Here is a 72,089-nt window from a genome sequence, read left to right as displayed (position 1 = left end):
CCAAAGACTTTGAAGTAGCTGATGTTAGGCTTCTTTTTCCTTAGCAATTCATAAGGAGTCTTGTTGAGAATTGGCCTGATAAGCACTCTGTTAAGAACATAGCATGCTGTGTTGACAGCTTCTGCCCAAAAGCTTCTTGGCAGCTTGCTCTCCTGCAGCAGTGTCCTAGCTGTTTCTTGTAAGGACCTGTTCTTACGCTCTACAACTCCATTTTGCTGAGGTGTACGAGGTGCTGAGAACTCATGAGAGATTCCTCTTTCTTCACAATAAGTAATGAAGTCTTTTTGGAATTCCCCACCATGATCACTTCGAATACCTACAAGTCTTGTATCTAGTTTGTTCTCAAGCAACTTGATTAGTTTCTCAAATTCACTAAAAGCACAATCTTTAGTACGCAAGAATAGTACCCAAGTGAATCTAGAATAATCATCAACAATAACAAAGGCATATTGTTTACCTCCAATACTCTTATAAGCTTCGGGACCAAAAAGATCCAAGTGAAGAAGCTCTAAAGGTTTAGAAGTAGATACCATTTTCTTTGCCTTATGTGGAGTCCTTGTTTGCTTTCCCAATTGACAAGCAGAACATGTCTCCATCTTGACATACTTAAGCTTTGGTAGTCCTCGAACAAGCTTCTTTGCTGACAGCTTGCTGAGATGATCCATATGAGCATGTCCAAGCCTTCTATGCCAAATTTCTGGATTGTTATCCACAGCTGCTAAACAAACACCTGCCTCCTGTTCTTCAAAGTTCAAAACATATATATTTCCTTCTCGTTTTGCAACTAGAGGAGTTTTGTTAGCACCAACAAGTATAGTACATTCATCCTTACCAAAGTTAACAATATGACCATCATCAAATAACTGACTTATACTAAGCAAGTTATAAGTAAGACCTTTAACATATTGTACCTTGTTAATAGAAATGATACTATTACCTATAGTTCCTTTGCCAAGAATAGGAAGAGTTTTGCTATCACCAATTGTGACACGTCCACCCTTCTTCATCTTCAAGCTTAGAAACTGAGATTTGTCTCCACTCATGTGCCTAGTGCATCCACTATCCAATATCCATTGATTTGGCTTTACTTTAGACACGAGACACACCTACAAAACAAACACAAACAACTCAACGTTTTGGTACCCAAATTTTGTTGGGTCCGGCAGTGTTAGTTGATAAAACATATAGAACATTAAGATCAGATTTCTTGATCCACATTTGGACCACTTTATAACTCTTCTTCCATGTTCTGCTGGTCTTATCAACATACTGTCTCGGAGCTGTCTTCTGTCTGTTTCTGTTGTCAGCATACTGTCTGTGAGCTGACTTCCTTCCCCAGCTTGCTGATTGAGAATTCTTCATTGGACAATTATTAGCAAGATGGCCCTTCTTTCCACACTTGTGACAAGTCACCCAAGGCATGGCATAATTATATGGAATGCCATTTTTCCCTTCATATCTCATTGATGATGTGGATGTAGAAGCTGCACCAATGCCTCCTTTGTCATGAGAACCTTTAGCTTGTTTCATTATAGATTTGAGACTTTCTTCTCCTTGAACAAACTTTCCCATGGCTTTCTGAAGATCTTTGACTTCTTGCTCCAATGATTTGATCTTTTCAGCTTGAATAGAGATTTCGGCTAAGCTTTGGGATTTGCTTAACTCGAATGCCTCCAAGCTTGCATCCTTAGCTTTAAGATCTGCTCTCAGCGAGCTGAGTTCCTTCATAAGTGTATCATTCCTTCTTTGGATTTGCATGTTGTTCCCTTCAAGTTGTGAGATCTGTTCCTTGAGAGTAGCAATGATTCCACTACTAGCTTTGGCACTCTTTTCATTTAAGAAATCACCTATGACTTTCTTCAAATGAACATTTTCTTTCTCGAGCTCATAGTTCTCATTCTTTAGATCAATGAGTTCCATAATTGATAGACAACTCTTATCCTGCATGGTTAGTTCACAAGATGTTGTATCAATAGAATGTAATTCAGAATTAATAGAATGTACCTCACTATTAGTCTCTGAATCCGAATCGGTTGTCTCTATTGAGCCATCGAGACCAACAAGAGCCAAGTTAACCATCTCATCACTTGAAACATCAGAAGCTGATTCATCCTCATCATCACTCCATGTGAGAAGTGCCTTTGATTTCTTCTTGTTCTTGTAATCAGCTTGCTGTTTAGACGGCTTAGACTTGTTTTTCAGCTTGTAGCAATCCCTTTTGAAATGTCCTTTCTTGCCACATTCGAAACATGCATCATCTTTTGGATCTTTCTTTGCACCAAAAGCTTTGCCCTTTTCTCTTTTCATCTTATTCTTCTTTTCGATCATTCTCTTGATTTTTCTGGACATAAGAGCTAGATCCTCATCTGATTCTGTTTCCTCATCTGATTCCAGCTTGCTGACAGAGGAGTGCAGTGCAAGATTCTTCATTTTCTCTGTTGGCAGCTTGCTGCTTTCTGAGCTGTTAGCTTCAATCTTAGCTTCAAATTGTTCCAACTCAGCAAATATAGCCAGGTGATCCATAGTATCAATGTTGAGAGCTGACTCCAATGCTGTGACCTTGGCACCATATTCGAATGGAACAGCATTTAGAATATTCATGTTGATTTCCGATTGAGGAATCTTTTTGCCAAGTCTTTCAAGACTGTTGAGAGTGACTTGGAATCTAGCTTGGCTTTCTCGAATGGATTCTCCCTTCTTGATAGCAAAGCTTCCAAATTCTTTCATAAGCTTCCCGAGCTTGACTTTCTTTAACGCCTTTGAGCCTTCGTGATATGTCTCCAATGCATCCCAAATTTCTTTTGCAGATTTGAGAGAAGAGACCTTATCATATTCAGCTTGATTCAGCCCATTGATTAATGTACTCCTTGCTTTTCCATTGGCAGCAACCTTTGATAGCTCGTCCGCTGTGAGAACATCAACGTCCTTGACTTTGCCATCGCTATCAAGATATTCATAAGGACCTCTTTGCACAACTCTTTGCATTAGGGGATCTCTGGATAGATGAGCCTCCATTTGGCCTTTCCACCAATTGTAGTTGTCAGAACCCGTGAGGAGAGGAGCTCTAAAATCGGACTTTCCCTGAAAGTTATCAGCCATATCGATCGATACTATTCCTGTTACAGAAGTATTAGTACAAACACAGCTCTGATACCAATTGAAATTACACACCTAGAGGGGGGGTGAATAGGTGTTATGGCTAATATGACCGATTTTTAATGTTACCGAATATTTATACTGTCAAAGACAGCCTGCTGTAAATTTTCAGAGTACACTGTTAGCCTGCTAATAAGATAAATGCAATGCAGATAATGTAAACCAGTATGCTAGCAACACCAAGAATTTTAGCCAGGTTCGACCCCTAACCCTAATGGTCTACGTCCTGGTCCCCTACCAACTGGTAAGAGATTATATTATTAATCAATAATGTCAACGATTACAAGATTCAATAATATAACTCCCTTTCTCCCTTGTTCCTGTTATCAGCCTGCTGAAACCCCTGAACCACGAACCAAAAGCCTACCAAGACCTATACTTCCCAAGTATATTCTTCTAGCTAACTAGTTCCCTTGTTCCCTTGTTTCACAAGCTGGATACACAGCAACAAAACATTACACCTTGAACAATACAATGAATAAGTGTAATACAACCGAAACTATGAACTCTCAATATAGATATATATGCAAATATAAGTACTAGAGCTCAAAGAAAGATTTAGCAATGTAAAGAGTTGTATTTCAGAAAGCTTGGTGTGTTCTCCTTGTTCTCTCTCGAAAATGAAAGCACACACAAATTTATATACATCATACCAACGGTCATAATCCAACAAACTTCCCAACGATCTTGGTAACAACCTCACGTTTAAATTTGAATTGAATGATGAACGTTTGAATGAAGTAAGATTACTGAGTAAAAGATAAAATCGTTTGAAAACATCTCAGTAAAGAATTTAAATAAAATCCGTTTGAAAACAAAATAGAAGTTTGTTAAAGATAAGATTCTTTGAAATAAAATCTCCTATTTGTTAGGAAAACGTTTTTGAATAAAACTCTTTATAAAACTGAGCTCTAATATTTATATAAGATATATACAAATATTAGAATCCTTACAAAGTCGTTTCCTATTAAATCTCCTTGAAAATAGACTTTGATCTTTATCCGATTGTTTCTCTGTTCACGCTGTAAGCCTGCTGATAGCTTGAAAATATTCCTGTAAGCTTGCTGACAGCTATAATCATGCTAATATCCTGAAATGCTGTTAGTCCGCATAAACAACCTTTGATAGCATGCTTACACATATCAGTTTCATGTTATTAGCTTGCTGTTAGTGTCATCATCAAAACCTTGAGAGTATCAAAGTATAGTTTCATATCTTTTTTTTAATATTTTTTTTATTTGAATAAAAGTTTAAATATCAAATTTTTATTCAGAGAAAAAATTTTAAAAAATATATTATGAAACTATATTTTAAATAAGTGTAAAAAAGGATGCCAAAAAAGTAACGTAAAGAAATGAGGGGACAGAGGGAGTAATTTACTAACAAAAATCTTATTGGACGAAACGAATCTGATGAAAATAATATTTTACCGTGGAATGTTGAATCCTTAAGCTTTGTACAGCTCCTGGGACCACTTTCTGCCGGCTGCGTCCTCGCTCACATTATTTAGCTGTTTATGTTTAAACTAGTGAAAAAAGCCGCGCTTCGCGGTGGCGTGATAAATTTTGATATGAATCAGTATTATAATACCATAGAAATTATTTTGAGTCATATTTCCGTTAAACATATCACAAATAAAAAATATTATAATTGGTATAAAAATTTGTTTAAGTGGCCATACTTTCAAACACAATACTAATAATAAAATTAATTTGAACCTCCTTCCCGTCAAAGACAATATTAATCCATAATTATTGTTTTTATGATAAAATTAAATACTATAATTTAGATCAAAATTAGTTTGAGCCGCTCTCTTATCAAACACAATACCAATAACAAAACATTATAATTTAGATATTAGTTTGAGTCGCCTTACTATCAAACACATACTAATAAAAATTATTCTAATTATGATAAAATTAAAGATTATAATTGGACAAAAACTATTTTGAATTGTGGTCCCGTTTTAACAAAAATATATATTATAACATAGATAAAAAAATTATTTTAGCCACTTTCTCGTCAAACATAATACCAATAGAAAATTTATTATTATTTAGATAAAAATTAGTTTGGGCCGCCTCCCGTGCCCGTCAAACACAATACTAATTAACATTATCTTAAAATCAATATATGATTCCTATTTTATATGTATTATTTTATATGTTAATTATTTTTATTTTTTGACTCCTTTTATTAGTTTAAAATTATTATTCTTTTATGGTTCTAATATTTTTGGTATTAGTTTTTTAGTGATTATTATCTTTACAATCCTTTATTTTCTATTCGAAATTTAAGAAAATTATAAGACTAAATCGGAAATAAAAATTGTACGTATTACCTTACAAATCTTAAATATAAATTGTATTTTATCTATGATTATTAGTTTAAATATATATAATCATATTACTTTTGGCATTCCTAAATAATAAAAAAATTGTATTACCTCTAGAATTCGAAAAAAAAAATTGTATTAACTTTTGGAATCATTCAAGTTGATTTTTTAAATTATAACTATAATTGGATAAAAATTATTTTGAACTATGGTACCATTTTAAAAAACAAATATTATAACATAGATAAAAAATTATATTAGCCACTAACCCGTCAAACATAATACTAATAGAAAATTTATTATTATTTAAATAAAAATTGGTTTGGGCCGCCTCCCATGCCCGTCAAACGCAATACTAATCAAGAATCATTAACATTATTATAAAATCAATATATATATTTCCTATTTTATATATCCTATTTTTTTGTTAATTATTTTTATTTTATGATTCCTATTTATTACTTAAAAATTATTACTCTTTTATGGTTCTAATTTTTTTGCTATTAGTGTTTTTTAATGATTATTATCTTTGCAATCCTTTATTTTCTATACGAAATTTTAAAAAAAATTATAAGACTAAATTAATAATAAAAATTGTACGTATTACTTTACAAATCTTAAATATAAATTGTATTTTATCTGTGATTTTTAGTTTAAATAAATATAATCCTACTCTTTTTAGGATAACTAAATAAGAAAAGAATTGTATTATTTTTAGAATTCAAAAGGAAAAGAATTGTATTAACTTTTGGAATCTTTGAACCTGATTTTTTAAACATAATCCTATTTCTTTTAGGATTACTAAATAAGAAAAGAATTGTGTCATCTTTAGAATTCAATAAGAAATATCAAATAAAAAAGAAAAGAATAGTCCTATTTCTTTTAGGATTATTAAATAAAAAAAGAATGTGTCATCTTTAGATTTCAATAAAAATATTAAATAAAAAAGAAAAAATTGTATCATCTTTAGTATTCAATAAGAAAAGAATTGTATCACCTTTAGAATTCTTAAACATGATTTTTTGAATTATAACTATATTTTCTATTCGAAATTTAAGAAAAATCAGAAGACTGAATCGAGCAATTCTAGAGACGCCCGCATCCTCCTTTATATATATATATTGAAGCATCTTCAACTGTTTTTTAGTTAATTTTTAAATATAATATAAAACATTAGGCTCTTAATAATTTAGTACAAATTTAAGAGTCTCAACTTCAACAATATTTTTTATATTTGCTCTTAAATTTATATTTTATTCTTTTTTAGACTTGTATATAACACAAATTTAAATGCAATTGGAGGGAATGGATATTTTATTGTAAAAAATAAGTTAAGAGTAATATAGTGGCTCTTAACTTTAAGGAGAGAGCAGAGAGAAATAAGAGGCTCTTAGTATTTTAAAGAGCCACTAAGAGTCTTTTGGAGCAACTTTTTTCATCCCCCTCCTCAAATTTCAAGTTAAGAGTCTAAATAAAGAGTCTGTTGGAGATGCTCTAACTTAAGCAATGAAGTGATACATAGTGCGTGTTTGGATGTGGCTTAAAATTCTCATTTCTAGAGTTTTAAGTTAGAAGCATATATTCGTATCGTTTGTGTAAAAAGTACAGAAGTGCTTATAAAAAGTTAGGATTCCTAACTTTTGTTTCATGAATTCGACTTTTTTCTCAAACACTTTAATCATTTATATAAATCTTAACTAACTTCTAACTTCTACTTCATTTGTTAATTTAAAAAAAAAAACACTTATTTTAAATTTACTCAAACGCGTCGTAATTTCACTGTGTTTCTAAGATGAAATATACTTTTAAAAGCTTTTGACAAAGGGAAACTTCCTCCGACACGTAATTATGACCTCGAAATCCTTGGGCGTTGGATCGAAGTGCCACATGCAGGAGGAAAAATTCTTAATGTCACGATCACTTTAAATAGTCCTAACTTTCGCTTCAAAACGCAATTTAAGATTCCGTCCAGGTCATAACGCAATTTTAGTTGCCGCTTTTATTATTTCAGTAATATTATAGTAAGAACGCAATTTTAAGTTGTTTTACAGCCTAAACGAAAGTTGCGTTTGAATATTGTGTTTTTTTAAATTTTTATAAAACCAATTTAATTTCAAATATAAATAAATCATTCTAAAATTCAAATATGAATAAAATTTTAAAAATTATTAATGTATGTTTTTAGATTAATTTTATAATTTGATTCTGAGGCTTTAGGCCGCGAGACTCTAAAACCTTGAATTAACTAGGGTTCAGACTCGAGGGTTTAGGTACTAAACCATAACTGTCAATCAATTTAATTTCAAGTATAAATAAATCGTTATAAAACTCAAATGTGAAACTTAAAATGTTAACTGTTAGATATAATTGATGATTACTGATGTTCTTAAGGTTTGTTTTAGAACAGGAATCATCAGAGTTTAATATGGAAGCTGATCAGAGTTTAGCAAAGTCTGACAGAGTTTAGCAAAGTCTGACAGAGTTTAATAAAGTCTGATCAGAGTTTACATAGTCAAGACTCGACAGAGTTTACACGTGGAAAGAGCTCAGAAGCGGATATACTTCAAGGAAGGATAGAAGCTGAGGAGTGATTTGCTGACTATGGAAACTAAACAGAAAACTGGAGCAATCTTTGATTGATAGATTTATTAGCTGATTTATAGGATATCAAATCAGAGATTGATTTTGTAACTGTGTCTATATAAACACAGATTAGGGTTACTCTATATGAGTTGAGTTATCGAGTATATTGTTAAGAACCCTAGCAGCTCTTAGTGATACAATATAAATCACTGAGAGAGTTTTTGTAACCATTCAAGCTTTGTGAATATAAGAGTTTACTGCTTTCAATCTCTTATATTGTCTTACTGTGTTACAGATTGTGATAGCTATATCAGATTATATAGTGAATTTATAGGACCTAACAAGTGGTATCAGAGCCAGCTCTGTTAAGAATACTACAGTGAGATCTTAAACACAATCATGTCTGAAAAATCACAAGCTTCATCCTTTAGAGTTCCAATCCTTAAGGCATCTGAATATCCAGTCTGGAAAGAGAGAATGATAATATTCTTAGACTCTGTTGATCCAGAATATCTTGACAGGATCTTTGATGGACCACATATGCCCACCAAGCTCTCTGTTGGGCTTGCTGATGAACCTCAGAAGATGGTCCCAAAAGAAAAGAAAGATTATACCCCTGAGGATATCCTGTCAATTAGTAAAGACTCAAAGGTGAAACACCTTTTGCACAGTGCTCTTGACAATGCAATGTCTAATAGGGTAATTGGGTGCAAAACTGCTAAACAAATCTGGGATGCTCTGGAAACCAGATGTCAAGGAACTCAGGCCATTAAGAAAAACAGAAAAACAATCCTTACACAGGAGTATGAGCACTTTGACTCAAAATCTGGTGAGTCTCTGACAGATCTGTATGACAGATTTGTCAAACTGCTGAATGACTTATCTCTGGTGGACAAGGAATATGATCTTGAAGACTCAAATCTCAAATTCCTTCTGGCTCTTCCAGAAAAATGGGATTTGAAAGTCACCACAATTAGAGACAATCTTGATCTTGGAGAAATGTCTCTTGATGATGTTTATGGAAGATTGAAGACCCATGAACTTGAAATGGAGCAAAGGAGCAAACGTCATGGAGGAAAATCAAAGTCTGTTGCTCTGAAAGTTCAAGAGGAAGCTGCTAAGAGCAAAGGAAAAGCTCATATCACAAAGTCTGACATTGAGTCATCAAACTCTGATGACTCAAACTCTGATGTTCCCTCAGACTCTGAAGAAAGTGATGATGAGATGATGCAGTTAGCAGCATTGATGGTGAAAAGCTTCAAGAAGTTGGCCTACAAAAAGTTCAACAAAGGCAAAAGTTTTTCAAGAAAAGACAGAAACTCTGACAGAGTTTATGACAAGAAGAACTTTAAGAAGAATGAGGGCAAAGAAGGAAAAGCTGGAAAAGCTGACAAGTATACCTGTTTCAACTGTGGTGAAAAGGGACACTTTGCATCTGAATGCAAGAAAGCCAAGAAGGAAAAAGAAAAAGCCTTTATCACCAAGAAAGGAAACTGGACAGATACATCTGATTCAGAAGAAGAAGTCAATTATGCTCTGATGGCAAACACTGACAACAACTCTGAATCTCCTGCTAAGGTACCTCATTCTACTCTTGCCTTTGATACTGAAGATATAACTGAGTTAAGATTGTTTCTTAAAACTTTGCATACCAGCTTTAGAGATCAGACTTTAGAAAATGAAAGATTAAAATCTGAAACTCTAAGTGTAAAGAAAAGAAATGATTATCTTGAAAAAGAATTAGTTCAAATGTTGGAAGTTCAGAAAGAAAGAGATGATGCTGTCATTATCAAAGATGAATTATTAAAGAGGTATGCATCTCTTCAATCAGAACTTGCTAAGGAAAGGGAAATTATTAAAACATGGACTAATTCAGGCAAAACTACTCAGGATATCTTAGGAAGTGGAAACTGGAAGAAAGGACTAGGTTACACTGATAACTCAGAAGCTGAGTCATCAAAAACAGAGTTCGTTAAAACTCAAAAACCTAAGGTTAAACCTGTTAAATTTGTTGTTGAATCCTCTAAGAATAAACAATGTAGACCAAAATCAGAGATTAACAACAATTTAAAATCTGAAAAGCCCAAACAGGTTAACATAGGACTGATGACTCAGAAACAGCTTAAACATAAGCTTAAAGAGGTAAAGTCTGATGACAAAAACAAGGAGCCTAGGAAAAATAGAAATGGCAAAATTGGCATAGACAAGAGTAACAACTACATGCCTGTTCCAAATGCACCTAGGAAGACATGCCATAACTGTGGTAATACTAATCATCTTGCTAATTTTTGCAGGAAGAACAAGGACATTAACTCTTTACCTACAAAGTCTGGAGTTAGAAAAAGTAGTATTAGATATAAACCACAAGATCCATGTTTTCATTGTGGTAGTTTATGGCATTCTATCTATACTTGCAAAGAATATCATAGTTTGTATTATGATTATTATCAATTGAAACCTTTTTTGAAGAAGTTTAATAAAAGCTCTGCAAGTACAAAATCTGTTTCTAGTACAAACTCTGTTGCAAAGTCTGTTAGCTCAAACTCTGATAATAATACCGCTGCAAAAGCTAACAAACTTAATAAGGCCAAGGGATCCAAGCAAGTCTGGGTCCTTAAAACTAACAATTAGTGGTCTTTGTGATTGCAGGGCAACAGGAAGAATATTCTAGTCTTGGACAGTGGATGTTCAGGACACATGACTGGAAATAAGGCCCTGCTGTCAGAGTTTGTGGAGAAGGCTGGCCCAAGTGTTTCTTATGGAGATGGCAACATAGGAAGGACTCTGGGATATGGCAACATCAATCTTGGAAATGTCATCATATCAAATGTAGCTCTTGTTCAAGGGCTGAAACACAATTTACTCTCTGTCAGTCAGATCTGTGACAGAGGATTTCATGTTGATTTCTATGAAGAACACAGTGAGATAGTAAGCAAGTCAACAGGCAAAGTGGCAGTAACTGCTCACAGACATGGGAATATTTATGAAATCCACTTGCCTACAAACTCTGAAGGAAAAGCAATTTGCTTGTCTACAAGGATCTCTGCAGAAGAAAGTTGGAAATGGCACAAGAAGCTTTCACATCTAAATTTCAATTCCATAAATGAGCTTATAAAGAAAAAGCTTGTGAGAGGACTTCCTGAATCACTTCTGACATCTGATGGATTGTGTGACTCATGTCAAAAAGCCAAGCAGAGAAAGACATCTTTCAAGAGTAAGACTGAATTCTCAATAAACAAACCATATCATCTTCTACATGTTGATCTATTTGGACCAGTCAATGTACCATCCATTGCAAGGAAGAAATATGCTCTTGTCATTGTTGATGAGTATACTAGATACACTTGGGTATATTTTCTTCACTCTAAAGATGAAACAGCCTTGCATCTGATGGATCATGTGACACAACTGGATCATGGATCTGAAGACAAAGTGAAGATTATTAGAAGTGATAATGGAACTGAGTTTAGAAATTCAACAATGGAAGAGTTCTGCAAAGAAAGAGGTGTAGTGCAACAGTTCTCTGCACCTGGTACACCACAGCAAAATGGTGTAGTTGAAAGGAAAAACAGAACTCTTATAGAAGCTGCCAGAACTATGCTTGATGAGGCTAAATTGCCTACATATTTCTGGGCAGAAGCTGTTCAAACAGCTTGTTTCACTCAAAATGCAACCTTGATTAATAAGCATGGCAAAACCCCATATGAGATGGTGAAGAAAAAGAAGCCAAATCTGAAGTACTTTCACATATTTGGGTGCAAATGCTTTGTATTGAAGACTCATCCAGAACAGCTTACCAAGTTTGATTTAAAAGCTGATGAAGGCATTTTTGTAGGTTATCCTATCATAACAAAGGCCTTCAGAGTCTATAATCTAAGAACCAAGGTGATCATGGAATCCATACATGTGTCATTTGATGACAAAAGAATAATGGGTCTAACAGATATGGATGATCATGAAGAACTGCATTTTGAAAATGAAGAAATATTCTCTGATTCAACAAACTCTGATGAACAGTCAAACTCTGACTGTGAACAAAACACAGCAAACTCTGGTGAAAATTCACAAGCTCATGATGATGAAGCCCTTGCTGAGGGGGAGCATCAGAATGCTTCAGACTCTACTCAAGACTCATCAGAGAATGCTAACTCAACCTCATCAGAGAATACTGATTCAAACTCTGATAGCACAATTGTAGGGGGAGCTACAGAGAATAATCAGCAGAATCAGGAGAGCATGGATCAAGGGGGAGGATCCAATGATGAAAATGGTCAACTTCCACATGCAAGGAAGTGGACAAAATCTCACACACCTGATTTAATAATTGGAAATCCAGAAGCAGGTGTGCAAACAAGGACAGCTACAGCAAATGAATGTTTACATCATTGCTTTCTGTCACAAACAGAACCCAAAAAGGTGGAGGAAGCTCTTCAAGATCCTGATTGGATTCAAGCAATGCAAGAAGAGTTAAATGAATTTGAGAGAAATAAAGTCTGGACCCTAGTACCAAGACCTAAAGACAGATCAATAGTTGGTGCAAAATGGGTGTTCAGAAACAAAACTGACAGTGAGGGTGTCATTACAAGGAATAAAGCAAGGCTTGTGGCAAAAGGGTATTCACAACAGGAAGGTATTGATTATGATGAGACATTTGCTCCAGTTGCAAGACTGGAGGCAATTAGAATCTTTCTGGCCTATGCTGCACACAAGAAATTCAAAGTATTTCAGATGGATGTCAAAAGTGCTTTTCTAAATGGGAAACTGGATGAAGAGGTATATGTTGAACAACCTCCAGGTTTTGTGGATCCAAAACATCCAGACTATGTCTACAGGTTGGACAAAGCACTTTATGGACTAAAGCAGGCTCCAAGGGCATGGTATGAAACTCTAGCTCAATTTCTTCTTGAAAGTGGATTCACTAGAGGTACCATAGATAAAACTCTGTTTTATTTGAATCATGGCAATGATCTGCTTTTAGTTCAAATCTATGTTGATGACATTATTTTTGGCTCCACTAATGCTAAACTCTGTCAAAGATTTGCCAAGCTCATGCAGTCTAGGTACCAAATGAGCATGATGGGGGAACTCAGTTATTTTCTGGGTTTACAAGTTGAACAGACTGAAGATGGGATTTTTATAAATCAAGCCAAGTATACCAGAAATCTTTTAAAGAAATTTGGTATGCAAGACAGTTCTGCTGCAACTACTCCCATGGCAACAGCAACAAAACTAGACAAAGATACTGGTGCATCAGTAGATATCACAAACTACAGAGGAATGATTGGATCATTGCTTTATCTGACTGCAAGTAGACCAGACATTATGTATGCCACATGTCTATGTGCAAGATTTCAGGCAGATCCAAGAGAACCTCATCTGATTGCAGTAAAAAGGATATTCAGATATCTCAAGGGAACCACATCATTGGGACTATGGTACCCTAGAGAATCAGATTTTAGTCTTACTGGATACTCTGATGCAGATTTTGCAGGTTGCAAAATTGACAGGAAAAGCACAAGTGGGAGTTGTCAATTTCTGGGTGGAAGACTAGTTTCTTGGTACAGTAAGAAGCAGAAGTCCATCTCAACATCAACAGCAGAATCAGAGTATATTGCTGCAGGCAGCTGTTGTGCTCAAATTCTTTGGATGAAGAACCAGCTGTTGGACTATGGGTTATCCTTCTCTAAAATTCCTATTTATTGTGATAACCAAAGTGCTATTGCTATGACAGGAAATCCAGTTCAACATTCTCTGACAAAGCACATCAGTATAAGATATCATTTTATAAGGGAGCATGTGGAGGAAGGAACCATTGAACTTCACTTTGTTCCTACTGAACAGCAGCTAGCAGACATCTTCACCAAGCCATTAAGTGAAGCAACTTTTACTAGGCTGGTAAATGAGCTAGGAATGATATCAGGAACTGAGTAATCATATTGGTTAGATCTTTAAAATTTAAATTGTCAAATTTACCATATGTATTACTCACACATCTGCCATGATATACTCTGATTGATAAACTCTGATGATATTCTCTGATGATATACTCTGTTTGCTTTACTCTGATAACATTCTCTGACAATATTCTCTGATGCTTATAAAACTCTGAATCTTGATAAATGATCTCATTTTTATATTCTCTGAGACAAATCACCTATGAAGATACTATGAAGCATGTTCTGAATGAGTAATCATGAATCTCAGCTAAGTTCCTTTATCCTGATCTCAATTTTGTGCTACATTAGTTCACTATGCATGTTGGTATCATTGAGACTCTACTACTTCACATATCTTAATTATAAGTGAGACTGATTAATTTAAATTTTCTCTCTTAAACTAGACAGTGATTATAAACTCTGATGTTTTTGTTACCTGAGACAAAACCCCCTGAAAAATAAGCATGGTACTCCTTTGAGATCTTAGATGCTAATATGACAGTGACTGGGAAGAACCAAACATTTGCTGGTATTAAGTAATTGCTAAGATTTTATAATCTATGGTGACCAGTCACAATCTCTGATTACTGGAGAAATACTAATGCAATAGTATATTTAAAGGTCGTGCCTCACTTACACTGAGAAGCGTCCTTTGAAAAAAAAAAAAAAAAAAAAAAAAAAAGAGGGGGTTATATTATTTTATCTGAATCATCAGAGTATGTCTCAGTCTAAATTTTGAGAGTTTGCATAAATTATTTTTGTCTACCTTATAATTACGAAATTGTGAAATTTTATATTCTCTGATTTAACATGACCGCACACACATTTCACAGGCACATTATTGAGCTATGGATTTTTAGAACAAACTCTGATTTATTGATGAATATTCTGAAAATTATGTCTTTATTCTGAGGTTTGTAGAAATTTATTTTCTTTGACTTAAATCTCAGAGTTTAAAATTCGAGAGATTTGATCTTGATTTTTATTTCAAATATTCAGAGAATGTGAAGAGAATATGTTTCAAACGGATGTATTATTAGTGGGTTTACATGCACAACATTTTAATAGGAGAACGTGTAATCAGCATTTATTACTGCGCATGTTTTACTGCACTCATGATGATTACGCTCGTTTCTCTATCCCACTAACATTCATCTACCAGTTACATTTTGACAGGTGTCTAATTGAATAAAAAGCCCATGCGTACACAGTTCAACAAAATCTGAAGAGTTTTTCAGATCAGATTTTATTATTCAATTTTACACTTACTCTCTACTTTCACTTTCTAACCAACACTCTTACACTCTGTTCTCTGCAAATTCAAATCTTCATCTACACACTTCCTCAAACATCTTCTTCTCATAATCTCTGATCTAATGGCAACTACAGCTTTTATCTTGGCAGGTGTTGAATTTGTTCCAAATAACTATGCAGCCATTCTTGACACTGCTGAAGCTCCAAGGGATTATCATCCCTTTCAGCGATTCTTGGCACAGAGTGTCATCGGTACAGCTCTCACCGCTCCTGCAAGACTTTCAGGAAGCCAAATCATCAGCTTTTGGAGGTCGGGTACATATGACAATGGTGGTGCAGATGGATCACCATCAATTGTGTTTTCCTATGACGGGGAGGAGTATGCAGTTACTCCAGCAACTGTTCGTCAGGCACTCAACTTGCCGGAACATCCTGCATACATTACAAATGGAGATGCAAATCTCAGAACAATGATGCTTGATTTGGGGTACTACGAATCTCTGGATAAACTGGGTCAGTTGAAGCGTCCATGGCTCAACAAGGAGTGGAGCTTTTTCTTTGATTGCATTACTAGAGCTTTCCAGAAGAAATCTACCAACTGGGATGCTATTCCAATGGACATGCTCCAAATCGGGTATTCTCTGATCTATTCTACTGCTTTTGATTTTGGTAGATTAGTTCTTAGAAATATTGGTGAAAGAATGCTTGAGAACAGAAACGTCATTTATTTCTCAAGATTTTGTCAATTGTTGTTTAATGCCACTGTTGGAGAAGTGGATTTTGATACTGCAGATGAGATCAAGCCTTTTAAACTTCATAAAAGGGCTTTTAAGGATCTCATATCTAAAGATGAGAAGAGACCAGTTCTCAGGCCTCTGCAAATCCCAGCTCCATTCAGGGCAAGGCTGAATCTTCCTCAGGAACCACAACCACAGCCTCAACAACCTCAACCACAACATCCTACCTCTCCCACAGTCACCAGAAAACACAGATCATCAACTACAAAACCATCCAAATCAACAAAGTCTGATGACCAACCCTCTACAACAAAAACAAGAACCTCTGTTGATACACAAGTTCTACAGACAAAGTCTGCTAAACCAACAAACTCTGAAGCCCCAAACTCTGATGTCCCAGTAAACTCTGAAGCTGCTTCTACACCAAAGCAGAAGAAAAGAAGAAGGCTTGTCGCAGCATATGACTTTGATGATCTTGAACCTGCACAAGATGTAAACTCTGAACCTACACCTACAACAACCAATGAACCTGCTCAGCCTAGTCCTCAACAAAAACCAGCTAGATTCAAAAGAAGGGCACACAAGCCAAAGAGGGCCAAGATTCCAGAATCTGAAATTACTGATTTCACTATCCAAGAAGAGCAAACACCATCAAGTCCAATTCCTGTTGATCCTTCTCAAGCTCTGATGGTGGAACCTCTTCAAGCTGTTCCTATCACTGATGCCACACCATTATCTCCTACAACATCTCCTAAAGCATCTCCTACAGCATCTGCAGTAGATGAAGAGATCAGGTGTGATGAACCAGTTACTGCTGCAGCTGGAGCAACTCAGTCTGATTGTCAAACTCCACTATCTGATCATGGTCAAATTCCTCAATCTCCAATGAAAATTCCTAAGGATGCCATTGTTCATGATACAGCTCCAGAGAACTACAAGTCTGATGCAGTTGAGGAAAGTGACAAAGTAGCTGTGGAAGCTTTACAAACTCTTGCTCAGACTGGTGAAAAGCCCATCAAGTCACAGTCTGAAGATAAAGGAAAATCTGCTCAGGATAATGTGGAGAAAGTTGCAGATCCTGTTCCTGCAGATGAAAAAGCAAACTCTGATACTGAGGATGATACCAGTTCAGATACTGACAAGGATGACAATGCTGAAATTCCTTTGACACAACAGAAATGGGAGTCTACTAGCCAGTTCAATGCAAGGCTACAAACTCTGAATACAGCCTCTGAGCCACTCCCAAGGGATCTTCAGGTTGATCCACCAAATGAAGTCTGGGATAAACTCTGGTTGAGTCACCAGCACTCCTTGGAAACACCTAAAGCTGAAGAGTTCTTAGCTATGGCAGAGAAGAAGATTACAAACTCTGATGTTATGTCAAGCCTCAAGGGCACAATTCTATATCTGAAGACATTTCATCCTGCTCATGCCCAGACATCTAAATCCATTGATAGTCTAAGAACTGAGGTGGCAAAGGTCAAGGAGACAAATGACCTGGAAAAGAAAAGGATCTTCAATCCTATGAAAGAAAGTGTACAGAAGCTGGTCACTACAAATGAATCTCTTAACCAAAGGATGACCTTGATTGAATCCAATCAAGAAAAGATGTCCAAACAGCTTGAAGCTATCCAAACTTCACTTTCTCTGATCACATCCATTCTGATTCCTGATGAGGATGATGTCAAAAAGGGGGAGAGAGTAGCTCAAGTCAAATGCAAGTCTACTACTCAATCTCTGAAAAGGAAGAAAAAGGATGATGATGATGATGCTGATGATTTTACAAAGCACAAGAGATTTCAAGCAGGGACTGGTGGAAGAGTTTCAAACTCTGACAGTCAGAAATCATCTAAGCAAAGCACAAAGTCTGGTCCAACTCACAACATCACATCTGGATCTAATCAAAGACCAGTGACTGGATCAGACAAACCCATGACTGATGAAGAGCTTGCTAGATTGGTTTTTGAACAAGAAAATCCAGAAGCAAATTTGGATTTGGAGTTGATTGCTGCAGAAGAAGAAGAACTAAAGAAAGAACATGCTGAAGCAATAAAGTCAGGAAAAATCCAAAAGCCTGCAAAATCAACTGCCAGACCAAAAGAAAAAGGGATACTGATCAAAGAAGCTACTGTTGCTGATCAGAGTTTACCAATCAAGAAGGTATACTCTGAAGATGAATACACCTCCAAGGGTAAAAGCAAAGTAGATGAACATCTGGAGAGAGGCTGGGAAAAGAAGAAATCTACAACCTCTGACAAGGATCAAGTTGTGAAGGAAAAGAAAACAGAAGCTGCAATCTCTGACAGAGCTCATGTTGCAGAACCTCAAAAAGAAAGATTGACCTCTGACACAGCTCAAGTCAATAAAGAAGCAAAGAAAGACACAGTCTCTGACAAAGCTCAAGCTGTGTTCAAACCAACAACTATACCACTGGCTGGATTTGCAAAACCTACTCTGATGACTGAAATAAGTTTTGAAAAAGGCTCAATTAAACCATTTTCTCATCAAAAGGCAGGAAGAGATAAAGGAGGGCTGGGATCCAAATATGAAAAATTTGATCAGAGTATAGGATCAAGACCAGATGACCCCTCATCTCTCTGTGCTCCCAAGACTGGGGTATTGCAAGATAAAATGGACAAACTTGATTCAGTCCAGTTGGTAAAGAATGACAGAGGAGATAATATTCTTATCTACTTCATGTCTGATGGAACAGTGTTTAGAGTGCTTGAAGCAGATCTATATGCTAAACACTGGGAAGAATTGAGATATGTATCATACATATTTCAAGTAAAGAACAAGTCAGGACAACACATCTCCAACCTGCTGAAAGATCAAATCAGAAGAAAGATGGGGATTACAGGAAACAAGAATGCTGGACCTTTCATTCCCAAATATCTTAATCATAAAGGACAGCTGGTGGAGATGAAGAAAAATTCAGCAAAGATTGAAACGATAGGTGGAATCAGAACTCTTGCATTTAATGAAGAGTCTGATAAAGCTTACAATATAAGGCTGGATAGAGACTTGAAGAAGAACAAGATCTATGATCTCAGAGCTGCAATTTATCAAACTGGAGTTTCAGATCCAGAGTTGAGAGAGATCAAGAGACAAATGATTACAGTACTTGAAGATGCTGAAAAAGAACTCCTCAGAGAGTATCTAAAGACAGCAAATGGTGTCTATGCAGCTAAGTAATAAAGTATCTGTAAGTTTTAAAAGTTTTCTGTTATATAGTTAAACTCTGTTGCATTTGACTTAAATGTTTTGACATCATCAATTATCTGTTAACTTGCACATAATTTATTCATGCACAAGTTGGGGGAGATTGTTAGATATAATTGATGATTACTGATGTTCTTAAGGTTTGTTTTAGAACAGGAATCATCAGAGTTTAATATGGAAGCTGATCAGAGTTTAGCAAAGTCTGACAGAGTTTAGCAAAGTCTGACAGAGTTTAATAAAGTCTGATCAGAGTTTACATAGTCAAGACTCGACAGAGTTTACACGTGGAAAGAGCTCAGAAGCGGATATACTTCAAGGAAGGATAGAAGCTGAGGAGTGATTTGCTGACTATGGAAACTAAACAGAAAACTGGAGCAATCTTTGATTGATAGATTTATTAGCTGATTTATAGGATATCAAATCAGAGATTGATTTTGTAACTGTGTCTATATAAACACAGATTAGGGTTACTCTATATGAGTTGAGTTATCGAGTATATTGTTAAGAACCCTAGCAGCTCTTAGTGATACAATATAAATCACTGAGAGAGTTTTTGTAACCATTCAAGCTTTGTGAATATAAGAGTTTACTGCTTTCAATCTCTTATATTGTCTTACTGTGTTACAGATTGTGATAGCTATATCAGATTATATAGTGAATTTATAGGACCTAACATTAACAACTATTAATTTACGTTCCAATATTAAGTTTATTACACCGGTTCCTAGATTTTAGAGCCTCTAGAATTAATTAGGGTTTAAACTCGAGGGTTTCAATCCCTAACCGTCAGTCAATATAATTTTAAGTATTTTTTTATGAATAAATACCTAAAACATAACTTCATGTTACGTTTCTAGTCATTAAAATGTAACTTCGTGTTACGTTTCTGCTTATTTAGATAATGAAAACGCCAAAACATGATTTCGTGTTACATTTTATTGAAAATAGTTTGAAATTATGTTTTAAAATGATAGCGAAGTCTTTTTTCCTAGCGAGGGACATTTGGGGCATCATATATTCAAATCAAACTGTGAGGACCTTTTCTCGAAATCCTTATCATCCCTTGTTAGTGGAAAATAATACACTGAGCATAAACAAACAAGCATGACCAACATGAACTTGCAAAAGAAAAAGCATGAATGACCAACATGACAAAAAGGAAAAAAGAAAAGAAGCATCACCACTCACCAACTTCTATTATAGCATTGGCAAAAATACAAAACTCAAGGACTTTGAAAGTCAACATTCCACATGACAGTTTGATCACCAGTAGACTTACAGTGAGTCTACCAGAAGAAAATAAATTAACTTATATATACACTTGCACTCCAGGGATTCCTTACCAAAAAAGGAGATGGCACAAGGAAGGAGAAGCTTATCAGAAAGATTGGAGATGAGGGCTGAGATTATAAGCAAGGCCTTTGAATTGTCAATGAATGCACACAAGTTTTGTGGTGCACGCTCTGATGAGTATCTTAGCCAGGAAATTCATAACTCATTTGAGATTGTTTTTGCATTTCCGGGATCATGGTCTGTGAATGAGTGGTTTAGCTGCAGTCCCTTTGGCGAAATAAAGATCGACCTCTCGCTCTTTCCTTGTCTCAGAAGCATTGGCAATCAAGAATTCGCGTTTGTAAATGAAGCATTCTTCCGTGAATTTATAGCACTTCTTCGAACATCTAGGTTGGCAATTGAGGTACACGAATTATTGTATTATTCTGTCTTACTGGAAACAAGAAAGATCCTGATCATTTTTGAATTTTTAATTTCAAAAGTGTACTTATCGTGATCCCTCACAACTATATTTAGTCTTATAAACTAAACGTAAATTAGTCATTTGTCTCATGTTATGAACAGTCCCGATATATCAAATAAGAAATGTAAATAGAAACGGAGGGAGTATTATTCTGTCTTAGTGGAAACAAGAAAGATCCTGATCAATTTTGAATTTTTAATTTCAAAAGTGTACCTTATTTGTTGTACAATATGGATAACAGGAAATGCTTCACGCACAAAATTGGATATAAAGTTTTTCACAAAATGACATGTGTTAAGTTTTGATTGGAATGGATCCCGTAAAAAGCATCATTTTTTTTTTATCATGCAATGCTTATTTACAATTCGATTCTCAGGTGGAGAAAGCAGTGAAAGATAAAAAGCAAGTAGTATTTGCAGGTCACTCCTCTGGTGGTTCATTGGCCATGCTCACAACTGTTTGGTTCCTGGAGAGATACACTAGGAAAAATGGTGCCACAACTCCTCGTTGTGTGACTTTCGGCTCTCCATTGATCGGTGACCACATCTTTTCTCACGCCATAAGGCGAGAAAACTGGGGTCGTTGCTTCATAAACTTTGTCACCAAATATGACATTGTTCCTCTGACAATGCTTACCCCTTTATCTTTAATCCATAAAACACTCCCACGAATACTCGATTTTCACTGTCCAAAATCAGAATTTTACAAGCACATGATGATTTCAACATCAAGTGCGGCCTCATCGTTTTATTTGAATGTATTGACGCAAGCATCACTTGTTGCGAGTTATGTTGCTTCAAGTTTCAGGGGAAGCACAAATATACTAGTCGGAAATTTCTCAAAATTCGTTGAGCTTAGCCCTTATAGGCCTTTTGGGACATATATATTCTGTGACGAAGATAAGACTTCTTTTGGGATGGAGAATCCGGATGCTATTTTGCAAACATTGTTCTACTTTTCTCGATTGAGCACTGAAGAAGAAGGTCCAATGGTTGCTTGTCTGAAGTTAAATGCAAATATGAGGTACGAAGTAGTATTAGATAATTGCTTAAAGATGCAAAATTTTGTTTATCTGGAAAATGCATCTGATCTGGAGGCAGAGGATATTAAAGACACTCTGCATGACCTTGGCTTGGTGAGTTCTGTCATTAAATTTGAATAACTTCTCAGTTTAAAACTAGCAAACAGTAAATATTTGTCTGAAACTTATAAGTTGTGAACTAGTAACAAATTTGTCCACTGCAATTGACTCGGGCGGATCTAGGATTCAAACTTTGAGGGGGGGGGGGGGGGGGGGGCAACAAGCAAATTTTCGGAAAACACCTATATATTTTTAAATTCTGTGGCGCACTTATATAATTTTGCAAAATTTAGGATGGTGAAAAAATGTAAAAAAAATTTCAGGGGGGGACACGTGTCCCCGTGCCTCTTCTTAGGTCTGCCCTTGGCAATTGTCCTAATATGACAACTTTGAAATTGCAGGACACCCGAGCCATACTATCTCTCTATGCTGCTCTAGGCTTCGAGAAACAAAAGATGAAAAATGAAGCAGAAATCGAGAAAGAAATCATTGAGAAAGACCTTTGTGCAATTCAAAAATATAAAATGGACTGTGAACTTTCCAAAGTCGGATACTATGACGCCTTCAAGATGCAAAACAACGAAAGTGACTTTAAGGCAGACGTTGCGAGGCTTGAGCTAGCAGGAATCTGGGATGAAATTGTGGACATGGTGAAAAGAGGCGAATTTCCGGATAATTTTGAGGGAAAGAAAGAGTGGATAGAGTTGGGCACAAAATTTAGACGATTACTGGAGCCTCTAGATGTCGCGAACTACTATATGCAAGGAAGAAATGACGATGCAGGAAGTTACCTAATAAAAGGTAGACCGAGGCGCTATAAATTTCCACAGAGATGGCATGAACATGACAAACGAATGGTGCGATATGAGACAATTTCAGAATCATGTTTTTTGGGGGAGGTGGAGGAAATAAAGTTCGTAAGCAAGAAAACGTGCTACGAAGATATAAAGGAGAGGATTGTAAAGTTAGAAGGACAAGTATTAGACTGGTGCAACAATGAAGTCCTTGATAAGGATGTGATTTTGGAAAGTTCTACCTTCACTCAGTGGTGGAAGTCACTCCCCGACGAGCACAAGTTAGCATCGTGCATAAAACATTTGTTTGTTATGACTTGAGAATGTTAAAGGGTCCAGGGTCTATTTTACTCTCAGTGGGCAATCAGGTACATAAATTCCTTGGAATTCGATAGAAAATATATTAATAATTTAATTTCATCAGAATTTATTAATTCGACAGAAAATGTAGTAAAGAACTTGCGGTTTCATCCTTGAAATTCCTTCAAAAACCATTTACATGATACTCACAGAGATATATGTCATGACTCCTTTCGCCATTAAACTGTTTCAGCGCAAGTATGATACTGCTTGTTTCTTTTAAAGTTGGAGTTTTTCTGTAGCTTTATCCTCTCTTTTTTTTCTTCAGGTATTCTGGTGTGCAGCTAATTACAAGATTTGGTGCACTAGACAGATCAAAATAAGATCTCACACTCTAGACTAGTTTAATATTGTGGTTTGGCTGGCCTTCTTAGTCATTGTATAGCTTTGTTCTGTTTCGAAACCTTCCTGGAAAAATAAATTCAGCACACTATCAATCCTAGTATCGACTGTCTGTCAAAAAAAAAAAAAAAATCCTAGTATCGACTGTGTGGAATCACAGATTCTACATTTCTAAGCTTATCTGCAGAACATCCATGTTGTTTGGATCATGAAGACAGCCCGAGGACAGGATGAACGTGTACTACTTATGCTAATGGGATCATGAGAGTGGTGATTTTGGTTATTAACCGAGACTTGTAATTACTTCCTGATACGATGAAGTGATACTGTGCAAATAAAAAAAGTCTGTGACATTTTCCTCAGAAATATACAACTTTTAGGCTCAATTTGGTTCACATCTATATACCTATATAAAGTAAAATCTCAGGATGCTGACGTGGCGGCTTCCAAGACTCCCATTCTATTTTTCCTTGGTTCCTAGATTTCACTATTTGTTGATAAGTGTTTTGAAATCTTGAACTTCTGGAGAGAAATTGAAAGCCTCAGTATTAATTATTGAAGTTTATTACTTTCAGTTGGGTATTCAAACCCTAATTCTTTTTCCCTCATTGTTCTGGTCAATTTTGTTTATTATTGTTAGGGGTTTGATTATTTTTTGTGTTTGCTTTATAATTTGATTTGGCGGTGTGTGAAACTTAGCTTTTTTTATCTTGATGTTAGAGGCTTTGTTTAAATTGATCAAACTGATTGATTTGCTCTGTGATTGGTTGAATTTTTAGCTGATGGGCGATTAGGGATTTGATTTAGTTTTTGTTAACTTTTGAGAATTGACTTGATTGTTAGGTGCTCGCGTGTTAAAGAATTACAAGTTCAAACCTATCGTCACCCTGGCCATATCTAGACTCTTTGTGCTGAAGAATCAGCGATATGCTCGGACGTTTGTGGCTCGATCTAATGTTGTTGAGCTACTCGATCTCGGATACGCTATCAATCGAGTACTTCTTGATCGATCTTGAAAAACACAATTTTTGTCCCCTGCTATAATGCATGTTGTGCCTTGTACCGATTTTTAAATCGATATCGGATTTGACAGGTTGAGCAGGTGATCAAGGAGAAGAATATGGTGGATGTGTTTGTTAGAGTAGAAGGTTACTTCCATTTATTTGTGGAGAGGCTGATCTTGTAGACAAAGAAAAGTTAGTTTTTCTTACACTTATTCATGTGTGTTATCTGATGCATTTGATTCCGAAGATGATTTAATTTCTTTACACAGGATGTTCAGAATAGTTGAAGGAGGCGGTATCAAGCTTGATTTATGCTTCTACAAGACGCGGAGAGTTTCCAGGACTTCAACAGATGCGTACAATGTTCACATCATGTTCTTGGAAGGAATTTGTGGCTCGTGGTGCTGAATTACGCAACAATTGTAAAACCAATACTAAGGTAGATTTGAAATTTAAAATAATTCGTTCCAGACTCAAGCGAAAAATATGATTGTACTTTTTTTGTGATCTATATGTTGATGGTCATAAAGCTGTCAACTAGAGTAGGATGAAGGTCCTCAAAGTAATTGCTTGCTTCGGAGAATGGCATTTGCTTACAAATTAAAGAGGAATCCTCCATGACAATAGAGGTAAGGAAGCAACATTATTTCAAATAAACAAGTATAGGAACTTAAATTTGCAATCATAGAAGTACAGATTTTTTTTGAGATATGCAAACTTATCAGATACAACTCTCCTCCTGCAGAACTGCACACCCTCGCAGGGAAGGAATTTGTCTTCAAGCTGATACTTAATAAGTACAATTGGGTTGATGGCGGCCAGGACTATGGAGTTTTTGTGGTATATGTACCCCGTGCAAGATCTTGAATCTGCTTATGCGAGGAAAAATAAGCCACAGGTATGTGCGTTCCTTCAGCCGCAGCCTATACTATACTTCTTGCATGTGCTTATTGAAAGCTTATTTGTTTTGTAGTTTAGCACACACTCATGATAATGTCATTCACTCATTATTTAAACTATGCTCTGTGTGTTAAGCAATGCCTCTGATTCTCTGTTTTTTATTTTTTCTCGCTTGGCTTTATTTCTTTTATATTAATGCCCCTTTCACCAGAAAAATCAATCTTAAAATGTTCTCTGCTCTTTAAAATGTGCATAATAATAAATAACTAGCGTGGAAGCCCGTGCAAGGCACGGGCGCTGTTGTTCAAATCGTTGTTTGTTGGGGTTGAGAGGCTCCAAGTAAAGGAGATGTGGAATGGAAGTTATATGATTTTTTGTGGGTGTTCAAACGTCCCGATGCCTGCATACCAGTGCAAGTCGAAGATTGTGTTTGAGTCAACTCATTCGTTGGTGCAATATGCTGATATAGCTGTCAAACAAACTCCGGGTGCAAATCGTCGTTTGCTGGGTTGAAACGATCCAAGTAGTTGAGATTAGGGGTGTGCATTCGGTTCGGTTAACCGAAAACCGTACCGAAAAACCGAAATAATTCCGGTTCGGTTAACCGAAATTTAAATTTCGGTTCGGTTTTCGGTAACCAAATTTTGATTTTTCGGTTTTTCGGTTTTTCGGTTTTTTAACCGCGGTTAACCGAAAACCGAATGGTTAACCGAATTTTTATATACTTTACCAAAAAATTAGTATTTTAATTAATAATATAAATATTTGAACTTTACAAGCAACTGAGGCTATAACCGATTTGTAATGCTTGTTAAGTATCCCAGGAAGATCCAACTAAGGATTATAAGAATGAAGAATGCTAATCTCAAGGATTCTGATTTCCGGTTCATCACCTCTATCAGTCATTGTATTATGTAGTAGTAAGTACAATTTTAATCTCAAGTTCATATCTTTCTTGTTCTCTTTGTACTGATCTTGTGGCCTCTGGTAACTGTTTGGTTTTCTATTTAATTTTTTAAGATTTCTCTCATCCTTGGTTCAGTTAATGAACAAAACAATCTTTCATTCACACTCTAATACAATAACTAGTCCCTGTTTTATTGTAGCTTTGATCTCATTACAATTACACAATGCATTTGGTTCAAACTATTTTCACGGTTTCCTATTTTCAGATTTTTTTTTAGAATTTCGGTTAATAAATTCGGTTTTCGGTAATAACCGAAATTTAAAGTTCGGTTCGGTTATTAACCGAAATTAATTCGGTTCGGTTTTCGGTAGGAAATTTTGATGAATTTCGGTTTCGGTTAACTGAAAAAAAATTCGGTTTCGGTTTCGGTTAACCGAATGCACACCCCTAGTTGAGATTAGGAGCGAAAGTTATATGAAGTTTTGTATTTGTTCAAACGTCCCGATGCGTGTATAGCAGTGCAGGTCGAAGATTGTGTTTGAGTCAACTCATTCGCTGGTGCAATACGTGTAATTTGCTGTGAAACAAACTCCGGAGCCTGCTATATGTTATTTATTTTGTAACGTTCGCTATTTTCATAATTTTCATAAACTGCATTTCATGTATTTCATATTATATAGCTATTTAAAAAAGAAAAGCGTATAAAAAAAATTTATCTCATTTTTTTAAAATGTTTGCATCTTATTTGGATATTGTCTCATTACTCATTTATTTAATTTCAGTGATTAATTTTTGGAAGAGATGAACATCTTATAAATTATTTAGGGAACAAAATCGGTTATATACAAATATATTCTAGCGGACACCAAAAATTTTAGTTCACATAGATCAGATACTGTTCATGATAATATTTTATGTATGAAATTAATACGATGCTTTGTTATAATTTTCTGTGCTGTAATTCAGTGAAATCAGTTATTTTAAGTGAATGTCTTTTATTATATTAAATTAGTTGTAAGTAACATGATATGAAAAAATATTTTCGTTTAAATAGTTATGGCAATATATAATAGTAAATTACCTCTTTTTTCAAGCTTGGGATTAATTAATTTAGCAGATTTATCCATTATAATGATTTTAAAAAATTGTTGACAGTGTTTGAAAATAGTTGTAAAACATATTCCTACCCACAAGAAATTATATTTTACGCAATCGTAATTATGTGCTATGATAATATTTCATATATGTTAATTAATATGGTGATGCGTCTTAAATTTGTTTATGCTTTAACCTTTCCACAGTATTTTTAAATATTCGAATAGACGGACCCCATAGTATTGGTTTAGTAAACTAAGCTCCTCAAAATGCTTGTCTTCTATTATAATAAATGACTTGGGAGAATCTAATTTAGCGGAATCATCGATAATAATGACATGAAGTATTGCTGCCATATATTATAAACAGTAAAAGGACATATCCTTAAGTAATGCTATTGGTGAAGGCTTAAAATGCTGAAGCAAGAGAAATATGTGCATGTGTTTAAAGTTCTGATGCATGTGTAGTAGATGATCTAGTGCATAGTGTAATGCTGCTAAGGAATGTGCAATATAACTAAGCTGACGATGCTATCGTGGTTTGTAGTGTTTGATTTTGCCTGTTCCTGGACCTCCTCAGTTGACCCTCTGTTTCTTTGAGCTGTCTGTGTTGTCTTTGTTGCTGGTGGAGGCCTGTTCCGTCTGGTGGCTTAGTTTAAGGCGAAACACCGTGTAATCTTCGTAACCGCGGACAGTGTTATATTCATTAATCTTGACATCGAACACGCAACGCTTTCCAATTATGTTTCCAATGACCAGGGGTATTTCTGCAATGTTAGTGCCCTGCAAACAGTACAAGAGTTAATGGCGTCGAAGTTATATATGAATTGGCCTCTTGCTAAATTTTGTGTCACCTCTGGAAGCTCGTCGATAATTTTGTCCACTGGTATGCCGACGATCTGTTCCGCCTCCTTATTGAAGAGGGTGAAAGTTGTTTGGGCTGTTGAAACTTCCACTCGGACGGTAAGTCTGAACCTGTATTCAATTGATGAGTATCCTTAGTTTTTTTAATAGAATGCAAATGTGGTTGGCATTCATGCTAAAGGATGATTGCAGTTAAATTACCGTGGCTTGAAGTCTCCGGCCTCCTTAGAGCAGAATGTGCAGTAATACTTCCCCTCAGTAGTCTGTACTTTGCGGGCGCATCGTGGGCAACAATTGTAGTACCATCCCTCGCCTTCCATCACCGCCACTATTGTCGCCTCGCATGTCCGTCGTAGAACCTACAATTTAAGTATTTTTTTATAGCAGTTGCTAGGGGTTAACAGTGAGTTTGTCAGTCCTAAGAATATGCACATTAGGACCTCATGCTTACCAGGTAGCCAATTTCTTGTATCGTTCCTTATTTGTAGTTGCACAACAAAGAAAATTTAGCACAAACACGCATTCATTATGTTAACTGAAGTGAGTCCTCAGGAATTCTAATGTCCGTAGCATCTACAAAACTAAATTTCTAAGCAAGTAGTCATATAAATCTGCTGGAGCCTGAATGACACACAATCTCATGCTATAATGATCAGTGTATGATACAAAACAAGTACCTCATAACACTGCACTGAGGATCATAAGTCCTTCAACTTAAATGCATTGTGTCCAGCTCTAATATATAAAAGCAAACTAACAATCTTAAGAAAAAATGCAGAGAAATATGATGCATTTTATTGGTAGTAACAGTGCTCAGAAATCAAAAAATGATTAGTAGATTTTAATTCTTCTTTTCAAGATTTAAATGCCTGTATAGGGTAAGAAATCTAATAGATTAGCCGTTGAGCTTAGGAACCTAACATTAAATATCAATCAATACTCCAAATAGCAGAGCATCAACAAAGTAGTAGTACACAAAATGAACTTCAAAACTTCCGCTCTAAGGTGCACACTAAATCTTTACACAGCGTAACCTAGCTAACTTTTGACTACAAATTTTATTCAGGGAAGAAATAAGCCAGGGAGACAATAAATTGAAAATATTCATATTTTTTCTCTTAATTTAGTTCATCTACTGATTGGCTCTTGTTTCCTTTTTCCCTGGTTTGATAGTTCTCTATGTTCTGTTCTCCAGCTAGAATTGGTAAAGCTTTTATTGAAAATCTCATGGTATGAATAAATAATTAGTTACATGAACGCCCTGCTCCCGAATTATAATTCGGGAGGAAAGCAAGTAAAAATGAAGTAAAGATCAAATCATATAAAGTCAAATTTCTGATAGAAAATATAAATGACTTGATTAATTAAAAATGACATCCAAGTGCCCCAAAATAATTCGGTTAACTCAATTGGTGGTTGGACTTAAAGAGAGCAAGTCAGAGTCATAATGAGTTTTCAAATACATCAAGGAACCAAAGCTTTGTTACTGATGAAAACTTTACTCAGCAATATAATAAGCCACAAACTAAGAAATTTTTACCTTGAGGAATTGCAGCCTGAGATGTCATGGTTGCTGACCCTGCATATAAATGCCAGAATCATTTAAAAACCGTAGGCAATAGATACATCAGCACAAACACGCATTCATTATGTTAACTGAAGTGAGTCCTCAGGAATTCTAATGTCCGTAGCATCTACAAAACTAAATTTCTAAGCAAGTAGTCATATAAATCTGCTGGAGCCTGAATGACACACAATCTCATGCTATAATGATCAGTGTATGATACAAAACAAGTACTTCATAACACTGCACTGAGGATCATAAGTCCTTCAACTTAAATGCATTGTGTCCAGCTCTAATATATAAAAGCAAACTAACAATCTTAAGAAAGAATGTAGAGAAATATGATGCATTTTATTGGTAGTAACAGTGCTCAGAAATCAAAAAATGATTAGTAGATTTTAATTCTTCTTTTCAAGATTTAAATGCCTGTATAGGGTAAGAAATCTAATAGATTAGCCGTTGAGTTTAGGAACCTAACATTAAATATCAATCACTACTCCAAATAGCAGAGCATCAACAAAGTAGTAGTACACAAAATGAACTTCAAACCTTGCGCTCTAAGGCGCACACTAAATCTTTACACAACGTAACCTAGCTAACTTTTGACTACAAATTTTATTCATGGAAGAAATAAGCCAGGGAGACAATAAATTGAAAATATTCATATTTTTTCTCTTAATTTAGTTCATCTACTGATTGGCTCTTGTTTCCTTTTTCCCTGGTTTGATAGTTCTCTATGTTCTGTTCTCCAGCTAGAATTGGTAAAGCTTTTATTGAAAATCTCATGGTATGAATAAATAATTAGTTACATGAACGCCCTGCTCCCGAGTTATAATTAGGGAGGAAAGCAAGCAAAAATGAAGTAAAGATCAAATCATATAAAGTCAAATTTCTGATAGAAAATATAAATGACTTGATTAAATAAAAATGACATCCAAGTGCCCCAAAATAGTTCGGTTAACTCAATTGGTGGTTGGACTTAAAGAGAGCAAATCAGAGTCATAATGAGTTTTCAAATACATCAAGGAACCAAAGCTTTGTTACTGATGAAAACTTTACTCAGCAATATAATAAGCCACAAACTAAGAAATTTTTACCTTGAGGAATTGCAGCCTGAGATGTCCTGGTTGCTGACCCTGCATATAAATGCCAGAATCTTTTAAAAACCGTAGGCAATAGATACCTCAGACTTAGAATGTGTTCTCAGTTCTGCTCACTCATTGTCAATGATTTGTGAGCCAATGGCAAATCAAACCATTTTATTGGCTGGGAAATCACTAATACAAGCTTCACTGGCTTACTTGCGTTTTTTATTTCATAATAAATTAAAAGTTTTATCCATTGCTGAACATATAATTTTGTAAGCCTAAAACAATAGAGCTGTGTTATGAATTATTAACTTTATAATTGGTAAAGCTGTTATTGAAAATCTCATGGTATGAATAAATAATTAGTTACATGAATGCCCTGCTCCCGAGTTATAATTAGGGAGGAAAGCAAGTAAAAATGAAGTAAAGATCAAATCATATAAAGTCAAATTTCTGATAGAAAATATAAATGACTTGATTAATTAAAAATGACATCCAAGTGCCCCAAAATAATTCGGTTAACTCAATTGGTGGTTGGACTTAAGGAGAGCAAGTCAGAGTCATAATGAGTTTTCAAATACATCAAGGAACCAAAGCTTTGTTACTGATGAAAACTTTACTCAGCAATATAATAAGCCACAAACTAAGAAATTTTTACCTTGAGGAATTGCAGCCTGAGATGTCCTGGTTGCTCACCCTGCATATAAATGCCAGAATCTTTTAAAAACCGTAGGCAATAGATATCTCAGACTTAGAATGTGTTCTCAGTTCTGCTCACTCATTGTCAATGATTTGTGAGCCAATGGCAAATCAAACCATTTTATTGGCTGGGAAATCACTAATACAAGCTTCACTGGCTTACTTGCGTTTTTTATTTCATAATAAATTAAAAGTTTTATCCATTGCTGAACATATAATTTTGTAAGCCTAAAACAATAGAGCTGTGTTATGAATTATTAACTTTATAATTGGTAAAGCTGTTATTGAAAATCTCATGGTATGAATAAATAATTAGTTACATGAATGCCCTGCTCCCGAGTTATAATTAGGGAGGAAAGCAAGTAAAAATGAAGTAAAGATCAAATCATATAAAGTCAAATTTCTGATAGAAAATATAAATGACTTGATTAATTAAAAATGACATCCAAGTGCCCCAAAATAATTCGGTTAACTCAATTGGTGGTTGGACTTAAGGAGAGCAAGTCAGAGTCATAATGAGTTTTCAAATACATCAAGGAACCAAAGCTTTGTTACTGATGAAAACTTTACTCAGCAATATAATAAGCCACAAACTAAGAAATTTTTACCTTGAGGAATTGCAGCCTGAGATGTCCTGGTTGCTCACCCTGCATATAAATGCCAGAATCTTTTAAAAACCGTAGGCAATAGATATCTCAGACTTAGAATGTGTTCTCAGTTCTGCTCACTCATTGTCAATGATTTGTGAGCCAATGGCAAATCAAACCATTTTATTGGCTGGGAAATCACTAATACAAGCTTCACTGGCTTACTTGCGTTTTTTATTTCATAATAAATTAAAAGTTTTATCCATTGCTGAACATATAATTTTGTAAGCCTAAAACAATAGAGCTGTGTTATGAATTATTAACTTTATAATTGGTAAAGCTGTTATTGAAAATCTCATGGTATGAATAAATAATTAGTTACATGAATGCCCTGCTCCCGAGTTATAATTAGGGAGGAAAGCAAGTAAAAATGAAGTAAAGATCAAATCATATAAAGTCAAATTTCTGATAGAAAATATAAATGACTTGATTAATTAAAAATGACATCCAAGTGCCCCAAAATAATTCGGTTAACTCAATTGGTGGTTGGACTTAAGGAGAGCAAGTCAGAGTCATAATGAGTTTTCAAATACATCAAGGAACCAAAGCTTTGTTACTGATGAAAACTTTACTCAGCAATATAATAAGCCACAAACTAAGAAATTTTTACCTTGAGGAATTGCAGCCTGAGATGTCCTGGTTGCTCACCCTGCATATAAATGCCAGAATCTTTTAAAAACCGTAGGCAATAGATACCTCAGACTTAGAATGTGTTCTCAGTTCTGCTCACTCATTGTCAATGATTTGTGAGCCAATGGCAAATCAAACCATTTTATTGGCTGGGAAATCACTAATACAAGCTTCACTGGCTTACTTGCGTTTTTTCTTTCATAATAAATTAAAAGTTTTATCCATTGCTGTTCATATAATTTTGTAAGCCTAAAACAATAGAGCTGTGTTATGATTTATTAACTTTATAAGCCGAATGATCAAATCTTGCGCTCTAAGCTGCATACCTAATCTTTACACAGCGTAGCCTAACAAACTTTTGACGACAAATTTTATTCAGAGAAGAAATAAGTCAGCGAGACAATAAACTCAAAACATTCATATTTTTTCTTCGCCTTAAGTCAGCTGAAACAGGAAGAGGAAACTTCTCCCTAGAAATCAATAGGACATTCACTGGAGCTTATCAGGAGGCCAGCCTAGATATCACCAGTAGTACCCTTCTATTATTTTTTTTGTTTGCGAAGTCAACTGATAGAAGATTAAAAACCAACATTAGATGAAAAAAGATCAACAGGAAATGCATCAAACAGGCTAAAGGGATCATTGCATAAGACAATTCATTCAAGCAACGATAAGGTAGAGGCTTCATTGAAAAACACTTATGGCGCTTCAACTTCAGGCAATAGACTACCCCCTACGTACGACCCAAGGGCTATACATGCTTCATCAACAATAGAATTAAGTTACCAACTAAGTTCATACAGACATAATCAAGTCTACCTCAGGTACATTTTGAAGAGTGGCGAATCAGGATTTTATTATGTTATAGAATACATGAGCGCCCACCGGGATGCCGGGCATTTGATCTTGCTCAAACCAGGATGTTTTTCAAGTTGCAAAGGGAGAGGTAAATAAATTCCGAATTAATGAGGCTATTATTTGTAGTTCACCAACCAACATTGCTAGAAGAAAAATGAAAATGGAGGTCCAAATAAAAACGCTCTTGATATTTAAGCTCGAAATAAAACGTACATCTCTGTTTTTGTAAAGTGAATCATATATAGAGTTAGTATAGGAATAGAAGGCGACAAACTTACCATCCAGCACATGTTATAAACAGGTGTCCACCTAAATTGCTGCTATATTTGGCAATTTGGTATAGTAATGTATACATATAAACTATTGGTTCTGCGAAGAGGAGGGCAAGAACAGCAGATAAGGCTAATACTGACTTCATGTTAATTTTCCGAATTTGGCATGAGAAGCTATAGATACCTTACATTCACTTGATGACTTCCACAGAGTGAAACTTAGTACTTATAGAATATCAGCACTTTCTTCTTGACAATTTTTATATTTTAATATACAAGCCCACGCCTGAAGAATTTTATAACCGTCTAAAAAATTGAAATCAAAATATCCTTCTTCACCACTTGCTTCAAGTGAACAGGTATTGACTATATTGTTTTAGACCTATTGAGTAAATCTTGTTATGGTCAACTTCTAAAATTGCTGATTAGTTCTTTGTGAGCAACTGAGCTCACCTAATTCAATTTCTGAGGCAAAACACACACACACACACATATTTATTATTAATCACATACTTTCTCCTACAGTATTATTAATAGGCCTCTGCCGTTGATTGAAAGAGTAACAGAAGATATAAATAGATGGCAGAAATGATATAGATGCAAGCACCTCGGTTATTTCACACAAACCGGCCATTACCACAAATTCAATTGCTTACCACAAATTCAACTGCGGAACCGATGCAAACACACACACAACACGAGAATTGACGATCTCCGGAAACATACCTGGCCACGACGCGCGGCATTCTGCAAGCGTTTTTGCGCCCTACGCTCCTCTAGAACCTCCTTGGTCACGCAAAGCTTTGGCCTACCGCGTTTTCTCGAGGAACTATCCATGGGGCAAATGGTCTGCCTCCAAATTCAATTTATATACACACTAACAGCGAAAGCTCCACCCATTGGCCTACCGCGTTTTCTCGAGGAACTATCCATGGGGCAAATGGTCTGCCTCCAAATTCAATTTATATACACACTAACAGCGAAAGCTCCACCCAGAACACAATCTAATAGAGGCGATCCAACACTGCAGAGAAGCGAGAGGAAGGAGAGATTATCTGAGCTCAGGCAAAGAGCATACGGACAACTGGAACTGGAAGAGAGCAGGAAGAAAACAAAGGGGCCATGGCATTATAGAAATTATGTGTAATTTAGGGGCAAATATGTAATTTCACGGGCATTTTATTGGCTCTTTTTGCCCTTAGTCCCCTTTTAATATATAGAAGTAGATTTAACTAATTATCACCTTAAGATCCTCTCAAATTTTCTATTGAAATAGTGTTCCAGTTTAATATAGAGGAACAACATATAAATTGCAGAAGTACATGCATACATTGAAATTTAATTTAAATAAAAATTGTTGGACTTTCAAGTTTAGATATTGCAGGAGTACATGCATACATTGAAATTTAATTTAAATAAGATTTGTTGGACTTTCAAGTTCAGTGTAGATGTGAAAAGGCCACCAAATTGATAAACTGTATATACGGGTGACCAGGTAAACAATGTAATTAGATCACATGTTAGAACTTATCTGTAATGAAATTCGAAGCTAATTGCATAAAAAGCAGTGTGAGTCTTCAAGACCTCACCTTGCCTTTGTTCCCGGTTGCCATCACTTCAAGAGGGTTGTTCGTCTATAAATCAGGCTGATGGCGACACTTACTTAAAAAATCATCACTGCAACAATGGTTAGCTTGGAAGATTTGGGGGATATGGACTAAAAACTTCAAAAAATAGCCACTTCAGTGTTCACATTATTGCTACTAATTCCTGTACCTCTTGGCAGTTGTTATTCTACTCTGCAACTATATTATTATTTACAATACCAGCTACCTCTCAGTCTGTAAACTTGTAATAAAGATGATGATATAACAACTAATTTTGTTATTAATTATTTAAAGTTATGGAGGCCGTTTAAATTATTTTCTCTTGCTCATTTGGGAAGTAATTAATCTTTGTCATACACTGCTTGTCATCTTCTAGGCTGCCCTCGATCAGGCGGAGTCTTCAGCATCTGTTGGCAAAGTGGAAGCAGATGCTGGCAGCGGCAAGAGAAAGCGGTCACCTGTTCTTCACGCTGTGCCGAGAGCCAAAATGCGGCACCTTGATGTATGGGTGACTGCTTGCTGCGCTATAACTTCATGCAAGATGCTATATTACTGTCAAGATCCAACAGTAAATTGAACCCCTCCCTATGGCTAGTAAGCTATAGTTGCAAAATAATTTAACATTAAAATAATTTTAATGTTTTGGAGTTGAACCTAGCCATAGGGAGGGGTTCAGTTTACTGTTGGCCAATGAGGTGGTGTTGATGTTAAATTATTTTGCAACTATAGCTTGCACAGAAATCTGGCTAAAGGCTTGGTCTTAAGCTCTGTTCTTTTTACTTGTATAAACAACTCTGATTGAGAGTGCACTACCAATCTTCTCTTGATATTGTGAAGGACCCCACACGTATTGTATCCCTGTAATGTTTCTGTTGAATGAATGGTACCAGATATCTTATAGAGTTATAAAATTCAATGTGCAAATTTAAAGAACTTACAACCTCCTGCTCTTCTTCAGGAAACTTTACCAGCTTGAAAGTAGTTTGTAAACTTGTAATTATTTAACAACATAAAATTATGGAGCCCGTTTATATTAATTTCTCTAGCTCGCTTACAGCTTATTTCTGTAGATAATGTGCTCTCAATGCTTCCAAGTATTGTAGAGTATAATGTTCTTACAGACCGCACCAAGCGCCTAGTTACTAAATATATGAAAACTTTTCAGTCAGGTTCAATTCTGTTGTGCTTATTAATATGCAAGAAAAAACTTGTTATCTTTCCGTGTTGCTTTCCTTTGCTGCAAACTCACAATCGCGTATATTATGTTTATATATTCTGAGATGAGTCGAGTGCACCATTTCTTCAAATACAAGCAGACTTGTAAAGCAAACAAACAGATGTATATATATATATTTTAATGTTTTGAAAATAGAAATTATAGTAATATGCATCAAAATAGAGTAAAGTTAAAGTGTGGAAGCAGGACCGGTTTTGAGGGAGTGCAACAAGTGCAACAACACAGGGCCCATGAAAATTTAGGGCCCCAATCTATTACTACTTCTTTCTATCTTTTGGTATACTCATGACAAATATAATATATAATATAATATTAATATCTCTTTAATTTTTACCATTATTTTTACCATTATTTAAGTCATATTTAAGTCTAACTACTTAAAAAAAACAATTTTTCAGTTGTAGTAGTCTAATTTTGTTTATGATATCATGTTATTTTAAATATTTTAAAATTTTGTTTTGTCATTTGGAAGGGTCTCATTCTTAAAGTCAGCACAGGGCCTCAAAAAAGTCCCAAACGGCCCTGTGTGGAAGTGAAAGCTCATTCTCATCTAATATTTTGCCAAAATGATTCTCATCAACTACGTAGCCATTAACAACCACCTCAAGTGTAACGTTCCACCATCATCAACTAGCCATCCTTTGCTTTTAAACCAAGACTTGTTGACATTCCGTCCTCTAACTCAATGTGTTAATCCCCCTTTTCTTAATTCTCTTTATCGCATATTCATGAAATCAATATCCTTCATGGCAACTCCCCCTGATTTGGTTCTTCATCTTCCTGCCACCACGCTTGTAAGTATTTCACTAATACACTAGTTTATGTTGCTCTCCGCTCCTTTTGCATTCCTAATTCATCAATGTGTCCCAGAAAAAGAACAAGGCTAGTCGACAGCAAAAGAGAGAGGAGCTCGAAATAGAGGTATATGTGGACTACTCAAGAGATCTATGTTAAATACTCACTAGTAACTATAAGTATTTATGAATCCTGACATTGTGGCAATTAAATTTTGTGCTGACAAGTTCCCCATGTGTTTAGGTTTCAACACTTCATAAAATGCTAGATCATGAACACAAGGTTCATGAAATTTTGGATAGCAGCGTGAAACTCCAACAGAATGGCTCTGTTGTTTCAGTCCCACCCTTTCTTCCTCCCAAGGTGACACTAACTTCATTATGAATCAATTCTTAACTGTCAAGCCTCATGCAGTCTAGATTTTGTAATATCATTGCGCATTATGCATAAATTCTATGGTTGATACGATGCATTAAGTCAATTACTGTATACAAATCAAGTAAATGAAAACAGTTAATTTACACGTATGTCTGATATGCTGGAATATTGTGGAGACAGGTGAAGGAGCTTTTGACAGAACTGGCTATGGTTGAGACGGAAATAATTCGATTAGAAAGCCAGATCAGCCACCTAAAAACCGACTTGGCTCAGGAAAAGAAAGTGACCAGAGAATCAAAGTCTGTAAAATGGAAAGACGCGGCTATTTTAAACAATACTCATGTGTCATCTTCATCATCAGAACTTCCACCAAACCCTAAGCCATCAGTAATTAAAGGGTTTACTGAGAATATTGCATTTGAGACCAAGGCATTACATTTCATCAGCAAAGCTATCAAAGGTGACTATAATCTTAGTGACTTCAGTATACATGAGAAGCTGAAAAGTTCGAGAGCATCTTTCCCTGAGCAGAAAGAAAATCATTTCAATCATGAGGTTGGATTTCAAGAGCGAATGAGCAAGAAGAGTGGAATTCTCAAGCCTCCCTCGCCGTTTAGAGATCCAAGACACAAGACTCCCAAGGTAAGCTTTGATAGAACTGAAATTGATTCACCGAGCAGCAGTACACATAATGCTATATGGATCAGGGTCTATGCATTTGTGGTGTCTGTATTTATGCGGTATATGCAAATATTATAGACATGATGAGTGTTCTATAACTTCTGTGCTGGTTTCAGAAAGAACGTAACCAAGATATGGCTAATGAACTTCCGCCAAAGTATGTATCAACTCCAATACATCAGACAGAGGAGGAAAACATTCACAAATTGCCACCAAACAAGCTATCAGAAAACATCATGAAGTGTCTTGTTAACATATTTGTGAGGCTAATTAGGACATCAAGAGCCATGGAACTTGAGAAATCAGGTCCCATTTCAAGGTCTGCGAATTTTTCTCTGAGCTTCAGAGCTGAGACAAGCTTAAATACAAAAGCAAGCCTTATGTTGCAGAAAGATTCAAGGCAACAAGATCCATATGGTATCTTTGATATGGAAGAGTCCATTCCAAGAGATATTGGCCCCTACAAGCACTTGGTTCGATTCACCTCAAGCTCCTTGGACCCCAAATGCATTTCCAATTCTAGTTCTTTCCCGCTGCTTCAGAAGTTGAGGTACAAGATTGAACATATATTCTAACACAAACACAATGAAAGCCTGAGAAACATATGTTTTATTTCTTTTCTTTTTACATTATGAAAATAAACTTTTTCACGAGTATTTTGACTTCATGAAGAGAGTTGATGAATGGACTTCAAAAGCTGGATATGAGATTTATGACTTACCAACAGAAGTTGTCATTCTGGATCAACATGTACAATGCTTGCATTATGCATGTAAGCTTCAACTCTCTCTGAAAATATCATTTGTGTTTGTGTGGATATATATTACTTTTAATCAGCCTCATTTACATCGTAAATTGAGTAAATTTCAGGGATTCCTGCAGTATGGAGTTCCTTCTAGTCCTGAAAAGTTGCTCACCTTAATGAACAAGGTAACTTAATAATCTTTCAAGCATCGTAAGAATTACTTACTTCTTATAGCATATAACAACCGTGGTTTCATCATGAATATATGGTCCATATAATCTTGAAGGCTACTCTCAACATTGGAGGAAACACTATCAATGCACAATCTATTGAGCATTTCATACTGAGAAACCAAACCTCCTCGTTAAGAAAAGAGGTAGAAGCATCGCTATCTAAATAAAAATGCAGTTATGTCATGTATAACTGGTGTAGTCTTAAACTCAAAAACATTACATAAATTTGCATATAGATTTACCAAAAGGATGATAAAGAAGCCATTGCTCGTGAACTCTATGGACTGGATTCATCTGACCCAAATGTCACATTTGCGCTGTGCTGTGGAACCCGTTCCTCTCCAGCAGTAAGTTGCAGCTAGTATGAATTCACTATGATGTAGTCGGCTGTCTTTTTTGTCGTTTATTAGGTAAAAAATATCCATAAAACCAAAAAAAAAACTTAGATGCTTTATGAATATATTTTTTCTGCAGGTGAAAATTTATACAAGTGATGTGCTAGCTGAATTGGAGAGAACAAAGTTAGAATACCTGCAAGCTTCGATTGTGGTGACAAGCAGCAAGAGGGTATTGATCCCTGAGCTACTAATCAGGAATATGCATGAATTAATTGGGCAAAATAGTAAGAATAACATGGAATCATTAGTGGAATGGGTGTGTCACCAACTACCAGCATCAGGGTCATTAAGGAAATCAATGGTGGATTGCTTCAGAGGGCTTAGCAGTGGCAAGCTATCACGGGTTGTTGATAAGATTCCTTATGAGTTTGAGTTTCAGTATCTGTTGTCCATGTAAAATCATAATGTTTCCGTAACTTTATAATTCACTACATATACAACTACATATCTATTAGTAGGGTCTTGGTCTCTCACAGATGTACGTCAGGAAGCCCCTAACCAACATATCATTTTCTGGCCATGACAAAATTTTAATACGTTCAGCGTTTTTAACCGCTGGACGGGGAAAATAACCTCGTCCAGCGGTTGGATGGATGGTATGTTGCTTAAGGCCTTAAGGGTCCTGCCGTCCTGGCATGGCATACCAGTACACCTATTAGTAATACAAAATAAATCTCTACTTGTAAGTGTAAAGGGTGATTTTTGTTCTGTGATCCCTTGCATCGAGAGTTGGATTCCAACACATTTGTTAATAGAATCTTTTATATCAGTTACAGCATAAAAAGGAGATTATTGCGTCAAACTTTTCATGCCAACAATCTGTATAAGAGGAGACTTCCTGTACTATCCAATTACTGAGCTTTGTACGGTTATATTCTGAATTTCAGAGTCAACTATATACTCCCTCCGTCCCATTTTAGTTGCCATATTTTTTTTGTTGGTCAAATTGACTAATTTTTGACCAAAAATTACAAGTCATTCTTTTATTATTTTAAAAAACTGAAAATTACGTCTTAAAGTAGATTTAAAGTTATTTCCGATGACATATTTTTTTTTATTTTTTTAGTTGATAAAATATTAATAAATTGCAGTCAAACCAAATGTGACAACTAAAATGGGACGGGACTGTGAGCCTTATCTTATTACTCCCTCCGTCCCACCAGGTTCTTTACAGTTTCCTTTTTGGGATGTCCCATCCAATTCTTTACATTCCAAAACTTACCAAAAATAGTCGATGGGTCCCACCAATTCCCAACTTTCCTTCACTTTTCACACTACTTTTACTCCCTTTTCACACTACTTTTACTCCACTATCTCTCTTTTATTCATTAAAAATTGACGGGTCCCACCACTTAACCCACTTTTCTTCTTCTTTTCCACTACTTTATACATATTTCTTAACCTCCGTGCCCAAACTAAACGTAAAGAATTGGCTGGGACGGAGGGAGTAATTTGCACAAGGTTGACTTGGTGCAGATTGTTGGTGGCTTAGTGGCATCAACTAATCAATGCTTAGTCTACAAATTTGCGGCTGCTACAAGTTTGACCTTTGACATTTGTTGATACTTCATGGTTGAACGTTGCTGTTAGCTTCGAACTGCGTTTTGACTTTTAAAGTTGACTAAATGATTTCGATCAAATCATTAAAAACCTTAAACAATGCCTGCTAATAGACAAATTGGCTTGAGATAATGGTGATTGCTTGATGTATAAAGCAGTGGTTAATAAATTAATCCTAATTAAGCAGGACTATTCGAACAGGTAAGTTACAATTAAGACAATTTGAAATAAATTATAAACTTTTACTAGTAAAACTTATCAAATGACCACTCCCGTACTAATCAACTTTTACTGTCACTTTCGTGTTCATTTTCACCGCGGTGCAAAAGAAACAGAAAACTCCGTCGGAACCCTAACTTTCTCCGACCAAACCCTAGATTCCAAGTACAATTTCGATATCTTGCCGGCAACTCTCCCCATATTCGGCCTCTTCTCCGGCTCCACCTCAACACATTCTAATGCCAAACGCGTCAACTTCTCCGCCACATCCACCGGAAACGAGTCCTTCAATCTCCGATCAATCCACCTCCGCAACCGTCCCTCCGTCGTGTCTCCACCGCCCTCCACCGCCTCCACCGCCGCGTCAATCACAGAAATTCTCCTATAATCCCCGCTCTGCTTTTCAAACCTGTACTTGAACGGCTCTTCACCGGACAAAAGCTCGAGTAAAACAACTCCAAACGCATACACGTCAGATTTCTGCGTTTCGATGCCGGATAATCGAAACTCAGGCGACATATATCCTCTAACTCCTTCGAATTGAAACCGCGAATTCGCCGATCTTTTCGGATCCATCGGCGAATCAGGTAAATGATCACGATTGGAATGAGGTTTAGTGTTGGATTCACCGCAAATCTGAGCAGCTCCGAAATGACAGATCTTCGCGTTGAACGAAGGCTCCGTAACAACAACGCTACTGCTCTTGACATATTTGTGGACTAAATTAACCTCCTGTCCTGTATTGTTGTGAATGTAGTCGAGTCCGTGTGCTAAATCTGTCGCAATTTGAATCCTCGACATCCAGGTGGAAAGGACGGTGAAATCAGGATTCCTAGGGTTTCGGAGACAATCCGATAAGCTGGCGCCGTTGATGAATTCGTAAACCAGGTAGATATGATCCGCGGAGATGGAAGCGCCTAGGAGTTTGATGATACTGACGTGATGACTACGACAGACGGTGGAGAGCATCGTTTTGAGCTCAGAATTTTGGATGAGTCTGGACAAGTTGCGTTGGAAAATGACGACTTGTTTGCCGCGGAGAGTGGCGCGCCAGGACGGCGAGGAGGAGGTGGAGGAGAATCGCTTGGCGAGGAAGTTGTTGGTGGCGGCGCGGATCTCGGAGAAGCTGTAAATGTGAGGGTTCTCGGGTAAGGAGTTACGGAAGGAGGTGAGGGAGGAGAGGGCGGATGTGGTGGCGACTGAGGTGTCGAGACGGTAGGAGGAGGCGGAGGAGGAGGAGGTGTTGGTTGATGAGCTGGAGTGTTGTGGGGCCCGTGAGGATGATGAGGGTTTGGTTTGGGTGGAGGTTGTGCTTCTTCTAGAGGGCGTTGGTGTTGGTTGTGATGCTTGGACAGCCATCTTGGATTTACACATACATGAATCGGAGAGAATGCCTCAAGCTTCTCATCAAACTTATCCTCCCCTCCACTTGTGTTGGATTGTGTAAATAATATTTTAAATCATGTTTATACTCATGCTCACTTTGTTTTTATTACATAAATATTTGTCAAAATGTTAAATTTATTAAGTCCCTTGCATGGCGTTGTTGATTATTTTTTTCCCGGATGATTTGAGAAAAGCCCCACAATATCATGATATAGAGTTAAAATATTCCAAATATCATAATCTAAAAAAAATGGCCTTGGATAATAGGGAGAGACGTCGTGTTGCGCTAACTTATAAACTATCAAAATGTAACATTATTAACATTATGTTATGTTAGATAATTTTGCTCTTTTTTTTTTCTTTTTTTTTTAAAAATTTTGGTAACTCAAAATGAAGTTGCATTTTGTAAAAAAAACACAACTTAATCACTTTTAGTAGCATTTTGAATTTTCTTTTTTTTTGAAAATGATAACCCAGGATAAAAGTCGCGAACCCAAAACACCACTTTAAGTATTGTTTTTTAACTTTAAAAAAAAGATCCAAAACGTTACACGATATTACGTTTTGTATTAACACAACTTAAAGTTATGTTTTGAAGTGATATTTGAGGACATTTTCATGGATTGTGATAGTGAGAGCGAACACCTCACGTGCCTTGTCTCTTCTCAAACACCTTTTTTTTTTTTGATATGTATATTAAAGTATTCTGATTATATAGATAAAGATATTATTTTAATTTTTTTTGAATAAAATATTAGGACTATGTTTTTTTTTTTGAAGGGTATTAGGACTATGTTTTTATTCACAAAAATAAATATTTGGAAATAACAATAAGAACTATCTGGTCAATTTTCTTTCAAATATGTGTTAAAATTTCAAAAAAGAAATATATAAAGAAAAGGAGTACTTATATAATTATTCAACTGAAAATTAACTTATTTTTGAATATTGCCATAAGTGGTTAATTGTAATTACTGTACTCATTTATATTTCACCTATTTTAAAGTGTCATATTTTACTATGTGAACCACATCTCTTTCATGGTATTAAAGAAAATAAACTCTCAATCTATAATATTAATTTCATAATATTACAATCCATATTCATAAATTTTCTTATTTTATATTTATCATCCCTGGAATTAAGTATTATTAAAAAAAAAACCTGTTTGGTAAATGAGTTTATACAGAAGGAGACGGAGAGACTAATCGACATTTGACGCGGTTCAAAGTGGCATCAAGGACTAGTAGAGTAGTAGATAAAGGATAGAGATGCAGTTAGTGGTCAAAGTAACAAAGTGGGATTTGTGGCTAAAACAGAGACGCATGCAGTGTACTACATGATCCAACAATTCTAGTAGTAAAATGAGGAATGCTGCGCTTACCGCCCCGCTTACCGCTTTCTTCCAAGATGTTCATATTCGGTCGACTAATACAAGAATATATATATTTTGGTGACTTGTTATGATTATATACATGCTTATCTCGGCCTTCTAAAAATCCCCGATTTAACCGATTAATCCCCGATTAATTCTCTGTAAGGTCTGCCGCCGATTCGATTTTTAAAATCCGATTAATCTTTATGTATATTTCTTAATCGAATTATATATGATAAATTATGAATATTAAAATACTATATTACTTTAAATATGAAAAACTATAGAGTTTATGAATATAGTAAATATATTAGTTACTAGCTAATATAATAATAACTATATATTAAATAATATTTTAATATTTAAATAAATCTGATTTTCACTCCGATTAATCCTTCCGATTAAACCCCGATTTCTGATTAATCCCTAAATCGGTAGCTCAACCGATTAGGTCCGATTCCCGATTTCTGTAACACTGCATCTACGTTAAAGAATTAAAAATAATTAATAAAATTGCAAATAATTAGAGTGAGTAAAAGTTACAGAAACTCTTTTGAGCACATTTCTGGCCAAGAAATCATCTTAATTTAAATATAAGAAAACTATAGGGGCATCGATTTTCTTAAAGATTATCATTGCTTATAAGCATATGTATTTGAGTTTTGTAACCAAGAACCATATTATTCCACATGTTCTCTTGTCCGATTTGTATTGGATGACACAACACACGGTTCAATAAACGGATGTGATACGTCTACCCCAGGATGTAGATGAGTTGGTGACCTCATGTAATCATGTTCGGGCAAGTGCAAGTAGGGCCGGTCAAATGGATGTTTCCGCCCGTCTCGAATCGAATAAAAATATTGAAGAGTTAACCCGTTATAAGTTAACTAGCAATCTGGCACGTGCTTTGCACACGGGTAACGTTTGAATTTTTAATTTTAACTAATTAATTTAATGTGTTTTTAATTATAATATTTACTAATAAAAATACAATAGATTCTCATAGTGTTACGAATCACAGTTGTTATTCTCTGACCTATAATATAATATTAATCTTTGAGTGATTTGGAATTTAACGAAGTTAAGTTTAATTCATTAAACGGAACTGAATATCGAATATCAGATGCTTTACACAATAGGAACATTAGTCTTGAACTTTAGGCCAATAAATATAATAAAGTGCCTGGTAAGATTGCTTCCACTTGTATGTTAAAAAATGTTTGAATTTTGAACAAAACTTAAGTTTAATGAACTGCATGAAATCACTGGTTGAACATTGGAGAATAAGCTCCAAGACAAATGAAAGAAATAATACTTCTCTTCATGGAAGAAGTAGTTCATGAAATCTATAAGTATATTGCCCGTGTTTAGCACATGGTACTTTTATTATGTTTTTCTAATTAGTTTTAACATCATTTTATTGTGATTAACGCAATATTTTTATTTTTTATTTTTTTATTTTATGTTTATCGTCAATTGACATTTATATTAATAACTAATATTTGATTTGAATATATAACTATGTGGGAAAACGTTATCTACTATCAAATTTTAATTATTAATTAAAAATCATAAATAATATTTTGAATTGCGTCATGTAATTTTATTTATATAAAATCATTATATATAATTCTCCATCTTTTTTAATATTTGGTGTTTCCGAGTAAGTTCTAGAATCATGTCAAAGTTTAACACGGTGTGTTGAACACATTATATCTATTTATATATAAATGTTAATGTGCATAAATTTAGATTTGATTTTTATCAATATCAAATAATTTTTTATATTTCAATAACAATTTTTCTAAAATACCTGCCGGAAATTTCAAAAAAATTGTACAATAATCATTGTTAAATTAATATAGATACATCGACCATCAAACATGTGCGCGATAAAACTAATAATCTTAATCAAGATTAACAATGTTGAAGCATAATCGACTTATTAGACATTAAAAATTCATAAAAACTGCGGAAAATGAGGAGCACACCTCAACGACCACATACTTCAAATATTTGTATACACTTAAGATGATAAAAATAGAAGTCAAAGATTTGGTATTTACCATAATATAATTAAGTGACTTCAGTTACACCGTCTCTGAAATTTTTAATTTTTTTTGGCAGAGGAAGGTATTATTTTGGATGATAGTGTGAAGAAAATTGAAATTTGTAATAATTTTTTTTGCAGAGGAAGGTATTATTTTGGATGATACTGTGAAGAAAATAAGTGAGACGCTTTAGTCTTGGCTGGTTTAAGAAAATATAATTTTTAATTACTTGCTTTTATCTAAAATTTATTGAAAATAACATGCCTATCTATATTTATAAAACAAATGTTTTTAAATTATTTTTAAGAATAAAATTAGTTTAAGAAAAAGTTCTCCTAAAAAATATAATTAATTTTGATCATAAAATTATTAACATTTTTCAAAGACTATAATGTTATAATAAATATATAATTAAATATTTGTATAACAAAGTCTTATAATATGAGAAAAAATGAAAAAAAAAAATCAAAGATAAATCAAGTACAATTGCTGCCACCTAAATTCCTATTCAGACTCCAAACATACATATTTTCATTCTGACTTAACAGCCACGGAGAATTTTTTTTTCTTTATAATCACCTTAGATTAAAGTAACCCTAATATGAAAGTACAATTCAATATACATAAAAAGACCAGGAAAGCATACTACCAGAGCAAAGAAACAAAGACAATTCTCACAACTTTCACTAAAGACCTGCTTTACTATTGTTATCCTTGATCAGCCTGCTTTGGACATTTCAGAACAACTCCCACATGCACTTTGCAACTTTTCATGCCCACCAACTTCATGAGTATTCAAAAAATTTAGATCCCTAGCTGCTAACCATCTCATCCCTGGTGAAACCAGTTTCCTCAGCAACCACCTATCAACTTTTTTGTGTATATTGCATTCACAAAGATTGATAAAGTCAATAAGTGTTATAGCCAAATTTGGCTAGGTCCTTGTTGGGCCAAGTATGTACTTAGTTTAACTAAGTAAGACATGAATTGGGCTAAGAGTCCTATATAAAGGAAGGACGCGTCCTCCTGCTTATAAAGGGAGGACGCGACCGACCCTTGAAGAGACTAGTCTGAACGGAAGGGCGCAGCCCTCCGTGACGCGACTGATCCGCCGATGTTGCGTATCTTAATGAAGAGGACGCGTCCTCCGCGTCGGAAGGAGGGATGTGTCCTCCAGGTCACACGTGTCCCATGAAGAGGACGCGTCCTCCTGCTTATAAGGGGAGGATGCGATCGACCCTTGGTGTTGCGTGAAGAGGAGGCGTCCTCCTGCTTATAAAGGGAGGATGCGACCGACCCTTGGTGTTGCTTGAAAAGGACGCGTCCTCCGAGTCACAAGGAGGGACGCCTTACTTGAGAGTGTTGATGGAGAGACGCGACCGACCTCCGTCCACCCACGTCTTGTAATATGTGGAGGAGGGCACGCCCTCTTCGGAGGTGACCGAGGGGCGCGTCCCTTGCAAGAAGTTGACAATGAGATGAAGACCAAGGGCGTGCCTTTAACGGGGTGTCCTCGCCTCCCTGGGGGCGCGACCTCATGTTAAAGAAGGACCTGTCTGATGTGTTGTAAGAAGGCTCTTCTTATGGGAGAGTGTACATTCGCTGAGACAACCCTTCCGAGGGAGACGAAGACCGTCCCTCCGGGGATAGGAAGACCTACCCCTCCGGGGGGGATATGACGACCCCTCCGGGGGATACGACGACTCTTCCGAGGTGTTGTAGCCGTTTTTGTATATCATGTGGAGGGGAGGACGCGCCCTCCCTAGACATGGCCCGGGAGGTGCGGTCTCTTGTCCAGTAAGGAGGATTGAAGACAAGATAAGGGAAGGACGCGCCCTCCCCAGACATGGCCCGGGAGGTGCGGTCTCTTGTCCAGTAAACAGGGATGAAGACGGGAATTGGGAAGGACACGTCCTCCCTATCAGGGCGCGTCCTTTGACTCAGAAGAGGCATAGTTATGAAATACATGATGAAAGAAAGAGGATGAGTGAGTCTCCGTGACGACCCTTCCGAGGGATATGAAGACTAGTTACCAAGCTCATTTGGTAGTTATCAGGCTCATCTGATAGTTCCCGGGCTCATCCGGGCATGATCTACAATCCTCAATCCTGCTATCTGCCGAGTTAACCCTCGTGTGGGGGCTTGAGGTGATCATGGCTCTTGAAGGCCCTCCGGGGTAACACGAAGGCCGATCATATGTCTGGATCCTGTATTCTGGTGAGTTAGCCCTCATCGGGGGATTGAGACGATCGTGTAATTCGGCTCCTTGTCTACCTTGTTTGAAGATGAAGACCTCACCGAGAGGTGAGGACGTGTCCCTGCACCTCGAGGGGTTAGTCATGGCTCCCCCAGATAACTTCTCCATAAGAGTCGTGGTAGATGCTATCTCTCGTAGTGGAGATATCGTTGAATCCGTGATCTATTTGGATTAGGAGTCTGAGGTAGTCATACTCAAGACTAATTCTAACAGGAGTAGGATTCTCCAAGATGGGCCTTCGGCCTATCTCCGACCTTATCGCCAAGAGGCCTAGTCCTGATCAAACTAGGACTCCTGGTTCCATAGAACTACGTATGGCTTGATCCCCTATAAATATAGGGGTACGTAGGCACATTAGGGGATCATGAGTTGAGAGCACGTGAGACCAACTCAAAACCCTAATCTCAGCCACCCCCTAAAACAAACAACCACCACTCTCCGGCGACCAAAACCACCGTCACGGATCTTGATTCCGGCCGTGAACCTCATCTTTGTTGATTACCAAATTCCTCTATCAACAAATTGGCGCTAGAAGGAGGGGCTATTCAAGATCTTCATCTTAGGAGGAAGAGATGTCACACGACGGAGATTCGCACGTAGAGGAGGAGCGTTTTCCGGCAGGGCGATGGCTAGAGCACAAAAGAGGAGGAGACCTTCATCTACTTTTTCAGAAAAAGGACGATATCTCCATCGGGAGTTTGAAGGAGGACGATCATCAACTAAATTCTAGGAGGTAACCTAATGTGCGAACAAGGTATTCTGGACCGGGGAGTCAGCGAAGGATGCGATTTTCGGAGACTTGACACCTACGAAGAGGGTACGCCTCCCCCGGAGAGAGTACACCTCCCCCGGAAAGAGTACACCTCCCCTGACAGGGTACGCCTGCAGGTGATGTGGTGTCTGACGACCACCGTGAGGAATGCATCCCTTGACACCTACGAAGAGGGTACGCCTCCCCCGGACAGGGTACACCTCCCCCGGATAGAGTACACCTCCCCAGGACAGGGTACACCTCCCTCTGACAGGGTACACCTCCAAGTGATGTGGTGCTCGACTACCACCGTGAGGAATGAATTCCCTGACACCTCCGAAGAAGGCGCACCTCCGGGTAAGATTCTCACAATGCTTTCGCATGTTATTGCTAACAAGTCTGTTGTGGTTTGAGTCTTTACGAGAAGGAGATCGCCTCCCTGGAAGCCTCAACGGTTTTCTGAAGGGGCGCGCCCTCCCCAGAGCAAGTAATTTGAGGTTCGCGAGAGGCGCATGTTGGAGGCCTGACCACGTGTGATGATATGAACGGGAAGGTTACGAAGGGCGAGCTATTGAGATGGAACCTAGCTCGAAAAGTCGTAAGGGTGCGCGCCTTCCCCTGACCGGGCGCGCCCTCAGGTAAATACTAAACTCCCCCAGTATTTGGTTCCCTAAGACTACTACATGTGTAAATTCACAGGTAATATGGTGTTACCTTTATGAGGAATACACCTCTTCGCCGTGAGGAGTAGTCGCACTTTCCTCCAACAAGACGCGCCCTCCTAAAGGGGTACGCCATATCCAACCAGTATTCTATCAGAGAACGAATTGCGCGCCTCCCTCTGACAGGGCGCGCCCTCTGGTATGTCTGATGCATTAATTGCTTCATATGATACTTTGTGAAGACAAACATACTCAGGAAGGAGCTCACTAGTCTTGAAGAGGTCACGTCCCTCCCTAGGGCGCGTCCTCTCGGAAGTACTCATCACTTGAGGAAGCACATGAGGGCGCGCCCCCAGGATAATAATGTTGAGAAGGGAGATGCTTCAAAGACGCGCCTCCTCCTAGTTGGACGCACCCCGAGTTCCAAGGTCATGTTTCCAGGGTTGATAATTTGGGAGGACGCGTCTTCCCCTAACAGGGCGCGTCGTGAGGTAACACTGACCATCAGTATTAAGTCGTATACATGATAAAGTGCAGGTCAAGTCTAACATGCTAAAGGAGCTGTCCATCTTGATGAGGGCGCGCCCTCCGTTCTACGGGAACGTAGCATGATACCTGCAAGGTCTTTGATTAAGGTACACTTAAGGCCTTTCAAAGGTTACCAAATTATCCATGACTAGCTCTGGGTACTATGAATTTTAACCATCCATGATACGCTCTGGATGTCATCCACGATTTACTCTGGATGCTATGATTATTTACGTGTCCATGATACGCTCTGGATACTATATTTGCGCATCCATAATACGCTCTGGACATTATACTTGCGCATCCATGATACGCTCTGGATCTTACATATTCATGATATGCTCTGGATAACAGTTTATACTATTAATTCCCCATTGAGCTATTAGCTCTGGGACCCGTGCGATGCACCGGAGCTTTTTTAAACCACGATAAGATTCGTGATGCCTCGTATGGGATGATGTATGGACTAGGGAGTGGTCCTTTTGAATTTCTTAAGCAAGTGATTCACGCGTGAAAAAGTAAAGCTGCGCCAAAGGCCGCGCCCTCTACTTAATCCTTGGAAAAGATCAAAAGAGCCTTACAAGTAAGGCTGCGCCCTCTGCTTATACAGTCCTTGAAAGAAAAGAAATATTGCAAGGCAGCGCCATCAGCCGCGCCCTCTGCTTAGGTAATTCTTTAACAAAAAGAATTAAAAGGGGTCATGTTATAACTAGGCGGCGCCATTCTGTAAGTCGCGCCTTATATTTACTATTCCCAGATACCATGGACACAGTAAGGCTGAAAAAAAAGCCACAAACCTTCGCACAGCGAAGGCGCGCCCTTCTTTTGTTGAAGTTCATTGGCGCGAATGTTATGGTTGAATGTGTCATTTGGAAGGAATAAGCGAAGCTGCGCCACTGTCAACGACAGATAGGCCGCGCCCCCTGTTTTCTTTTGTCTACATAAAGATTGCTTATTATTTATGAACACATCAAGAAGACGCGACAGCCTCATGCTTAGCAACTTTGCTAAATGATCAAAGACACCGACATTATATACATGCAAGGCTTGTGCACAGCCTGCATCTTGGAATGTCGAGGAATAGAAGTGGCTTACGTCACGCCTCTATGCGCGGACGCGCTCTCGGAAGAGGATGTGTGGTATGGAGTAAAAATTTCCCTGATATCTCCAATATCAAGAAAATTTGGGGAGTACTTGTTATAGCCAAATTTGGCTAGGTCCTTGTTGGGCCAAGTATGTACTTAGTTTAACTAAGTAAGACATGAATTGGGCTAAGAGTCCTATATAAAGGAAGGACGCGTCCTCCTGCTTATAAAGGGAGGACGCGACCGACCCTTGAAGAGACTAGTCTGAACGGAAGGGCGCAGCCCTCCGTGACGCGACTGATCCGCCGATGTTGCGTATCTTAATGAAGAGGACGCGTCCTCCGCGTCGGAAGGAGGGATGTGTCCTCCAGGTCACACGTGTCCCATGAAGAGGACGCGTCCTCCTGCTTATAAGGGGAGGATGCGATCGACCCTTGGTGTTGCGTGAAGAGGAGGCGTCCTCCTGCTTATAAAGGGAGGATGCGACCGACCCTTGGTGTTGCTTGAAAAGGACGCGTCCTCCGAGTCACAAGGAGGGACGCCTTACTTGAGAGTGTTGATGGAGAGACGCGACCGACCTCCGTCCACCCACGTCTTGTAATATGTGGAGGAGGGCACGCCCTCTTCGGAGGTGACCGAGGGGCGCGTCCCTTGCAAGAAGTTGACAATGAGATGAAGACCAAGGGCGTGCCTTTAACGGGGTGTCCTCGCCTCCCTGGGGGCGCGACCTCATGTTAAAGAAGGACCTGTCTGATGTGTTGTAAGAAGGCTCTTCTTATGGGAGAGTGTACATTCGCTGAGACAACCCTTCCGAGGGAGACGAAGACCGTCCCTCCGGGGATAGGAAGACCTACCCCTCCGGGGGGGATATGACGACCCCTCCGGGGGATACGACGACTCTTCCGAGGTGTTGTAGCCGTTTTTGTATATCATGTGGAGGGGAGGACGCGCCCTCCCTAGACATGGCCCGGGAGGTGCGGTCTCTTGTCCAGTAAGGAGGATTGAAGACAAGATAAGGGAAGGACGCGCCCTCCCCAGACATGGCCCGGGAGGTGCGGTCTCTTGTCCAGTAAACAGGGATGAAGACGGGAATTGGGAAGGACACGTCCTCCCTATCAGGGCGCGTCCTTTGACTCAGAAGAGGCATAGTTATGAAATACATGATGAAAGAAAGAGGATGAGTGAGTCTCCGTGACGACCCTTCCGAGGGATATGAAGACTAGTTACCAAGCTCATTTGGTAGTTATCAGGCTCATCTGATAGTTCCCGGGCTCATCCGGGCATGATCTACAATCCTCAATCCTGCTATCTGCCGAGTTAACCCTCGTGTGGGGGCTTGAGGTGATCATGGCTCTTGAAGGCCCTCCGGGGTAACACGAAGGCCGATCATATGTCTGGATCCTGTATTCTGGTGAGTTAGCCCTCATCGGGGGATTGAGACGATCGTGTAATTCGGCTCCTTGTCTACCTTGTTTGAAGATGAAGACCTCACCGAGAGGTGAGGACGTGTCCCTGCACCTCGAGGGGTTAGTCATGGCTCCCCCAGATAACTTCTCCATAAGAGTCGTGGTAGATGCTATCTCTCGTAGTGGAGATATCGTTGAATCCGTGATCTATTTGGATTAGGAGTCTGAGGTAGTCATACTCAAGACTAATTCTAACAGGAGTAGGATTCTCCAAGATGGGCCTTCGGCCTATCTCCGACCTTATCGCCAAGAGGCCTAGTCCTGATCAAACTAGGACTCCTGGTTCCATAGAACTACGTATGGCTTGATCCCCTATAAATATAGGGGTACGTAGGCACATTAGGGGATCATGAGTTGAGAGCACGTGAGACCAACTCAAAACCCTAATCTCAGCCACCCCCTAAAACAAACAACCACCACTCTCCGGCGACCAAAACCACCGTCACGGATCTTGATTCCGGCCGTGAACCTCATCTTTGTTGATTACCAAATTCCTCTATCAACAATAAGCAAAACAAACAATTTGCATCCTAATAGTACAGTTCCAAACAGATTGCACAAAGAAGTTTCAGACAGAAAAGATATATGGTTCAACCTTACGAACAAAACATAATTGCTACTAACCACCAGACTTTAACAATAATTATATTTTAACTTTACCGATCAATAGAATACATAATTAATATAGATTAAATCTGCTTAATTTTTTTTTCTGAAAACTATAGATTATATTAATATAATCGATTGCATAAGAAAAATTTTGCGAGAAACAACTATAGTTAAATTGACGTGTCGAATCCATGTTGTAATATTCTTCATATTTTTTATGATTGTGTAATGGATCACCCAAATATATATCATTAACTGAAAGATTAACCCCAAAGAACTATGGTGAAAATGTTTTACGATATAGTCTTTGACATGTATACTGACCTCGGCATGCTGGAATAAAAATACATAAGGATATATTGAGTAACATGTTTTGTGCTAATTGAGTATAAAGAGTTCATATCATGTATCAATATATACACACCTTCCGCGACTCCTTCGACATCTTCTTCATCATCTGTACAGATTCAAGCAATCGGAAAACATTGTTCATGTCCATCTAGGTTGAATTCTCTATTAAAGTTACTCTGTTGTATAGATGTTTTAAGCTGAGCATAAATTACACACACATCATCGTCGTCTTCAACAATTTATGATTGGATTGTGTGAGAAGCTGTACATGAGAAGAAGGTAGAATTGTTTGATACCTTTTCATTGCATCCTCGAATGGACAACCTAAAAATATATCCTTACAGCACGATGAAGTGTTCTGAAAACTTTTATTCTTGTCTGCATTTCCCATCTTTATTGTGTTACTGGTGTCTTCAAGATTTCTTCCATCCACTGCATTTATCAGTGTGTAATTATTTAGAGCACCGGGTATAATTAAGATAATGTCAAAGCAATGTTAGCTCACCTGCCTCTTTATTTGCACCTGAGGATCTTTCATCTCCTACTGCATCAAAGGAATACATCAAATTCCTAACACTTGGAGAAGCTGCCATCTTCTACCAGGCTGTTTCATGTAACTAAGATCAAGGATTCAGGGTCAAGTCCAGTTTCAGATAGCGAAGGGTTAATTGTTGTTAGCACAAATTATATGACCTTGCCTGCAAATACCAAGCCGATTCAATTCTGGAACCCGTATTGTGACATCAGAATCTAGAGTTGTTCCAGTTTTCGAGGACATGGTTTCAGGTCCATGACATATATGTTGGTTCAGCAAGTTAATTGACTTGTTATACTGAACACCACTCTTTGAAACACAAAGACCTAATAACTCTTGATCATTTAACCATTACTCTCAAACATCAGAAATATCACACACTATGCACTTGCAAGTGGACTCTCTATACCTTTTATATTGAGAAATCTGTCAAATTAGTTGTTGTTCCTATAATATCGATAATTCTAAATATTTATTTGGAAAGAAAAATTCAAAATTTTCTAAATTTTTTTCAAAAAAATATTTTAAAAATCAAGTTAATTCCTATAAATGAATGGAACCTTAGAAGGCTACAATTTTTTAATGGACATGGTTCTGTTCCTGCCAAAACTTCAGCACATGGGTTATCTGTAATACCCTTAATGTTATGTCTTAAGATTAAACATGGATAATAAGGACTTTCAAACCATCAAAGTTATAGTTCTTCAAATTAAAAATGGAAATTAGACATTTGTGAGTTCGGACTACTATCTCATCTCTGTTAGGGTTATACTAAAATATTCGTTTGAAGTATATAACAATTATTTGAGAATCTTGAATGCATGTTTTCACATTGTCTGTATATTATATATTGTAGACAATCTAGTATCAAATGGGATAGCAGAAGATTAGATTGTCAGACTCCTTATATAATATAATAAAGGTTCACAGTCGAGGTGGTGTTAGACAAACCACTGGAACGGCTGAAGTATTATTTGGAAATAGTTTATCTTGACTATTGAATAATACTTATATACTTTGTGTATATTGAAGGGGATCAAAATAGTAGAATAATTGTTTCTTTAATTCTGACAATAAAGAACTAAGATTCTATGATGTTATTAATGCTTAAGTTCTTAATCCGGATATAGTGATTGACACTTGTATTTAATGCACATGCCTTGACTAATAAATTAAGTAATTTATTTTAAATTACGAATTTATGTATTGGGCAATGACATTATATACAGAGTGGGATATTGACTATAGAAGGAAACCGTGTCCGAAAAATATATTCGGGTGATGATGTCCTCTTGAAAGCTCATAAAGATAATTATGCTTTAGTCCTGCGGGCAGATTTGTTCTTGCATAATTATAAGGTTGAGTGGATGATCAAGGATAAAAGATATTAATTAAATTAATTGTCAGAAATTAATTTAATTAATGGACATGCGATATCTTAAACATGGGGAATTTATAAGCAATTAATATGGGAGCCGAATTAAATAATTAATTTACGGAATTAGGAAAGGTAGTGCAAATATTAGTTCTTTAGTGGATAGAATTAATATTTAATGACATTGGGCCTGGCCCAGAATGTCATTGGAAGGCCTGACCTAATGATCCATGATCCCTGCTGTAGCCTATATATATTCTCGTTCTCCTAAAGCTGAAAGACACCAAAAACGAATTATCCTAGAGTTTGAGAGAGGCAGACGTTTTTCTCAAGGAGACAGCTAGGGTTTTGGGTTTTCGGAGCTTTAAGGAGAGGCACACCTTGGGAGATCGAAGGCCACACTTCGTCCAAGGAGAATCAAGGAATACAGTAGAAGACGTGGATTTGAATCGCTTGCGCCGTAGCGATTAAGGTTAATATTCTGTTCGAACTTTTAATAAGTATCATAAAACGCAGGGCCAAGGTCCGATTGTTCCTACAATGGCATCAGAGCCAGGTTCCGGTTCTGCGATTTATGATATGCAGTCCATGTCATGATTATATATGCATGTATATAGTGATTCTGTGATGCAGGTCGTTGTCCACTATTATGGCCGTGTTTTAATTATTCTGTTATTTTTGGATTCCACGTGGTTTATCGTGGCTGTTGTAAATCACGAGGGTTGATCGTGATAGTTTAATCTTGTAATTCAATTTGTAATTGTTTTAGATTATGATCTGATGTAATAGAATAGGCTGGTTCGTCTGTACAATTAGTATGTAATTGTTTGATCAACGGGGCTGCAAGAAACAAGGATCTTCCGCTGCTGCGATTAGGGTTTCGGGGGTGCTGCACTGTTTTGGGCGTAACTTTTGCATACGGTGTCCGATTTGGGCGAATGAGCACTTTTCGGAGACGGCAGAACGAGACGGAGCTAGCCATAACCCGGGGAACCCCGGTTGAGGTGATTTAGAAGGTGTTTTTTGGGATTTTTCGAGGCATTCTGAGGCCGTTTAGGCCTCCAAACGGGCTCTCGAAGTTTTCTGGACAGATCTGGATTCTGACGAAGGATGAATTCGAAGCTGATTTTTCCGGGGCCATAATAGTGGATGTGCTTTATTATGATTCTTGATTATTGTTATTATGTGTTTCTTGTGTGTGTTGTTATGCCATGTGATACTAACCCTTCGCATGCTAGAATGACATGGACATAGGGATGTTTTTTAATTAATGCTTTAATCATGCTAGTATGCTGCCATGTTATATGTTCTTTATGTGTTCTTTATGTTGCTATAACCATGATAGTATGCATGTGGACTTCGAAGAAATAACATAGGGCGATGCATCTAGATTAAAATCCTCAAAGTAAATTCTAAGTGGGAGAGGGAGTTAATATGGTATTAAATCCCATGGTCTCCATCATTGTTTGTATGTAATTTAACATAAAGGCGAATATAAATTATGTATACGTCACCCATCGTGGCATGTAATTTATGGTGTCTAGAATGTTATAGATATTACTGGAACAAACTTCTTAAATTAATACGAATAGATACGGATTTTCTTTATCTCTGATTTGGGGCGATTTCGAAGGCTTATGGGTATTAAGTGAGACTGATGTGACTCCTCCACTGCCTAGAAATCAAACCAGACACGAATATTGAATTGAAGTATTCTATTCCAGAAATATTGGAAGGTATACATGCCACCCATCGTGGCGTACCAAGTTCCATAGGTTTCGGGTAATTTAAGATTTGATGATGGTATACACTTAGCTATGAAAAATAATATAGGCCACCCCAACGTGGCTTGTTGTTTAGTAATAGGACCGAAGTAACGTTTAAACAAATTTAGGTGGTATACATGTCACCCATCGTGACGTACCAGAAACTTATGGTGTTTAAACGTTAGTGCATTTAATTTTAATAATTGTTAGAGGAACCAATAGGACTTAATTTTTTATGCACCCTTCTTTATGTGTAATGTGATTTTTTCATGCATGATTCTCAGGATATAATGGGGTTTAATCCACTGTTCACCATACTTAAGGATAACAAACTTACCGGACCTAACTATATTGAATGGAAACGTAATTTGGACATTGTGTTGACTGCTGAGGAGTACAAGTTTTGCACTTATGAACCCAAGCCTGAGCAGCCCGCTGCTGATGCTCCTGATGAGGAGAAAGAGTATTATAAGCGGTGGATAAAGGCTGATGAGATGTCGCGATGTTACATTCTGGCAGCAATGTCGGGTGTTTTGCAGCATCAGCATCAGGCTATGGCCACTGCTTCGGATATGCTCTTTAATCTCAAAGAACTTTTTGGAGATCAGAATAGGGCTGCTAGGCAAGTAGCCATGAAGGCTTTAATGAACACTCAGATGGCTGAAGGTACACCTGTAAGGGATCATGTTCTCAAGATGATGTCACATCTGAATGAGATAGAGATCCTTGGTGCAGAGCTTGACAGGGAAACCCAGATTGACATTATCCTTATGAGCTTGCCCAAGAGTTTTGAGCAGTTCCGCTTGAATTACAACATGAACAAGAGGCAGTATAGTCTTGCGGAACTGCTGACAGAACTTCAGGCAGCTGAAGGGTTATTTCGCCAGAGTGTTCAAGTGAATGTGGCTGAGAAAGGTTCTTCCTCTAAGCCGAAAGGCAATAAGAAGAAGAAAAAGGCTCAGACACAGAAAGCTGTGAAGACAGTGGGTGTTCAAGGTGGTGTGAAAAAGCCTAAAGGGAAGTGCTACCGGTGCAAGCAGTCGGGTCACTGGAAAAAGGATTGTCCTCTTCCTAAGAAGACAAACGATACTGGTATGTCTCTTTCTCTAGTTACAGAAACATTTGTAGAGGCTATATCTACGAGCACTTGGTGTGTGGATACTGGAGCCACTGATCATGTTTGTAACTCTATGCAGGGGTTCCAGCAATCCAGAATGCTTAGAGATGGTGAGATCTACGTGTTCATGGGAGATGCTACGAAAGTAGCAGTAGTTGCAGTAGGAGTTATTCATTTATCTTTTGGTTCTGATAGGATTTTGGTTTTGAACAATTGTCTTTATGTACCTTCTTTTAGAAGGAATTTGATTTCGGTTTCTAAACTTGCTATGGATGGTTATAATGTTTGTTTGGATCGTAATGTTTCTATTATGATGAATAAACGGATTATATGTTCTGGTACATTGCAAGACAATTTGTATATAATTAATCCTAGTCAACCCGCACTGCAACTACAACATAGGGTATTGAATAACACATCTTCTACCTCTAATAAAAGAAAGGAACCTTCTAGTTTGAACCAAACATATCTTTGGCACTTGAGATTATGTTAGGTCCCGATACGATTGTAGAAGGGGGGTTGAATACAATCGTCACAAAATTCGCGCGGAATAAATCTGATTTGGATATAACTGGATAATCAGATTTTAATTAATTAAATAAACAAGGTTCAAGTAAAAAGTTATTTAAACTTGAAAGTCGTTATTAAATTAATATGGTTCAGTTTTAAAGTCCACTAGTTCATAGAATAAATTTGACAGGAAGTATTCTAACTTAGCGGTATAAAACAACCGAATGATCAAAGCACAGAAAACTGTGGATTTAACGAATAGCAAGTTTAGCACAACTTGAAAGCTTTTCAATACTTTGAACACTTGGAAATGAAGAAGTGAAGCCATATTTATAGGCAAATCACTTGGATCTAGGTATGACATTGAAAGGAATGACTTTCTAGCTTAGGAATGACTTAATAAAGCAAAGCCATGCCAAACACTAAGAAGGAATGACATTAAAACACAAAGTCATGCTAAACAAAGGAAGGAATGACATTCTTTGATAATGTCATGCTAAGAGTGGAAGGTATGATATTATTGAGCTTGGCCTCCAAGTTAAGCATGGCATGACATTCCCTGGAAATGTCATGAAGAAACACATGGTATGACATATGGAAAAGTCATGCAAAGGCACATGGTATGACATTTTCTAAGAATGTCATGCCCACTTCAATTCGGTAGTACGCACGCTGTTTCAGTAATATGAAAGTTTATAAACTTTCGTCCTTTAGCCAGCTCCTTAGAAATGCTTTTAATCCCGCACAGCTTATAATCTTTAATCAATAAATATTTAATTTAATCCAGAAATTATAAAAATAAATATCTAATATTATTAGACATTTATAAATATAATTTTCTAATTAATTAAAATATTTATTAATATAAATAAATCCTTACGGTCCAAGCTGCGGTCTCTAGAGGGCCGGGAACCGGACTCCTTTTGCCTTGCAAATAATAAATCAATTCCATCCGGGGTTCCAGCTTTAAGATTATATCACTTTCCATAGCGTTGGTGATAATTCTTTTCCCTCATAGTCAGACAGGACTAAGATTCGATCTCCTGTGGGTCTGGAACCGGATCCCTTTTGCTTTGAAAATTATAAATCAATTCCAACCGGGTTTCCAGCATTAAGAATATATCACACTCCATTGTGTTGGTGATAATTCTTTTTCCCATAGCAAGACAGGTCTGAGCGGCGGTCTCCTTGTCCTTCCTTTTAGCCTTCTTTCTTTTGCTTTCTTTTTGTAAATTAATTCTAAATCAATTAACTTATTAATAAACTTAATTATCAAATTAATTCACATTGAATTAATTTAACAACTAAATAAATTAATAGAGATTAATTATTTAACAAAGAATTAATTAAAAAGTGTATATTTCAGAAAGCAAATGTCTTGAGCCTTCGTCTTGATCATCACTCGGCTTGAACGACCACCTTCCTTTGATGTTAAATATTCAATATAAATAGCTGACACACAAATGTACTGTCTGGTTCATTTGTGCCTAACTAAATTGAATATTCTCCATCAATTAAACATTTGAGCTGTGGTCGGGTCTTCGAATCTTCATCTTCTAGTTCAACTTCATTTCAGTACACATATGGAATCTCTGATGAAATAAATACTTGAATCTTCGTACCTTCTGAACTCCTTGAACTGCTACACAATTTATTTAGCACCGAGGCTTGATCATATGAAATGAACTTCTTCCAGTGGCTTGTAGCGGATATCTTGGAATTCTTCTGACATTCTGATTCTTGTATCCACTTTACTTTCTTGATCTGATTCCAGCTAAACTATCTACTATCATAACTTATCAGAGACTAATCCAGGTCGAGTTACAAGTTGTCAGGTCATCAAACACAAGTTGAGTTATCAGCGGTTGTACAAATAGGCTTATACATGTACCTTGCAAAAAGGCCTTTCAATCTCCCCCTATTTGTTTGTTAAACACTAACACACAAATTCAGATGAGGATAACTCAACTAACAACAACTAACAACTTTCTATGACTCAATAAACATTAATACCAACTCAACCTATTAGGAAACAATCCCAATTGATAATAGAAACATAAAACATTAAAATGTACATAGTAGATGGTTTCTGGTAATACATATAACATTGTACCAGTCTTCATTTTTCTTCAGACAGCTACTTCTTCTGAAATGCCTTTCAATCACTTAAGACCTTTCAATCTCTCCAAGATTTGCAATCACCTTCCAAGATCTAACATGTAATTCTTCCTTAATCTTCTCCCTCATAGGTTCCTCCTTAGATTATAGATTAGAACATGAATATTCTCCACCTAAGTGAGGCATAGAACATTCTCCCCTTAAGATCATGGATCATAGAATATTCTCCCCCTCGGAGTTCCTCAGAGTTCTGTCAATATTTCTCCCCCTTAGTTGAGGAATCCTCAATTGTTATCAGTAATGATACCAACTGATTAGATAAGACATTGAATGACAGAATCCAGTTATGAAGAAGACAGGGCTTCGTAGAAGGTGCATCCAGTAGAAAAGTAACCATAGTAAGCATCCACTTAGATAAAACATTTTAGATACCAATTTTGAATAATATGGTTTAAATGTGGTAAACAGTGGGTGTCTCACTAAAATATTCTGCAGGTGTATCACTCGACACTCAAAATATCTCTCAGTTTATGGGTAAAGGTTTCACTAACAAATTCTGTAAGTGTTTCACTCCACACAAATCCTGAGCTTCCAAAGTGTGATGTACCTGCAATTTAAGATCACCTTAGCCTCCTCATGGAAGGTCATTGGTGGTGCAATGGGAGTTCGTAATTCCCAGTCCATGTAGACTCATCGGATAAATCCAAGTCATAGTCCACAAGTTGCCTACTACTTTCAGAGAGTAGTAAATCCTTTAAAGGATCCAGAGTTTGATTCTGGGAGGTTAGACAATAGGCCTTTCAATGGCATGAAACCTATGTTTCCCTCAGATACCTGTTAAGGCACTTGATCCTTAGAAGAATCCTCTACCATAGTAGATTGCCTTTCACCTTCAAGGGTGAAAGATCCCTTAGGGGATCCGGAAATGTTCCTTCCGGGAGGGTAGACAAGGACGTTTTAGATGGCAACGTGTCCAAGTTTCCCTCGGATGCCTATGAAGGCACTTGGTTCAATAAAGAACCAGCAATTTCAATATCTATCCGTGATATGGACGATAAAGTTATTGCAACCGTCAATTACTTGAATATTTACCAACCATATAAATATGCACACTATTAGTATTCACAACATAAATACCAAGAAGAAATACTTTACAAGCATGCAACAAAATTAAAATAGAAATAAACATAAAAACTATTTACAAGAGCTCATGTCATGTTTAACATTCCAAGTTCACAAACCAATCTTGAGAAAGTGGATTCATCAAGTGGTTTAGTGAAGATGTCAGCAATCTGATTAGCTGATGGTACAAAAAGTAGCACCACAGTTCAATTCATGACATGTTCTCTAATAAAATGATACCTTATGTCAATGTGCTTGGTTCTAGAATGTTGTACAGGATTGTTGGAAATGGTTATTGCACTTGTATTATCACAAAATATAGGAATTTTGTTTAAAACAAGTCCATAGTCATTAAGCTGATTCCTAATCCACAAGATTTGAGCACAACAGCTACCTCCCGCAATATATTCTGCTTCGACTGTCGAGGTGGATACTGAGTGTTGTTTCTTACTGTACTAGGAAACCAACCGTCGTCCTAGAAACTGATAGCTTCCAGAAGTGCTTTTCCTGTCTATCCTGCATCCTGCATAATCAGAATCTGTATAGCCTGTTAGGTCAAAACCAGTATTCTTAGGGTACCAGATACCAAAAATAGGTGTACCCTTAAGATATCTAAAAATTCTTTCAACAGCTATAAGATGTGACTCTTTAGGATCATTTTGGAACCTTTCACATAAATATGTTGCAAACATTATATTAGGTCTACTAGCAGTGAGATAGAGTAATGAGCCAATCATACCTCTAAAGCTTGAAATATCAACTTTCTTACCAGATTTGTCCTGGTCAAGCTTAGTGGGAGTGGCCATGGGTGTCTTTGCCGGTGAAGAGTCTTCTAGAAGAGCTTTGACATATTTTGATTGGCAAATGAAGATCCCATCATCTTTCGGACTTACTTGAAGACCAAGAAAGAATGACAGTTCACCCATCATACTCATCTCGTAGTTATTCTGCATCAACTTAGCAAATTTCTTGCACAAGTTTTCGTTAGTAGAACCAAATATAATATCATCAACATATACTTGAACAAATATCATATTATTTTCATGCAATATGTAAAAGAGAGTTTTGTCTATGACACCTCTAGTGAAACCATTTTCAAGTAAAAATTCAGAGAGAGTGTCATACCAGCTTCGTGGTGACAGCTTGAGTCCATAAAAAAAGTTTAAACAAGAAGTATACAAAATCAGCAAACTCTGGATTTTCAAAGCCAGGGTGCTATTCAAGATAAACTTCCTCTTCAAGCTTTCCATTCAGAAATGCAGTTTTCACATCCATTTCATAAACTTTGAAGTTGGAGTGTGCAGCAAATGCAAGAAAAATTCTGATGGCCTCAAGACGTGCAACTGGAGCGTAGGTTTCATCATAATCAATTCCCTCTTCTTGGGAGTAACTTTTAGCAACCAGTCTGGCTTTGTTCCGTACAACATTGCCATCACCATCAAGCTTATTCTGGTAGACCCATCCAGTTCCAATAACAGACTTGTTCTTTGGTCTTGGAACCAGGGCCCAGACTTCTTGTCTCTCGAATTGATTAAGTTCTTCTTGCATGGAAAGAACCCAATCCGGATCGGCTAGTGCATCTTCAATTTTCTTTGGTTCTTCTTGAGATAGAAAACCTGAATATAGACATTCATTTTGAGTTGCACTCCTAGTCCGAACACCAACATCTGGATCACCAAAAAATTAGATCAAAGAGATGATCTCTATTTCAGATCCTTTCTCTTGGAAGATTTAATCTTGATGATTCGCCAGAATTATCATTGTGATGTTGACTCTGACTAGTTGATCCACCATCTCCCCCTAAGTTGCTGCCAGGTTGACTAGATGATCCACCACTGGTACTAGTAGAGGCTTCATTGTTTCCATTGTCTCCTCCACCATTATCTGGATCATAATCACCATTGTTAGTCTCATTACCTGTTGCAGCATCAGGTTATTCATCATCATCATCCGAGTCTGAGTCTGGATAATAATCAAACTTTAGTAACTCAGATGGATCTTCAATTTGGATACTTGGGAGTTTAGTGTCGTCAAAAGTAACATTGACACTTTCCTTGACTTGTAATTGATCAATGATAAACACCTTATATGCTCGAAGAGAATAACCAACAAAAAATTGCTTTAAGTGCTTTGGGTTCAAAATTGCCACGATGTTCATCTCCATCCTTAAGCACAAAGCATTTAGCTCAAATACATGAAAGTACTTGACCATTGGTTTCTTTACGTTCATACGCTCATAAGGAGTTTTCATGTGTTCCTTGTTGATCAGAGTTCGATTCTGGGTGTAACAAGAAGTATTCACAGCTTCAGCCCAAAAGTAGATGGGCAACCTTGATACGCTTAGCATAGTTCTTGTAGCTTCAATCAAGGTACGATTCTTCCTTTCTACTACTCCATCCTGTTGCGGAGTCCTTGGCACTGAATATTGTCTTGTTATGCCATTGTCGGAGCAAAATCTGTTGAAAGTTTCATTCTTAAACTTTGTTCCATTATCGGATCTTATTGCTCTAACACGAAGTTTATCATTAGAATCCAACTCGATCTTCTTGATAAGATCAATTAACAATTGCGAAGTTTCATCCTTAGAATGTAGGAATAAAACCGATGTGAACTTAGAGAAGTCATCAACAATCACCAAGGCATATCTCTTTCTTGATAAAGACATCACATTGACTAGACCAAATAAATCCATATGTAATAGTTGCAGTGGTTCAGTGTTACTGGTGTCTGTGCCTTTGTATGATGCTAGCTTAGCCTTCTCTTTCTGACATGCCTCACAAAGTCCTTGTTGAGTGAATTCCAAAGGAGGCAGTCCTCTCACCAAATCCCTCTTGACCAAAGAGTTTACGATTTTAAAATTAAGGTGAGACAGCTTCTTATGCCATAGCCAACTATCTTCAGGTGAAGCCTTTGAATAGAAACAATTATCTTCATCATTGGTTCCCGAATTGAGATCAGCTACGTATAAGTTAGCTTTCTTACTCCACAGAGAGCAAGATGGTCATCTTTAGTGTGAGATGTCATACACTTCTCCTTGACAAAGTTTACTTGGAATCCCTTGTCATAGAAGATTGTGCTTGAGTCCTTCAACCAAAGAAACTTTTTCGATGATAACATTTCCAGCATGTAAATTGCCATATCCCGTAGTACGACCTTTGCTGTTATCTCCAAAGGTGACAATCGGGCCAGCTCTCTCAATCACATTTGATAGCAGGGCTCTATCACCGATCATATGTCTAGAAGATCCACTATCGAGGATCCATACAACCTTTTCAACCTTGTTTGGCTCCCTACACATATCAAACGAATTAAACCTTCTTCGGAACCCAAACTTGGTTGGGCCCGGCATACTTAAAGAATTGACCTTTGTCAGCTTTGACAACAGATCCTGTTCGAATAACATCAGCATCCACTTTGACTGTACTTACTTTCCTACAAACAGCCTTGAACACTTTAGGTTTAGGCTTAGGAACATAAGTATCCTTCTTGATAGGAGGACCAGTAGTCTTGGTTTTTGCAAACTTACTATTCATGTGCTTTCTAGGTGTTGTGTTTTCTTTGTTAGCATGCATACTTTTGAAATAAGCAGACATTACATTAAAGGCACACAACATGCAATTATCAACACCACAAGGTTTATGGCACATATCAACTAAAGGAATAGTAGGCATGTTATTCAGAACAACAGGGGGTTTAACAGTTTCTACATTAACATTTTCAGAAGTTCTAGTGTTATTAGTAGAAGAGCATGTATTGTTATCATTCCTGCATCTAACAAACTTATTAGGCTTGTTAAAATTATTCTTTAAGCCATTGGCACCTATGCCAGCTTTGGGCGAACTAAATGTGCCCTCAACTTGCATTGGCTCTACAGATGCCAAAATCTCCCTCTCATTCTCAATATCCTCTAAATTCATTTCATATTGAATAATCACGGGCATATCAAGTAATGGTTCTGCGACAGGGGTTTTGAATAAAGGTTTGGGAGCATCCTTTAAAACATGTGGGATACCCCTGTCTTCAGCACTCTTAACAAAAGGAGTTATGTTACTAGCCTTACCTACCGACTTGTTGTAATCGAAACCTATACCAACTTTCCTTTTAATCACTTGTTGGTCCACTAGGTTCTTAACAATATTAGTCGACTCCTTATAAGCAAGGCACCTAACCTTTTCTTCAGCTAGTTGCTCATTCAGTTTGTTCTCCCTATACTCTAACACTTTGACTTTGTTAGACTGAGTCAACAAGTCACCAGTTAATTGTTCAATTTTAGGGGTGAGAACAAGTTTTTCTTTTAACTTTAACTCATGAACTTCTTGCTTTAAAGCTTTGTGTTCAAGAGTCAGAGCTTTGAGCTTATTACGAGCGTCATCACGTTCAAGTCCTAATTGCATAAACAGTTTAGGGCAAGTAGGATCTACCGGAAATCCGCCAGTGCGATGTGGAGGTGTAGAAGGTTCCATAAAAGCCATTAGAGCAACATTCCCCCGCTCTTCCTCCTCATCACTATCTGTGTCATCCCAGCTTTTTCCTTTTGCCACATAGGACTTCCCTTGGCTGCTTTGGCCTTGATGCTTCTTTAGCAGAGCCTTATACTTCTGCTTTAGCTCGTCATAAGATTCTTTCTTCTTTGCCAGCTGATTGGGCTTCTTGCACTCCGATGCAAAGTGACCAGGCTCATCACAGTTGAAACATTTAAACTTGCTTCGATCAACCATCCCAGTCTTGTAAGCCCCTTTTGATGTTGTGGACGAAGATCCCCCTTTCTGAAATTTACTACCAGAAGATTTAAACTTGTAGGAGGGATTCTTCCTAAATCTCATGTTATCAAACTTCCTGGCAAACATAGCAAGAGATTCGTCCTCCAGCTGATCTAACTCTTCCATCGAGTAAAATTCATCATCTCCCTTACTTACTGAAGTATGTCCTATTTCCGGCACAACATACTCCTGGGAGCTTCTTGAAGGTACAACAACCTTCCTTTCTTTCACAAGAGGTGATTGTATTATGAGGGCAGTAGAATTGCTGACAGACGTAGACGTGTTCAGTGTCTTTCCCCATCCGTATCTCTGTTTAGTTTGAGCCTGTTCCAATTCATAGGTTTTCAGAACCCCATACAGCTGTTCCAATGAGATCTCTGTCAAATCTCTGCTTTCTCTGATGGCGGTTATCCTATGCTCCAGATGCTCAGGGAGTGTCAGCAAAAACTTCAGGTTCACCTCTTTGTTGTCGTAGTATTTCCCGTTCAGATTCAGATTGTTTATCAAATTGTTGAATCTGATGAATACTTCAGAAATCCCTTCTCCGGGATTAGAACCAAATTGCTCGTATTGAGCCACAAGAATTTCCTTCTTGTTTTCCCGTACTTCCTCCGATCCTTCATTGATAATTTGCAGAGTGTCCCATATCTGCTTAGCACTTGTACAGTTGACAACATTATTGTACATTACTGGATCCAATGATTCGATCAGAATGAGCTGTAGAGTTACATCCAGATTTATCAGCTCATTATCCTCATCCGAGAACTCAGCAGGTGTTTTCGGATAGGTTCTGTGGGGAACAGTAACTCCATCTTCAGTATGTTCCAGGATAATATTCATTGGCGGCGAAAGACCCTTCGTCAAAATATTTATGTATTTTTATTCGCCGCCCGGAGGAACAAAAGCATGTGTCTCGTCCAAAGACCAAAATTAGCCTTGTCAAAAGGTGGAATTTTAATGCTGCTAATTTTTGCGGTAGACATGGTAGAAGATTTGGTGTTTGAGTGTTTGGGAAAACATTTGGATTTTGAAAGAAAAATAATTTTCAATCAAAAATAATTTTTGTATAAAATTATCTCGAATTAAAAATTATTTGAAAAAAGATTTGAAAGAAAAATAATTTTTCATCAAAAATAATTTTTGGAAAAAAAATTATTTCGAATTAAAAATTATTTAGAAAAAAGATTTGAAAGAAAAATAATTTTTGATCAGAAATAATTTTTGGAATAAAATTATTTCGAAATAAAAATTATTTGGAAAAAGATTTGAAAGAAAAATAATTTTTGATCAAAAATAATTTTTGGGAAAAAAAAATTATTTCGAATTAAAAATTATTTAGAAAAATATTTGAAAGAAAAATAATTTTTGATCAAAAATAATTTTTGGAATAAAATTATTTCGAATTAAAAATTATTTGGAAAAATATTTGGAAGAAAAATAATTTTCGATCAGAAATAATTTTTGGAATAAAATTATTTCGAATAAAAAATTATTTGCGAAAAGATTTGAAATAAAAATAATTTTCGATCAGAAATAATTTTTGGAATAAAATTATTTCGAATAAAAAATTATTTGGGAAAAGATTGGATTTTTGAAGGAAAAATAATTTTTGGTCAGAAATAATTTTTTAAATAAAATTATTTCGAATAAAAAATTATTTGGAATTTTTTAGAAAGATTCAGAGTGAGTATAGGATCTGATAAGGTAAATTATATCAACCTCTCTGATGCCAATTGTTAGGTCCCGATACGATTGTAGAAGGGGGGTTGAATACAATCGTCACAAAATTCGCGCGGAATAAATCTGATTTGGATATAACTGGATAATCAGATTTTAATTAATTAAATAAACAAGGTTCAAGTAAAAAGTTATTTAAACTTGAAAGTCGTTATTAAATTAATATGGTTCAGTTTTAAAGTCCACTAGTTCATAGAATAAATTTGACAGGAAGTATTCTAACTTAGCGGTATAAAACAACCGAATGATCAAAGCACAGAAAACTGTGGATTTAACGAATAGCAAGTTTAGCACAACTTGAAAGCTTTTCAATACTTTGAACACTTGGAAATGAAGAAGTGAAGCCATATTTATAGGCAAATCACTTGGATCTAGGTATGACATTGAAAGGAATGACTTTCTAGCTTAGGAATGACTTAATAAAGCAAAGCCATGCCAAACACTAAGAAGGAATGACATTAAAACACAAAGTCATGCTAAACAAAGGAAGGAATGACATTCTTTGATAATGTCATGCTAAGAGTGGAAGGTATGATATTATTGAGCTTGGCCTCCAAGTTAAGCATGGCATGACATTCCCTGGAAATGTCATGAAGAAACACATGGTATGACATATGGAAAAGTCATGCAAAGGCACATGGTATGACATTTTCTAAGAATGTCATGCCCACTTCAATTCGGTAATACGCACGCTGTTTCAGTAATATGAAAGTTTATAAACTTTCGTCCTTTAGCCAGCTCCTTAGAAATGCTTTTAATCCCGCACAGCTTATAATCTTTAATCAATAAATATTTAATTTAATCCAGAAATTATAAAAATAAATATCTAATATTATTAGACATTTATAAATATAATTTTCTAATTAATTAAAATATTTATTAATATAAATAAATCCTTACGGTCCAAGCTGCGGTCTCTAGAGGGCCGGGAACCGGACTCCTTTTGCCTTGCAAATAATAAATCAATTCCATCCGGGGTTCCAGCTTTAAGATTATATCACTTTCCATAGCGTTGGTGATAATTCTTTTCCCTCATAGTCAGACAGGACTAAGATTCGATCTCCTGTGGGTCTGGAACCGGATCCCTTTTGCTTTGAAAATTATAAATCAATTCCAACCGGGTTTCCAGCATTAAGAATATATCACACTCCATTGTGTTGGTGATAATTCTTTTTCCCATAGCAAGACAGGTCTGAGCGGCGGTCTCCTTGTCCTTCCTTTTAGCCTTCTTTCTTTTGCTTTCTTTTTGTAAATTAATTCTAAATCAATTAACTTATTAATAAACTTAATTATCAAATTAATTCACATTGAATTAATTTAACAACTAAATAAATTAATAGAGATTAATTATTTAACAAAGAATTAATTAAAAAGTGTATATTCCAGAAAGCAAATGTCTTGAGCCTTCGTCTTGATCATCACTCGGCTTGAACGACCACCTTCCTTTGATGTTAAATATTCAATATAAATAGCTGACACACAAATGTACTGTCTGGTTCATTTGTGCCTAACTAAATTGAATATTCTCCATCAATTAAACATTTGAGCTGTGGTCGGGTCTTCGAATCTTCATCTTCTAGTTCAACTTCATTTCAGTACACATATGGAATCTCTGATGAAATAAATACTTGAATCTTCGTACCTTCTGAACTCCTTGAACTGCTACACAATTTATTTAGCACCGAGGCTTGATCATATGAAATGAACTTCTTCCAGTGGCTTGTAGCGGATATCTTGGAATTCTTCTGACATTCTGATTCTTGTATCCACTTTACTTTCTTGATCTGATTCCAGCTAAACTATCTACTATCATAACTTATCAGAGACTAATCCAGGTCGAGTTACAAGTTGTCAGGTCATCAAACACAAGTTGAGTTATCAGCGGTTGTACAAATAGGCTTATACATGTACCTTGCAAAAAGGCCTTTCAGATTAGGTCATATTAACTTGAGGAGGATTCAAAGACTGGTAGTAGACGGGCCTTTAGGCTCATTGGCAGTGGAGCCATTTCCAGTTTGTGAATCCTGCTTGGAAGGTAAAATGACCAATAGGCCTTTTAAGGCAAAGGGGAATAGAGCCAAAGAAGTGTTATGATTGGTTCACTCTGATTTATGTGGACCTATGAATATCCAAGCAAGAGGTGGTTATGAGTATTTCGTCACTTTTATTGACGATTATTCTAGATATGGATACATTTATTTGTTGCGCCGTAAGTCTGAGTGCTTTGAGAAATTCAAAGAGTACAAAGCTAAAACGGAGAAGCGACATAATAAAAGTATCAAGTCACTACGATCTGATCGTGGTGGCGAATACTTGCTTGGGGAATTCAGGGAATATTTATCAGAGAATGGGATAGAATCCCAGTTGACTGCACCAGGCACACCCCAGCAGAACGGTGTAGCAGAGAGAAGGAACCGGACTCTTTTAGAGAGTGTTAGATCGATGATGAGTTATTCGGATTTACCCAAGTCATTTTGGGGACATGCCTTAGAAACAGGAGCTTATCTTCTGAACTTAGTACCTTCTAAGTCGGTTCCTAAAACCCCTTTAGAATTGTGGACCGGGGATAAACCGAGTCTGAGACACATT

The 72,089-nt window shown here is 36.9% G+C and overlaps 5 protein-coding genes across 9 annotated transcripts; 2 read left to right on the top strand and 3 right to left on the bottom strand.

The window, feature by feature from the left end:
* The first annotated feature begins 20,460 nt into the window (after positions 1–20,460).
* On the top strand, positions 20,461–23,942 carry LOC108227530 (protein EDS1B). The gene is made up of 4 exons (XM_017402723.2): positions 20,461–20,919; positions 21,356–22,114; positions 22,462–23,222; positions 23,483–23,942. Exons 1-3 carry the CDS (start codon positions 20,578–20,580, stop codon positions 23,173–23,175), a joined length of 1,815 nt encoding a protein of 604 aa, XP_017258212.1. The 5' UTR covers positions 20,461–20,577; the 3' UTR covers positions 23,176–23,222; positions 23,483–23,942.
* A 3,776-nt stretch (positions 23,943–27,718) lies between these two features.
* On the bottom strand, positions 27,719–35,228 carry LOC108227531 (uncharacterized). 4 transcript variants are annotated; one of them, XM_064079298.1, is made up of 10 exons: positions 34,810–35,220; positions 32,934–32,972; positions 32,285–32,323; positions 31,636–31,674; positions 30,987–31,025; positions 29,866–29,904; positions 28,777–28,802; positions 28,527–28,684; positions 28,316–28,436; positions 27,719–28,244 (listed from the first exon to the last, which is right to left on the bottom strand). In XM_064079298.1, exons 1-8 carry the CDS (start codon positions 34,827–34,829, stop codon positions 28,581–28,583), a joined length of 345 nt encoding a protein of 114 aa, XP_063935368.1. In that variant the 5' UTR covers positions 34,830–35,220; the 3' UTR covers positions 27,719–28,244; positions 28,316–28,436; positions 28,527–28,580. The 4 variants fall into 4 exon arrangements, with proteins under 4 accessions (XP_063935368.1, XP_063935371.1, XP_063935369.1 ...); XM_064079301.1 differs by lacking the exon at positions 28,777–28,802 and having other exon boundaries at positions 34,810–35,228; XM_064079299.1 differs by lacking the exon at positions 31,636–31,674 and having other exon boundaries at positions 34,810–35,218.
* Positions 35,229–37,437: 2,209 nt separating this feature from the next.
* Positions 37,438–40,926, top strand: LOC108225382 (uncharacterized). 2 transcript variants are annotated; one of them, XM_064078920.1, is made up of 10 exons: positions 37,438–37,721; positions 37,798–37,848; positions 37,966–38,085; positions 38,281–38,742; positions 38,898–39,331; positions 39,454–39,553; positions 39,652–39,711; positions 39,813–39,902; positions 40,008–40,106; positions 40,234–40,926. In XM_064078920.1, the coding sequence occupies exons 1-10, from the start codon at positions 37,494–37,496 to the stop codon at positions 40,552–40,554; spliced, it is 1,965 nt and encodes a 654-aa protein (XP_063934990.1). In that variant the 5' UTR covers positions 37,438–37,493; the 3' UTR covers positions 40,555–40,926. The 2 variants fall into 2 exon arrangements, with proteins under 2 accessions (XP_063934990.1, XP_017255716.1); XM_017400227.2 differs by having other exon boundaries at positions 37,439–37,721; positions 39,996–40,106.
* A 914-nt stretch (positions 40,927–41,840) lies between these two features.
* LOC108225186 (lysM domain receptor-like kinase 3) lies at positions 41,841–43,386 on the bottom strand. Its single transcript, XM_017400009.2, has one exon. It carries the CDS (start codon positions 43,308–43,310, stop codon positions 42,030–42,032), a length of 1,281 nt encoding a protein of 426 aa, XP_017255498.1. The 5' UTR covers positions 43,311–43,386; the 3' UTR covers positions 41,841–42,029.
* A 20,072-nt stretch (positions 43,387–63,458) lies between these two features.
* Positions 63,459–64,037, bottom strand: LOC135147184 (uncharacterized mitochondrial protein AtMg00810-like). The gene has a single exon (XM_064080035.1). The coding sequence runs from the start codon at positions 64,035–64,037 to the stop codon at positions 63,459–63,461; it is 579 nt and encodes a 192-aa protein (XP_063936105.1).
* Positions 64,038–72,089: the final 8,052 nt, after the last annotated feature.

Source organism: Daucus carota, chromosome 6, assembly GCF_001625215.2.
Source record: "Daucus carota subsp. sativus chromosome 6, DH1 v3.0, whole genome shotgun sequence".
In the NCBI taxonomy this organism is placed as follows: Eukaryota; Viridiplantae; Streptophyta; class Magnoliopsida; order Apiales; family Apiaceae; genus Daucus; species Daucus carota.
Note: the sequence above shows the minus strand (reverse complement) of the source record. Positions and strands in the feature narration are given on the sequence as shown.

Coding starts and splice junctions, on each gene's coding strand:
- LOC108227531 (XM_064079298.1), bottom strand. CDS start 34,829: ATGCCGCGCGTCGTGGCCAG. Junction 31,675..32,284: donor TCAGGCTGCAATTCCTCAAG/GTAAAAATTTCT, acceptor ATTTATATGCAG/GGTGAGCAACCAGGACATCT. Junction 29,905..30,986: donor TCAGGCTGCAATTCCTCAAG/GTAAAAATTTCT, acceptor ATTTATATGCAG/GGTCAGCAACCATGACATCT.
- LOC135147184 (XM_064080035.1), bottom strand. CDS start 64,037: ATGATATTTGTTCAAGTATATGTTGATGATATTATATTTGGTTCTACT.
- LOC108225382 (XM_017400227.2), top strand. CDS start 37,494: ATGATTCTCATCAACTACGTAGCCATTAACAACCACCTCAAGTGTAAC. Junction 38,086..38,280: donor CACCCTTTCTTCCTCCCAAG/GTGACACTAACT, acceptor TTGTGGAGACAG/GTGAAGGAGCTTTTGACAGA. Junction 38,743..38,897: donor CAAGACACAAGACTCCCAAG/GTAAGCTTTGAT, acceptor TGCTGGTTTCAG/AAAGAACGTAACCAAGATAT.
- LOC108225186 (XM_017400009.2), bottom strand. CDS start 43,310: ATGTGTAAATCCAAGATGGCTGTCCAAGCATCACAACCAACACCAACG.
- LOC108227530 (XM_017402723.2), top strand. CDS start 20,578: ATGGCACAAGGAAGGAGAAGCTTATCAGAAAGATTGGAGATGAGGGCT. Junction 20,920..21,355: donor CATCTAGGTTGGCAATTGAG/GTACACGAATTA, acceptor TTCGATTCTCAG/GTGGAGAAAGCAGTGAAAGA. Junction 22,115..22,461: donor CTCTGCATGACCTTGGCTTG/GTGAGTTCTGTC, acceptor TTGAAATTGCAG/GACACCCGAGCCATACTATC.